This window comes from Triticum urartu, chromosome 7A (genome assembly GCF_056163025.1).
Source record: "Triticum urartu cultivar PI428250 chromosome 7A, HENAU_Tu73, whole genome shotgun sequence".
NCBI lineage: Eukaryota > Viridiplantae > Streptophyta > Magnoliopsida > Poales > Poaceae > Triticum > Triticum urartu.
In genome coordinates, this window is record NC_141879.1 from 137,916,985 (window position 1) to 137,989,073 (window position 72,089).

The window sequence follows — 72,089 nt, forward strand, 5'->3', positions numbered from 1 at the left end:
CCCCGTCCCCGCTGCGGGTGGTTCTTCCTTAACTCCGGCGAGCCCACCAACCCTTGAAAATCGACTGACCCAAAAGTCGATTCAGTCGACTGAAGTGTGGCTTAATCGGAGCAGAGCAGCAGCACGAGCGAGGGGGAGAGCAGCAGCAGCAGCTGGGCGAGCGAGCGATCGAGCGAGAGCCGGAGCAGCAGCAGGAGCATGAGCGAGCGAGCGAGAGCCAGAGCAGCAGCAGCAGATCCAGCTGGTATGGACGCCGCCGCCGAAGGGGCCTCGCACTAGGGGAGAGCCGCCATGGAGATGTCTCCCGTGGTGCCGGCTTCAAGGTAGCTGCTCCATGGGGGTGCGGGATGGAGCACCGTCGGCGCCAGGAGGTCGAGTTAAGGAGAAGGTGCGACACGATGAGTGTTCAACCTCTTTGGTGGCGCCGAGTAGGCCTCGGCTTCGTCCGAGGAGTCGGTGAGGATGATGCGGTTCCGGTGGAGCAGGTTAAGGCGGCGTTGTGGGGATGGAGCAGCCGCGATAGACGACGCGATCGTCGGAGGAGCTCCTTGGAGGTGGAGGACGGGGCGGCTGAACTGGTGGGACAGCGAGATGGACGATGGATCCTCATCCGGGGAGGAGGACGAGGGACGTCGAGCTGTTGCGGTGGACGACGTCATCGGGGAAGAGGCTCCAGCTGGGCAGCGGTGACGTGGCGGACGGAGGAGGGTGGGGTTTCGCGGCTGGAGCGGAGAGGTTATGGCGGCCTGGGATTTCGAATGGCTAAAAGGGGGCGATGGGAGGGGGTGAAGCATGACATAGGGACGCGCTTGTCCAAAATGTAGGGTGTGTTACAAAAGTACCCCCACCGATTTGAACTAGCGGCCCTTTTGACTCAGGGTTAGAAGGGGGATTTCACGTGTCGGGATTTGGCAGCTAGAGGGAGTTTTCGCGCGCGTTGTAATTTCAAGATAGCAAGACGCGGGTTGTGAAGGCGCTAGTTTTGGGAGCACGATATCTGAACTTTCGAGATATAACAAGACGCGGGTTGAATTTTAGGGACAAGCCTAACGTGTATTAATATTGTACTTGTACGTACCAAATCAATTCGCACTTCCCTCAACCAAAAAGAAAACGAAAAAAAATAAAACTATTCACACCACACAAAGAGAGAGTCTTGCCCCGTTTTACTATACAAATGCTATTCAAAGCTACTCCCTCCTTCCATCTATATAGGGTCTAATGCGTTTTTCGATGCTAACTTTGACCAAATATTAGAGCAATGATATATGACATGCAACTTACACAAAGCAAACCGTTAAATTCGTCTGTGAAAGGTTCTTTCAATGATATAATTTTCACATTGTGCATGTCATGTACTATTAATCTTGTCAATAGTCAAAGGCGGTCTTAAAAATCTCATTACGCCCTATATAGATGGAAAGAGGGAGTATGCATGAATCCATGTTATGTCCTATTAAATTTTTTTCGCTTGCTGTATAATGCATGTAACCTACTCATACCAACATTTTAGTGCATTCCAAATGTCTATACTACCGGTGCAATTCAAACTAAATTTGAATTCATTTCTCTATTTTAATAAGAATCTACAATCATGATTGTTGCCAACTTCAACCAGCATAGTTTCCTTGCTATCCGCCAGATATAAATCGGACGGCCTATAATGCAGGATGGCAGGCACACCATCATCAACAACTTCGTTTTTTTATAAGAGTAGAGATAAAATATATTAAATGTAGTATAACATGTTCATAACCACACCATGTGTATCACCGTTATATATATTCACACATGCGTCGGTTTGAAACACTATGATAAATTCTTCAAATATCCGAATTCGCTTTTTATAATGAAGTATATATGATCTCAATTCGTCTTTTACACCCACACAACCCTCTTATCTTTGTAGCCAGCGCTAACTTTCTCTTGTGCATGCACACGCCCGCATCCCTCTCACCCTCCCTCAGCATTCTATAGCTCCATCGCGCAAATTCATCTTTTCACTTTAGGTCGTTCACCCACGGTGTGTGTAGCCCCCCCCCCAGCTCCTTCTTTACGGCACAGATCGATCGATATGCCTCTCTAGCCAGGTGTGCCTAGCACAAACACAAGCTTCCCCTCTTCTCTTGTCACCGTCCATGCCTCACTCCCACCACTCTTTTCATCGTTCTCGTACTCGCACACTCCTCCCCCTCGATATAGTATGCCTCTCGTACCACCTCCTACATGCATCCCTCTCTCTCTATCCTTCTCCGCGTGCCTCATTTGCTTCTAACACACACATGCATGTATACCGATCGATCTCCCAACATATACCTAGATCGACTTTAACTACCCCCCCCCATCGATCGACGTACCTCACAAGTTATGTCTCTCCTTTCTCTAACAAAGGGCGATTGATCTTCCTGTGTAGTTACGTCTGCTTACCACAGCCACATCGTCCCCCTCATCATTCGTGCATGCCTCCTGACCCGTCTCTCACACGCACATGCACAGACAACAAGCAGCCATCTCCTCTCTTATTTATATTGCGGGTGTGCCCTCCATTTGTCTAGAAAGCCTATCCCACCATTTGTTAGAAGAAACTCCACTACCACCCCCTCCAACACTCTAGCTATGTCTCTCTCCCAACCTTATTCCTCTCCTGCACATATGCATGGATGCCGATCGATCTCCCTCAATACATGAGGCAGATCGATCTCCTTAATACATGAGGTAGGCCTCTCTCCTCCTCCACACATATACCAGCCATTGTACCACTATAGTTAATTGGGCCTCCCTCTTCCCCCACCACACACCGATAGTCGAGCGCTACAGGTAGGTATCCATGCCACAGAGACAAACTACACATGTCCCATCTCACGTTCCAGTAGGCCAGCCACTCTATATCTTTGACATGGGCACACACAAATTCGATGGCACTCTTTATCGATCGCGCGCGCACAAACACACATCATCCCTCTCTTCGATTCTATGGACACCTCAAGATGCATTTGTGTGAGTAGTTTATCTTGTGAGAGAAAAGGTTGAACGAGGGAAGGCCTTATTTGCGAACGTGGAGAGACGTGTGGGTATATTTTTGCAAAATTGCCATAGTTTTTTTCCTATCCGTTAGATATAAATCCGACGGCCTATATTGCAGGATGGCACGCAAACCATCATCACAAACTCTGTTTTCTACTCCCTCCGTCCGAAAATACTTGTCATCAAAATGGATAAAAAGGGATGTATCTAAAACTAAAATACGTCTAAATACATTTCCTTTTATCCATTTTGATGACAAGTATTTCCGGACGGAGGGAGTATTTGTCTTTTTAGATATTTCAACAAGTGACTATGACCGGACCTTACCAACATACTCAAATAAGTAGTCCATAATTTTGATGTTACCCTCTTTTGTTGGTGGTGTAGTGCCATCTGGATACCTCATAAATAAATAAAGTACTACATGATACTAATATATGATACATGGCGCAGGAGTACTAAGTATTATTAATACAGTTTTGCTAGAACTCATCTAGATGAGATATAATTTGGTCTCATTCATCTTTTATAGCCATTGGATGTGATGCTATATAAGATGCGTGTGTGCTGATGTGGGTTGTATTTGTTCTTGTGCAATGAACTGACCACTGCATGTCATGGTTGATAGTCTCAAGTTATTAAAAGCATACAAGCCCCACATCTCTTCTTGGTTGATTCCTCTATTTATGTCAAAAAATAAGAAACAACGTGAGAGTTAATGCACCACGCCTATGTGTTTACTATTTGGTTTTCATAAGATGACTTAATACTCACCTAGACGGAGGGAGTATTCGATTTGACAGCGGGCGGCGCAGTTCCTGATACGGCTTTAATGCAGACGAGGGAGGGAGTAGCGGTTCCCGATATGTTGAACGGCCAATGCATCCTCCTTCAATTAATGCATGAGGGTAGTAATGGGAGGAGGTCCGGGAAAAGAGGCTACACGATGTGAATGCAATGCAGCTTGCCCTCATTGCCCTCATATAAAGGCACCCCTCCATTCCAATGCATCTACTACATCGTACGCACCTAAGCATTTGCCTAAGCACCTACACTAAGCGCAAAAGAGCTCACTCCAGACCCATGGCGGCGATGCTCGTGAGCGGCCAGCGGCTGCGCCAGATGGTCCACGACGCCGGCCTACGGCATGGCGCCGAGGATCGTCTCCACACGGTGTTGGAGACCGGCTGGTGGATGGACGCCTTCGACGCCAACTACGACTCTCAATTGGACCGGATGATCGTTGCCACAAGCAACAAGTTCACCGTCCTCAAGAAGCTCGCGGACGACATTGTCGTACTCCTCCAGCCCGCGCGCCCGGGCTCCTCATTGCCTGCCACCCTAATCGTCCTCCATGGCCAGAACCTCTTTCAAGCACTGGTGGCCCTGCGACTGCCTGCCGACGTCATGAAGAATGTCCACCTGGAGGTCGCGCTCGCCGCGAGGCGCCTCGCCCTGCAAGAATTCGTCGACCTACACATCCACATATACGAGGAAATCGTGTACATAGGTATCTACAAGGCCAGTGAGGACGCTACGACGTTGTCCTTCCTCAACCAGCTGGAAGCCTTGGATGCCTTTGCTGAGAAGCACCTCGACCTCGCCACAAAAGCCGCCGCTCCTTAGCCGCCAGTCGGTGGCCCGGTACACTAAGTTGAGGAGGAGGAGGTCGTACGTTTGTGGATCCATCTTTCTTCTTGCCTTCTGTAACCACCACTGCGATCGCATCATTGTGGCCTTAATTCTTATTGTGCTGTTGCATTCTCGTTCCAGTCAATACCGACATGTGCGATCCCTTTGCTTAATTATATGCATCACTGTAACTAGTACTCCATCCGTCAATTTATAAGTTGTGCTTACCTTTTCCATCAACTTCGTGCAACGCGCGGGCATCTTGCTAGAAACACTAGAATATGTCTATATAATCCGTATGTGATAGTCCATTTTAAATCTCAAAAAAGACAAATATTTAGGTACGGAGTGAGTAATATATTAGGAGTATATCAAAACAATAGTGATTTATTTCAAGTTTGTGAACAAATACTACTATTCTACTACTTTGGATCCGTCGCAACGCACGGGCACACTGCTAGTAAAAGGAAAAGGCCTGCCACGTTCGCGCCGCACCCCCACACGCCCGGGAATTGGGAGTACAACACGGCCCGTCCGGCACGACACATAGCTTAGGGAAGGCGTGTTGTCTAGCATTTGCACTTTCATGTGGGACCGCCGTTGAGCAAACCGACACCCCGCCCGCCGCCGGGTTGGAAAATAGAAACGAGGGGAAGATCTAGCTGTAGCACAGAAGCCAAGAAATTTGGTGTCAGACGGGGCTCATTGATAGAGTAGGAGCATTCCGTAGTAGTACTACTCCTACTAGTACCAAGTTTGTACTCCTAATACTATATTACTAGTACTACCACTATACAACTAGTAGGTACGTGCACGACACAACATCGTAGGAACAAAACACGGGAAGATCATGTTTTGGGTGATTTATCTTTTTTCAATCAACGTAGTTTGAATAATATGATGTGGGGGGCACCCATGAAGCTTATGTGGCTTGGTTGCATGGCTACGGAAGGTTAGAGAAAAATAAATAGATAATGTGTTTAGAGTGCACTCCACTAAATAGATATATATACTTTGGATCCATTGCAACGGACCGGCACATCTATATCTATACCCCCTATATAGTGTGAAAAACTTTGAAAGTTGGTCGTTGGATGAAGCCAATTCGACGGTACAAAGATGGCAAATCCGAGCACTACTGGCCGTTGGATATCATCCACCAGATTCTGCCACATTTATAATCTAGAAGACTCCATGGTTGAACTTAATTCAAGACTAACTTTGCCACAACTAAGCTTAGGCAAAGTTATTAGTTCTTCAAAATGAGAAAAACAAGTTGGCAAGCCTAAGGGAATCTTGCCACATTTTTTGTGTGTATGTCATGTGGGGACTTAGTGTGGCTTGCCTAAGGTGTGGCTTGAACCAAACACTCACCTAAGTTAATCAAACTTGCCTAACCTTACATTCCACCAGATTTTGCCACATGTTAGAATCTAGAAAGCTCCACATGTAGAAGCATAATACACAAACCACCAGAATCTCATGCGTGGAATGCACATGTACCTTACTAGTACTAGTTGGTAGTAGTAAGAAACAAATTCCAGTTTTGGCACAAGCTCGTACTGCGGGAGCACCACAAGGCCTGCCGCAGGAGTTACATTTCCCTCTCGGGGCCACGGGGCCAAACTTTAGTGGCTTAGTGCCCGGCCTATGAGTCAATGACATGCGGACCTTAAATGCGGCTGGCCCACATGTCATTCTCATGGTGGTGGCGTGGTTCGTGACTCACTCATTCGAGATGAACCGGCCAGTGGTGGCGTGGCCGTGGCAAGGGTGCCACAGCTGGGCGCCGGGGCGTTACAAGGTGTAGATGGGCACACCGGCGGGTACTACCTGTAGTACTCCCTCCGGTCCTTTGTACTCTGCATATTAGGTTTGTCCGAAGTCAATCTCATCCAACTTTGACCAGGTTTATATAAAAAATTATAGACATTCACATAACAACACCAATATCATTAGATTCATCTTGGAATATATTTTCATATTATATTTATTAGATATTATAGATGCTAATAATTTATAATATAAATTTGGTCAAACTTAGCAAAGTTTGACTTTCGGCAAATCCAATGTGCAGAGTAAAAAGGACCGGAGGGAGTACATAAGTACTCCAGCTGAGGATTGATTCCCGGGACGAGATGTGTCACAGCCGCTGGATGAAAATTCGATGGTGCGGGAGTACGGATCGGAGCACAGCAGCGGAGCAGGAAAACCGCGTCCAATCAGGTGTGTCTGTGGTAGAAAGTTGATGGTCGCCGTAGTTCAGCTGGCCCGCACGTCATTCACACAAAGGCAGACGAGCGGTGGGGCCGAGATGGATGAGGGGCACGTCGGGGGGATGAGGATCCCTTGACGCGAACAATCCTACCATTCTGTCCCTGACATGTGGGACCCATAAGCATGGGTCCCACTTGTTAGCGAAGGAAAGACAGGGCAAGGCAGTGATAGCCACGTCAGAGGATCCATGTCCACGTCGGGGGACATCGTGCCATGGGTTGGAGCGGCATCGTGGGAATCGCGTGTGGGTGTGGCAGTGGTAGAAATAAGAAACGTGATGGTCGCCGTGGTTCAACTTCCATGGACAAGCTGTCATGTCTGCTGACACATGTATATCAAAACTAGAGTGTTTATATTTCAAGCGCGTGAACAAGTATTATTCTACTACTTTGGATCCATTGCAACGCACGGGCCAGCACATTGGTAGTAGTAGTGTCCATCTCTATCTCTAGAGGCCTTCCCTCATTCATCCTTTTCTCTCACAAGATAAACTAATCATACAAATGCATCTTGATGTTCCGTGGAACGCACGAGGATGTTTCCTTGGGGGTCTCTCCAGCGCGGCGTGGCCGTAGTTGCAAGTTGACGCCCCTTGAGATGCCGACATTGAGGGGCACTCGGATTTCCTCCGATGAGCAGGTAAGATGAGTTTGATCACGTAGTAAATGCATTCTAAAGACTACTTCCGTGTCCATTTCCTAATTCTCCCCTACCCACTGTATCACAAGTTAGGCTCGGTGCGAGTGGAGATTGGCTTGCATATGTACGGGAGGGTACCAACATCAATTTGCACAACATTTACAACGGTGACACCATTCCCGTAGAACCTTTGTCGAACATTGGGATCAGCCATGCAACGGGCCACCACATGAATTGGTACGATGGAACCATGGTGATATTGAATAAGATAGCATGAACCTTGCACATGGCGGTCAAAGGCGGACCATGCTGTCTGCGGCCGATTTGTTGCCGTACGAGTAGGAAGACGCTGTGCTCCTTTCTAACCGCATCTTCGCGGTGACAAACCAGGGGACTTATTTTGTATGGGACACATCCTACGATATACTCCCTCTCTCCCAGTTTATTTGTTTTGAATCTTTTCGTTTTATAAGTTTCAAATTCAAATTTAGATCTCCCCATCACATGTTGAGATTACAATGTCCATTAAATCGTTGCGTGCATGTATAGTAAAGAAACAAATCTCGAGTTTGGCACGAGTTCGTGCTGCGGGAGCACCACAAGCCCTGGCGCAGGAGTTACATTTCCCTCTCAGGGCCGTCGGGACTGAGCTTCAGCGCCTTATTACACCTACCTTTGAGTCAATAACATGTGGACCCGATAGGTGACTGGTCCACATGTAATGCTCTCATAGGCAGAGGGGCAGTGGGGCCAAGAGGGGTGAGCCGCAGGTCGGGGGACGTGTGGTTTCATGGCTTCGAGCGGCGTCGTGGGAATCACGGGTGGCTGTGGTAGAAACTTGATGCTCGCCGCATTTTAGGTGGCCCACATGTCATGCACACAAGCTGTCATGTCTACGGACACATGCACTGCATACCGATCACTGGAAGGAGTAGTAGAGAAAGCTATATATGCGGATAAATAGTTCCTTATAGTCAAGCAGACCCACGCTACTACTCTGTTCCAAAGACATGCACACCATCGAAATAGTCCATCTATATGAATATAAACCGAGAGGGAATAATTTTTTTACAAGAGAGGAAATAGTTCATCCATCCATAATGCCCTCCTACTGGTGCAGCCTTTTCTTCTTCATCTTCTTCTTCTTCTTCTTCTTCTTGTTCTCATTCTCTGTGGGAGACGGCTTCGCAACAAGCTCTTTGGACCTTGCAGTTATCTCTAAACTCACACGGGCATCGAGGGCAGCATATTTTATCCGCTCGTACATTAAGGGATAATTCTCCCATCCAGACGACCTTAATGCCACCGTCTCGTCACCCTTCTGAAGATTTGTACCGAGCACAAAATTTGCTACGTTGAATAGGGATGGTGTCTATTTATCACAATCTTCTACAGGAATTTGATTCTGGTTTGTAGGTTAGCGATGCTTTTCAAATCAAGGTTGTACGACTCCAGCTTCTGTTTGTCCCCTTCGATGGCTGCCCCACAGAAGTATATGTCCTCCCGAGACAAGAAATCGTGAAGATCACGTGGTATGGAGGGCAAGTGTATGATGTGGTACACCAAAACATCATCTTCGTGGCACAGCTGAAGGATGGCGGCGCGCTGGATCTTCCCAGGGGCACGCTCCGTGTACTCTACGTCGAGACCAATGACCCTTGTCTCTACCTTTTCGAGGGAGTTGGATACATTTTTGATCCACTGCCGAACAACCCTTGGGTGGATGGTGACGGTGGCAACTATGCGCATCAAGCCTTCGACAAGGACATGTTGGACGCTAAAAACCTGCATCTTGATCTCTTCCGCCATTTGGAACCGCTGGAACAGAGGGCTATGGTTTGGAGAATTAGGATTAGATGACTAGTCTAACTGAAGAAGTAGATGATTATTTAAAGAGGTTAAAACAATGTGAACGCAGTGGGGTTTGGATGCAAATGAAGACGAAGGGGAGGTGAAGAAGCCGAGGAGAATCAGTTCCCGATGCAGAAGTAAATGGGAGAAGTGGCGTGCAGGCAGTTGATTAGACGGCTAAGTAGACTAAACGAAAAGGCTATGCGGGTAGACTGATGAGTCGTACCTGTTCGTGTAAGTGCCCATCCTCCTTGATAGGTGGGACCTATGCATGCAAACAGATAAAAAAATGTGTCGTAGTTTTTTTTGAGCGCGTGAGTGGGAGACACAACATTCTCTGGTTAAGGAATACTCCCTCCGTTTAGGTGAGTATAAGTCACCTTATGAAAATCAGGTTTTCCCAAAACCTTTAGGCATGGAGCATTAACCTCCTGCTCAATCCCCTCCCAGCCTCGTTAGCCAGCGTTCTCTTCCTCTACTGCCGCGTTCTACCTTTCCATTTTTCCTCTTATCAAGTGTGGAACGATCTGCATGCCGTCCTTGATGCACCAGAACGACCACTGCATCCATCGCGGCAGGGCGTTGATTGGGCATGCACGAGAATTTGGTTAGTCCTGCCTTCGGTCGCTGCATGCTGTCGCTCAACAGTGGCATGCACGGACGCATGGACGCCGGAGCTCCCCTGCTCAGATTCGCCGTGCTGCTTCCCTGCTCTCCCGCGCCGGAGCTCCCCTGCTTAGCTTCGTCGTGCTGCTCTCCCGCGTGTCCTCCTCCGTCGCTCCCTCCTGCCTCACGCAGCTCCCCTGCCCCCCTTGCCTGCCTCCCAAATCTTCCCCCTTCCACACCCAAAATCGTTTCTTCCTCCTCCCGCTGCGTCTCCTGCTTGCACGCGGCAACGACATGTCCTCCTCATTGCCCCCGACACTGGAGGAGGCATGGGGCAAGCAGCAGTGCCTCGCGTTGCGCCGGCGCGACCTCGGGTGCGCGTGGGTGTACGCGTCGATCGCCGGCTCGGTCCTGCGCCAGTCCGCGAAGGAAGAGGAAGGGGATTCCGTTCGCCACCAAGGCGCCCTGGGCATGCTCCTCGAGTCCCTGCTCCTCTGGCCCCTCATCACCTCCCTCCTCAAGAAGCAGAACAACATGATGGAGGTCCTCTCCTCCCTTGTGAGCCTTCATTTGGTTTGAGATTGTTTTGTCCAGCAACTTCGTGGTTTGCTTCCGTTGCACTCAGCACGATTCTGGTCTTATTAATGTTGGGGGCGAGCACATGCTGCAGCGCACGGTGAACCAATTCTTTCATTCAGTCAAGTTCTTTCATTCAGTCATGTTCTTTCATTCAGTCAAATTCAGTCAAGTTCTACTAATCCCGCCACAGGCTAAGACAGTGGGTGTCCCTTTGAAATTGTCACTTGAATTTTGTATAGTTCGGATAGATGTTCCAGTTCTTTCATTCAGTCAAGTTGTACTGAAACTTTCCGCAAAAACAATAAAAATCAAATTCTGCTGAAACTGAGAAAAGGCACAGAAACATGAATGTGCTGCCATGTGCCCGAATGTGCCTGAATGTGCTGATAATTCTTTCTCAAATTAGCGTGAATGTGCTGCGCTGACCATTGATGATAGTGTATTCTTCTAAATTATGCATGAATCTGTAGCACACCATGACACTACTATTATTGAATCATCTCCATTTTTATTTTCTCCTTTAGATCATCTCCATTTTTATTTTCACTTTTAAGTTTTACATCTAGATTTTGACCCCAAAAACACATGGTATTTTTAACACTTTTCAGTTTGCATTATCCTAGATATAGAACATGGATCTATGAATAATTTAAATATTCTGAATAATACAATAATTGACAGAGGCATAACAATTGAAATGTAGCTTCAAATGTCAAAAATTAGTGTCCTGGATACAGAACATGGATCAGTTTTCAGTCTGTGTAACACTTTTTAGTTTGCATTATCCTTCTCTGAATACTTCAAATGTCCTGGATACAGACCATGGATAACACTGTATATTTAGTGTAAAATATTTTTAGTACTTTGAATTTTGGCCACTACTTCTGCTGTTTAGTAACTTTTCTGAATTTTGGCCACTACTACAGTAAGTTCAAGTGAGTAACTATAGTAACTTCAAGTGAGTAAATCCATTTCTGATTTTTTTACATAAAACTAACCATGATATTTGTTCCTCTGTTCTGGTCATAATTAATTATACTGCCGTCAAAACTACTCCATACACACACTGTCGAAACTGACAAGATGGTGGTGGAGGTGGGAATAAATGTTCAGTATTGGTGCATTTTCTGTGCTTACAAAATTCAGATTGAATTTCACTACCAAAAGAAAAGAAGTCGAGATTAAATGTTGCTTTCCACTTACTTCACCTATGTGTAACTCTTTTGGTGCATTTTCTGCAGAACCTGTGTGTAGCTGCAGCATACAGGCCAGTTCATCAACTGCTCGAAGAAGAAAAGAAGGTGGCATTTCCTTGCCTTTAGCATACAGGCCACTTCACTTAATGTCCTCTGGTGCTATATTTCTGAGAACATCCAAGTTTTTACTTATCATTTTGCTAGCATTCACAAGTCTATTGAAGCGTGCATGTCTTTGTGAATCTTGCTGTCTACTCCAAGTAGATGGTGTGTAGCCTGGCAAAGGTATTAGTACTTGGTGCATTCTATGTTTAAAACCACTCTAGATTTACAAGTGTTTACTGAAGATGACAAGTGTTTATTCAGTTCTAAATTTGAAGTAACTAGTAGACGAACAATATTCATCTTTTTCTGTATATGAAGAAGAATAAACCTAGCTAATTCAAATAATTCCAATTTTAGGGACATGTTTTTATCAACTCTTAGTTAAGGGGTTGTGGCAGTATTCAGTTTTCAGTTTTGTGCTGCTTGAATTGATTCTACAGGAATATTTAGGGAAGAGTCATGGCTATGCTTAGCTCTCTGTAGAATGAATGACTGAAATTGGACAATTGGAAACTTTAAGTATGTTTGCAATTGGACAAATGGTGTATAAATCCAAATAAAGCAAATAAATTCAAATGATTCCAATAAATCCAAATAAACATGGTTGATCTTCATTTTGCATAAACCTGGTTGAGTATTACAGAGTAATTGACAACAAATTGACCTGGTTGGAATTCATACAGCAACAGTAACAGTTAACTGAACTTCTTTTGTGTGCATTTATCACTCCAGAAAACTTTCAGTAACAATTGAGCAGCCTCTGCATTTTCTCAGTGAACTTTTGAGTGCATTTATCACTTGTTGGAGTATGCTACAGCTTCTGCAAATCACAAACTCCTTTAGTTTACATCTCAGTTTTAGCAAACACTACAGTTTTAGTAAAGGAGTCATAACTGAATTACAGGCACTGTAGTTTCTCTACAGTATTGGAACAGTGAACATTTTCAGTTAACTGTAGCAAGAAAAACTTCCAAAAACTACCAGATCTCCAACAATGCCAAGAGTATTACTCAATGAATTTGATGGCATCAAACTAAATTTTCACTATAATCTGTTCATCATTTAGCAGCAGTGTACAGCCTTTGTCCTGGATTATTTCTCTAGCTTTGTATCCCCTGACTGAATTTTCTCCGCCTGTACTAAGAACAGCAAATTCAGACTCACAACAACAAATTGAACAGCAACAGTAGCAGAGGCGGGCGGGGCAAACTCACCAGCACAGGCGGGAGTGGCAGCAGAGGCGAGGCAGTGGGAAAGGAAAAAGCAGCATCAGAGGTCCACGGCGCCGGCGTCGTCCACCAGTAGCAGCATGAGAGGCGGGAGTGGCCGAAATTGTCCACGGTGCCGGCGGCCGAAGCAAACGAAATCGGAGGCACAGGTTGGCGGCGAAGGTGGGCGAACGTGGGTGGCGACCTTCAACGGGGCCGGCGGCGTAGCTCGAGGAGGGCGCCGGCGTAGGTCGCCTTCACGGCGGGCGGTGCAGGTGGTAAGCCGCGGCACAGGTGCAAGCAGGCGGCGGCGCTGTTGTTGGTCGCGGGCTGGGCCACGGTTCTGGTGTTGGTCGCGGCGTAGATCCAGGCGGGCGGTGGCGCAGGTGGGTAGCCGGTGATGGCTGCAAAGCGTGGGCGACGGGGGAGGAGGAAGGAAGGAGATGGACTTCTTTGTGACGTATTTAAAACTCTGTGGGATTTTTTGCAAAAAAACAAATACACTGCCCTGTGGACAGCTTTTCCTGGACGGAGGGAGTACTAGTTAAATCCGAGCATGGGTGTGAAGCACTTGTATGCCAGTACATTTGATTGTGACATGTTCTAATTTTGTACCTGAACTTTTTTTAGAAAGGGCTGTACGTCAACTTAATGTGCTAGCAGAACTTATTGTGTTGTTTGTCTGTTTTTTTGCACAACATTCAAGATATTTCCCCGTCATTGATAAAGACGATGAACCGTTATGTACGACTTCATTGGTTTCAACATAGCCCTTCCCGTAGCGATCCACTGCTTCCATCCTGATTGTGCCGCCTGCGTGAAATTTTTGTATGCAAGTTCAGTGTGCTATGATGTTCTATATGATTGTGTCAACTATATAAGTTTTTACTGAGCACCAGCAATGCATATGGCTGAAAGATGTATTTACGAGCATCGACCGATGGGTATCTCTCTCTCTCTCTCTCTCACACACACACACACACACGCACACACACACGCACACACACACACGCACACACACAAGTGGGACCCGTTGAATTATTTATTTGCTTGTGACAGCTTTTAATTAGGTTCCACTGTAATCTAACTTTTTTCTTAAGTTATTAATTGAGCTCAGTGACTTCAAAAAGTTGTACAGAAGCCTTGTTTGGGCCTTTCCGGCGTCGCTGAATGTGGGCTGAGTAACCATGTTAGGTTGTACTGTACTACACAGGCCTTTTTTCAACATCAGCAATGCAACTGGGCTGACGGTTGTACACAATATCCGGGTCAACTTGTTATTCTCCGTCCCGCTGGGCTGCAAACTTTCCTAGGAGGTATGCATTAGGCTTAACAAGAAAATGGACTTTAAGAAATAATAAATGGGATGTAATTATAATAACTGGACAGTTACTATGCACCAAACACGTAATTAGTTTGAAAAATATATTATTTTTGGAATTTGAAAATTTTAATTTCATTACTTGTTGCGCGCGCAATATTTCGTTGGATTTTAACGTAATACAACTTTATTTTGAAATTATATTTGACCTGACTAGAAATTTCAGATAAAAATATTACGGATCCCATCAAAATGTGGGAATTTTTTTTGAATTCTATTTTGAGCGGTTGTTTGAAATTATTAATCATTGTCCTAGCTAGAAGTTGGGCTGTACTTTTAACAAACTGTAAATGGGCTGTAGGAAATTCCGTTAGAATTAAAAAATGGGTTGTACATTCTTACAAATCGCAAATGGGCTATATGTTCTCTGCCAAATCCGAGCTGTGGGCCTACTAAGTTGACGCATAGCAAGGGCTTTGTCAACTTAGTCAAGATAAACGATTCTAGCTGCAGTGATTGTACGATGTCCATCCAACGGCCATAGTGCTTCTTCAACCTCTAGTCTTCTTGCTCCAGCCACCCAAAGCAGCGTCGGTCGTGTCGCGTGCTCCTGCCTCCTGTGGTCGGCTGTGATGTCGCGGAGGCCTCACCGCCCCGTACTACTCCCACCGCTGGCCAGGCCATCCCTCTACTCACCCACACTCCCTGTTATTCTGCGGCGATGGCAGCCTCACACCGCAACCGAACCAGTGAACCCTCGTACTCCTCTCCACGTGGGCTTCCACTGCTGCATCTTCCTTGGCTCTGCGTCGTCCCCTTCCTAGGCCTCGCCGTCATCCAGACCACCACCCTGGTGCTCTCGACGCTGCATGGTCAACGTGGTCAACGACCGACTTCCATCGAAAGAGTACTATACGTGGAGAGGCTGACAGCTGGGTCCAGGCGGCTGCAAGGAAGTGCCTCCTTATTACGCGCAAAATAATTATTCCTCCACCTGACAGCAGGGACCCACCGGACGGGCCACCTTATTTCGCGAAAAAATGTTTCCCCCTAACTGCTGGGATCCACCGGACGGGCCAGCGTATTTCACGAAAAAAAATGTTCCCCCCGCTGTCAGTTCGGACCCACCGGAAGTGTCTCCTTATTACGCACAAAAAAATGAATACTCCCCCTGCTAGCTGGGACCCACCATGGTGGGAGGCTGACTTGTGGGCCTACTAACTTGACTGGGACGGGGGCCTTTGTCAACTTTAGTCAATATGAACGATTCTAGCCCCAGTGACCGTACGATGTCCATCCAACGGCCGTAGTGCTTCTTCAACCTCTGGTCTTCTTGCTCCAGCCTCCCAAAGCAGCGCCGGTCGTGCCGCATGCTCCTACCTCCCGTGGCCGACTATGCTGCCGCGGAGGCCTCACCACCCCCTACTATTCCCACCATTGGCCAGGCCCTGCGGCGACGGCAGCCTCACACCGCAGCCAAACCAGTGAACCCTCGTACTCCTCTCCGCGCGAGCTTCCACTGCCGCATCTTCCCCGGCTCCCCATCGTCCCCTTCCTAGGCCTCGCCATCGTCCACGCCCCGGTGCTCTCGGCGCGACGTGGTCAACGTGGTCAAGGAATGACTTCCATCGGACATGGACTGTACATGGAGAGGCTGACAGCTGGGTCCACGGCCGCAGCAAGGAAGTGCCTCCTTATTACGCGGAAAATAATGATTCCTCCACCTGACAGTTGGGACCCACCGGACGGGCCACTGTATTTCGCGAAAAAACCATTCCCCCCTGACTGCTGGGACCCACCAGCTACATCTTCGCACGCAAGGAAGTGCGTCCAGGCAAAAAAAACCATTCGCCCCCCTGACTGCTGGGACCCACCAGCTACATCTTCGCAGGCAAGGAAGAGCCTGACAATCGGGACCCACCTGGTCGAAGCGTACGTAGCGTTGTCATTCTGGTCGCAAACGTGTACATACATATATATACTAGCAGATGTAGAGGCGCGCACGTGTCGTAGTAGAGGCGCGTACGTGTCGTAGTAGAGGCACGCACGTAGCATGTACACGTACGTACAGCGGCCAGGGTGCAAGAAAGAAAATACGGCCACGTATGTGTACATATGGGCGGGGTCTCGAACACCTACTCACGCATACGTACAGCCAGGGCTCGTGTACATGGCTGGGTCGGAACGGAGAAACAGTGTCGTCGTTGTGTTCATGGGGAGGCAACGGAATGCGTCGTGTTCATGGGGAGGCAACGGAATGCGTCGTGTTCATCGGGAGGCAACGGAACGCGTGTGAGCCAACCGGCTGGGTCGGAACTGAATGCATGGTCGTGTTCATCGGGAGGGCTTGGACGGAACAGGTGATGGAAACGAGGCTTGGCATACCGCACAACGGAGGAAACGGACCTCCTATGGTCGAAACGGGGGTCTGTTGATCGGGAGGGGTGTGGCGTACCGCAAAACGGAGGAAACGGACCTCCTACGGTCGAAACGGGGGTCCTGTTGATTGGGAGGGGTGTGGCGTACCGCAAAACGGGACTCCACGGGATACTGTTCATCTCCACCATCGACCTCCTCCAGGCTCCACGGGGTCCTGTTCATCCAGCCTCCACCGCGCGCTACTCCATCGGCTACTGTTCAACCACCCCTCCACGGGCATCCCTCCACCGTCTACTGTTCATCCAGCCCTCCACACCACGAGGTCCTGTTCAACCACCCCTCCACGGGCACCCCTCCACCGTCTACTATTCATCCAGCCCTCAACCACACCACGGGGTCCTGTTCATCCAGAGGCAACGCCACCGCTCATTGTTCATCCAACCCCCCCCCCCCGGCAACGCTCACTGTTCATCCAATCGATCGGCTTCATTTAGCAGCAGTAGCGAAGGAATCGCTCGATCGGGTTCAGTTAACAGCCATCGATCGATCGCTCGGGTTCAGTAACCCGTAGCCTACAGTGCAATCGCTCGGGTTCAGTTAGAGCCCAACGCCTCGCTCAGGTTCAGTTAGAGCCAACGCCTCGCACACATGCGCGTACGTGTACGAGAGAAACGCGCATCACTCGGCCCCCGACCTCCCACCGTAACCGGGAACTCCCTGAAATTTTTCGCCCCCTCGCTTCTACCACGGTTTTTTCTGTCATGGATAGCCCAAAGAATGTCATGCAGCTGCATCTCCGGCCCGCCCAGGACGAAAAGCCCATTTTCTGTCATGAGTTTTTGTCATAGAAGTAGGAGCCCACCACATCTATGATGATACCGGGTTTTGTCACAATTATCGTCATAGAAGTGTCATATGTATGACAGAAAAAAATTCGTTCGGCCCAAAATCAGGTTTTCCCAAAACCTTTAGGCATGGAGCATTAACTTCCTGCTCAATCCCCTCCTAGCCTCGTTAACCAGCGTTCTCTTCCTCTACTGCCGCGTTCTACCTTTCCATTTTTCCTCTTATCAAGTGTGGAACAATCTGCATGCCGTCCTTGATGCACCAGAACGGCCACTGCATGCATCGCGGCAGGGCGTTGATTGGGCATGCACGAGAATTTGGTTAGTCCTGCCTTCGGTCGCTGCATGTTGTCGCTCAACAGTGGCATGCACGGACGCATGGACGCCGGAGCTCCCCTGCTCAGATTCGCCGTGCTGCTTCCCTGGTCTCCCGCGCCGGAGCTCCCCTGCTCAGCTTCGTCGTGCTGCTCTCCCGCGTGTCCTCCTCCGTCGCTCCCTCCTGCCTCACGCAGCTCCCCTGCCCCCCTTGCCTGCCTCCCAAATCTTCCCCCTTTCACACCCAAAATCGTTTCTTCCTCCTCCCGCTGCGTCTCCTGCTTGCACGCGGCAACGACATGTCCTCCTCATTGCCCCCGACACTGGAGGAGGCATGGGGCAAGCAGCAGTGCCTCGCGTTGCGCCGGCGCGACCTCGGGTGCGCGTGGGTGTACACGTCGATCGCCGGCTCGGTCCTGCGCCAGTCCGCGAAGGAAGAGGAAGGGGATTCCGTTCGCCACCAAGGCGCCCTGGGCATGCTCCTCGAGTCCCTACTCCTCTGGCCCCTCATCACCTCCCTCCTCAAGAAGCAGAACAACATGATGGAGGTCCTCTCCTCCCTTGTGAGCCTTCATTTGGTTTGAGATTGTTTTGTCCAGCAACTTCGTGGTTTGCTTCCGTTGCACTCAGAACGATTCTGGTCTTATTAATGTTGGGGGCGAGCACATGCTGCAGCGCATGGTGAACCAATTCTTTCATTCAGTCAAGTTCTTTCATTCAGTCATGTTCTTTCATTCGGTCAAATTCAGTCAAGTTCTACTAATCTCGCCACAGGCTAAGACAGTGGGTTTCCCTTTGAAATTGTCACTTGAATTTTGCATAGTTCGGATAGATGTTCCAGTTCTTTCATTCAGTCAAGTTGTATTGAAACTTTCCGCAAAAACAATAAAAATAAAATTCTGCTGAAACTGAGAAAAGGCACAGAAACATGAATGTGCTGCCATGTGCCCGAATGTGCCTGAATGTGCTGATAATTCTTTCTCAAATTAGCATGAATGTGCTGCGCTGACCTTTGATGATAGTGTATTCTTCTAAATTATGCATGAATCTGTAGCACACCATGACACTACTATTATTGAATCATCTCCATTTTTATTTTCTCCTTTAGATCATCTCCATTTTTATTTTCACTTTTCAGTTTTACATGTAGATTTTGACCCCAAAAACACATGGTATTTTTAACACTTTTCAGTTTGCATTATCCTAGATATAGAACATGGATCTCTGAATAATTTAAATATTCTGAATAATACAATAATTGACAGAGGCATAACAATTGAAATGTAGCTTCAAATGTCAAAAATTAGTGTCCTGGATACAGAACATGGATCAGTTTTCAGTTTGTGTAACACTTTTTAGTTTGCATTATCCTTCTCTGAATACTTCAAATGTCCTGGATACAGAACATGGATAACACTGTATATTTAGTGTAAAATATTTTTAGTACTTTGAATTTTGGCCACTACTTCTGCTGTTTAGTAACTTTTCTGAATTTTGGCCACTACTACAGTAAGTTCAAGTGAGTAACTATAGTAACTTCAAGTGAGTAAATCCATTTCTGATTTTTTTACATAAAACTAACCATGATATTTGTTCCTCTGTTCTGGTCATAATTATAATCTGATTGCTCAACCCTTAATCATTCTCATAATGTTTACATGACGCACAACTATACTGCCGTCAAAACTACTCCATACACACACTGTCGAAACTGACAAGATGGTGGTGGAGGTGGGAATAAATGTTCAGTATTGGTGCATTTTCTGTGCTTACAAAATTCAGATTGAATTTCACTACCAAAAGAAAAGAAGTCGAGATTAAATGTTGCTTTCCACTTACTTCACCTATGTGTAACTCTTTTGGTGCATTTTCTGCAGAACCTGTGTGTAGCTGCAGCATACAGGCCAGTTCATCAACTGCTCGAAGAAGAAAAGAAGGTGGCATTTCCTTGCCTTTAGCATACAGGCCACTTCACTTAATGTCCTCTGGTGCTATATTTCTGAGAACATCCAAGTTTTTACTTATCATTTTGCTAGCATTCACAAGTCTATTGAAGCGTGCATGTCTTTGTGAATCTTGCTGTCTACTCCAAGTAGATGGTGTGTAGCCTGGCAAAGGTATTAGTACTTGGTGCATTCTAAGTTTAAAACCACTCTAGATTTACAAGTGTTTACTGAAGATGACAAGTGTTTGTTCAGTTCTAAATTTGAAGTAACTAGTAGACGAACAATATTCATCTTTTTCTGTATATGAAGAAGAATAAACCTAGCTAATTCAAATAATTCCAATTTTAGGGACATGTTTTTATCAACTCTTAGTTAAGGGGTTGTGGCAGTATTCAGTTTTCAGTTTTGTGCTGCTTGAATTGATTCTACAGGAATATTTAGGGAAGAGTCATGGCTATGCTTAGCTCTCTGTAGAATGAATGACAGAAATTGGACAATTGGAAACTGTAGGTATGTTTGCAATTGGACAAATGGTGTATAAATCCAAATAAACAAATAAATTCAAATGATTCCAATAAATCCAAATAAACATGGTTGATCTTCATTTTGCATAAACCTGGTTGAGTATTACAGGGTAATTGACAACAAATTGACCTGGTTGGAATTCATACAGCAACAGTAACAGTTAACTGAACTTCTTTTGTGTGCATTTATCACTCCAGAAAACTTTCAGTAACAACTGAGCAGCCTCTGCATTTTCTCAGTGAACTTTTGAGTGCATTTATCACTTGTTGGAGTATGCTACAGCTTCTGCAAATCACAAACTCCTTTAGTTTACATCTCAGTTTTAGCAAACACTACAGTTTTAGTAAAGGAGTCATAACTGAATTACAGGCACTGTAGTTTCTCTACAGTATTGGAACAGTGAACATTTTCAGTTAACTGTAGCAAGAAAAACTTCCAAAAACTACCAGATCTCCAACAATGCCAAGAGTATTACTCAATGAATTTGATGGCATCAAACTAAATTTTCACTATAATCTGTTCATCATTTAGCAGCAGTGTACAGCCTTTGTCCTGGATTATTTCTCTAGCTTTGTATCCCCTGACTGAATTTTCTCCGCCTGTACTAAGAACAGCAAATTCAGACTCACAACAACAAATTGAAAAGCAACAGTAGCAGAGGCGGGCGGGGCAGACTCACCAGCACAGGCGGGAGTGGCAGCAGAGGCGAGGCAGTGGGAAAGGAAAAAGCAGCATCAGAGGTCCACGGCGCCGGCGTCGTCCACCAGTAGCAGCATGAGAGGCGGGAGTGGCCGAAATTGTCCATGGTGCCGGCAGTCGAAGCAAACGAAATCGGAGGCACAGGTTGGCGGCGAAGGTGGGCGAACGTGGGTGGCGACCTTCAACGGGGCCGGCGGCGTAGCTCGAGGAGGGCGCCGGCGCAGGTCGCCTTCACGGCGGGCGGTGCAGGTGGTAAGCCGCGGCACAGATGCAAGCGGGCGGCGGCGCTGTTGTTGGTCGCGGGCTGGGCCACGGTTCTGGTGTTGGTCGCGGCGTAGATCCAGGCGGGCGGCGGCGCAGGTGGGTAGCCGGTGATGGCTGCAAAGCGTGGGCGACGGGGGTGGAGGAAGGAAGGAGATGGACTTCTTTGTGACGTGTTTAAAACTCTGTGGGATTTTTTGCAAAAAAACAAATACACTGCCCTGTGGACAACTTTTCCTGGATGGAGGGAGTACTAGTTAAATCCGAGCTATGGGTGTGAAGCACTGATATGCCAGTACATTTGATTGTGACCTGTTCTAATTTTGTACCTGAACTTTTTTTAGAAAGGGTTGTACGTCAACTTAATGTGCTAGCAGAATTTATTGTGTTGTTTGTCTGTTTTTTTGCACAACATTCAAGATATTTCCCCGTCATTGATAAAGATGATGAACCGTTATGTACGACTTCGTTGGTTTCAACATAGCCCTTCCCGTAGCGATCCACTGCTTCCATCCTGATTGTGCCACCTGCGTGAAATTTTTGTATGCAAGTTCAGTGTGCTATGATGTTCTATATGATTGTGTCAACTATATAAGTTTTTACTGAGCATCAGCAATGCATATGGCTGAAAGATGTATTTACGAGCATCGACCGATGGGTCTCTCTCTCTCTCTCTCACACACACACACACGCACACACACACGCACACACACAAGTGGGACCCGTTGAATTATTTATTTGCTTGTGACAGCTTTTAATTAGGTTCCACTGTAATCTAACTTTTTTCTTAAGTTATTAATTGAGCTCAGTGACTTCAAAAAGTTGTACAGAAGCCTTGTTTGGGCCTTTCCGGCGTCGCTGAATGTGGGCTGAGTAACCATGTTAGGTTGTACTGTACTACAGAGGCCTTTTCTCAACATCAGCAATGCAACTGGGCTGACGGTTGTACACAATATCCGGGTCAACTTGTTATTCTCCGTCCCGCTGGGCTGCAAACTTTCCTAGGAGGTATGCATTAGGCTTAACAAGAAAATGGACTTTAAGAAATAATAAATGGGATGTAATTATAATAACTGGACAGTTACTATGCACCAAACACGTAATTAGTTTGAAAAATATATTATTTTTGGAATTTGAAAATTTTAATTTCATTACTTGTTGTGCGTGCAATATTTCGTTGGATTTTAACGTAATACAACTTTATTTTGAAATTATATTTGACCTGACTAGAAATTTCGGATAAAAATATTTCGGATCCCATCAAAATGTGGGAATTTTTTTTGAATTCTGTTTTGAGCGGTTGTTTGAAATTATTAATCGTTGTCCTAGCTAGAAGTTGGGCTGTACTTTTAACAAACTGTAAATGGGCTGTAGGAAATTCCGTTAGAATTAAAAAATGGGTTGTACATTCTTACAAATCGCAAATGGGCTATATGTTCTCTGCCAAATCCGAGCTGTGGGCCTACTAAGTTGACGCGTAGCAAGGGCTTTGTCAACTTAGTCAATATAAACGATTCTAGCTGCAGTGATTGTACGATGTCCATCCAACGGTCGTAGTGCTTCTTCAACCTCTAGTCTTCTTGCTCCAGCCGCCCAAAGCAGCGTCGGTCGTGTCGCGTGCTCCTGCCTCCTGTGGTCGGCTGTGATGTCGCCGAGGCCTCACCGCCCCGTACTACTCCCACCGCTGGCCAGGCCATCCCTCTACTCACCCACACTCCCTGTTATTCTGCGGCGATGGCAGCCTCACACCGCAACCGAACCAGTGAACCCTCGTACTCCTCTCCACGCGGGCTTCCACTGCTGCGTCTTCCTCGGCTCTGCGTCGTCCCCTTCCTAGGCCTCGCCGTCATCCAGACCACCACCCTGGTGCTCTCGACGCTGCATGGTCAACATGGTCAACGACCGACTTCCATCGGAAGAGTACTATACGTGGAGAGGCTGACAGCTGGGTCCAGGCGGCCGCAAGGAAGTGCCTCCTTATTACGCGCAAAATAATTATTCCTCCACCTGACAGCAGGGACCCACCGGACGGGCCACCTTATTTCGCAAAAAAAATGTTTCCCCCTAACTGCTGGGATCCACCAGACGGGCGAGCGTATTTCGCGAAAAAAAATGTTCCCCCCGCTGTCAGTTCGGACCCACCAGAAGTGTCTCCTTATTACGCACAAAAAAAATGAATACTCCCCCTGCTAGCTGGGACCCACCATGGTGGGAGGCTGACTTGTGGGCCTACTAACTTGACTGGGACGGGGGCCTTTGTCAACTTTAGTCAATATGAACGATTCTAGCCCCAGTGACCGTACGATGTCCATCCAACGGCCGTAGTGCTTCTTCAACCTCTGGTCTTCTTGCTCCAGCCGCCCAAAGCAGCGCCGGTCGTGCCGCATGCTCCTACCTCCCGTGGCCGACTCTGCTGCCGCGGAGGCCTCACCACCCCCTACTATTCCCACCGTTGGCCAGGCCCTGCGGCGACGGCAGCCTCACACCGCAGCCGAACCAGTGAACCCTCGTACTCCTCTCCGTGCGAGCTTCCACTGCCGCATCTTCCCCGGCTCCCCGTCGTCCCCTTCCTAGACCTCGCCGTCGTCCACGCCCCGATGCTCTCGGCGTGACGTGGTCAACGTGGTCAAGGAACGACTTCCATCGGACATGGACTGTACATGGAGAGGCTGACAGCTGGGTCCACGGCCGCAGCAAGGAAGTGCCTCCTTATTACACGGAAAATAATGATTCCTCCACCTGACAGTTGGGACCCACCGGACGGGCCACTGTATTTCGCGAAAAAACCATTTCCCCCCTGACTGCTGGGACCCACCAGCTACATCTTCGCACGTAAGGAAGTGCGTCCGGGCAAAAAAAAACCATTCGCCCCCCTGACTGCTGGGACCCACCAGCTACATCTTCGCAGGCAAGGAAGTGCCTGACAGTCGGGACCCACCTGGTCGAAGCGTACGTAGTGTTGTCATTCTGGTCGCAAACGTGTACATACATATATACTAGTGGATGTAGAGGCGCGCACGTGTCGTAGTAGAGGCGCGTACGGGTCATAGTAGAGGTTCGCACGTAGCATGTACACGTACGTACAGTGGCCAGGGTGCAAGAAAGAAAATACGGCCACGTATGTGTACATATGGGCGGGGTCTCGAACACCTACTCACGCATACGTACAGCCAGGGCTCGTGTACATGGCTGGGTCGGAACGGAGAAACAGTGTCGTCGTTGTGTTCATGGGGAGGCAACGGAATGCGTCGTGTTCATGGGGAGGCAACGAAATGCGTCGTGTTCATCGGGAGGCAACGGAACGCGTGTGAGCCAACCGGCTAGGTCGGAACTGAATGCGTGGTCGTGTTCATCGGGAGGGCTTGGACGGAACAGGTGATGGAAACGAGGCTTGGCATACCGCACAACGGAGGAAACGGACCTCCTACATTCGGAACGGGGTCTTGTTGATCGGGAGGGGTCTGGCATACCGCAAAACGGAGGAAACGGACCTCCTATGGTCGAAACGGGGGTCTGTTGATCGGGAGGGGTGTGGCGTACCGCAAAACGGAGGAAACGGACCTCCTACGGTCGAAACGGGGGTCCTGTTGATTGGGAGGGGTGTGGCGTACCGCAAAACGGGACTCCACGGGATACTGTTCATCTCCACCATCGACCTCCTCCAGCCTCCACGGGGTCCTGTTCATCCAGCCTCCACCGCGCGCTACTCCATCGGCTACTATTCAACCACCCCTCCACGGGCATCCCTCCATCGTCTACTGTTCATCCAGCCCTCCACACCACGAGGTCCTGTTCAACCACCCCTCCACGGGCACCCCTCCACCGTCTACTATTCATCTAGCCCTCAACCACACCACGGGGTCCTGTTCATCCAGAGGCAACGCCACCGCTCATTGTTCATCCAACCCCCCCCCCCCCCCCGGCAACGCTCACTGTTCATCCAATCGATCGGCTTCATTTAGCAGCACTAGCGAAGGAATCGCTCGATCGGGTTCAGTTAACAGCCATCGATCGATCGCTCGGGTTCAGTAACCCGTAGCCTGCAGTGCAATCGCTCGGGTTCAGTTAGAGCCCAATGCCTCGCTCAGGTTCAGTTAGAGCCAACGCCTCGCACACATGCGCGTACGTGTACGAGAGAAACGCGCATCACTCGGCCCCCGACCTCCCACCGTAACCGGGAACTCCCTGAAATTTTTCGCCCCCTCGCTTCTACCATGGTTTTTTCTATCATGGATGGCCCAAAGAATGTCATGCAGCTGCATCTCCGGCCCGCCCAGGACGAAAAGCCCATTTTCTGTCATGATTTTTTGTCATAGAAGTAGGAGCCCACCACATCTATGATGATACCGGGTTTTGTCACAATTATCGTCATAGAAGTGTCATATGTATGACAGAAAAAAATTCGTTCGGCCCAAAATGTCACGGATGGGTCTTTTTTTGTAGTGACATCAACACCATAGCCTCTCCGATGATGTGTGAGTAGTTTACCATAGACCTTCGTGTCCATAGTTATTAGCTAGATGGCTTCTTCTGTCTCTTTGGATCTCAGTACAAAGTTCCCCTTGATTTCTTGGAGATCTATTCGATGTAATTCTTTTTGCGGTATGTTTGTCGAGATCCGATGAATTGTGGGTTTATGATCAAGATTATCTATGAACAATATTTTATTCTTCTCTGAAATCTTTTATGCATGATTTAATATCTTTGCAAGTCTCTTCGAATTATTAGTTTGGTTTGGCCGACTAGATTGATCTTTCTTGCAATGGGAGAAGTGCTTAGCTTTGGGTTCAATCTTGCGGTGTCCTTTCCCAGTGACAGCAGGGGCAGCAAGGCACGTATTGTATTGTTGCCATCAAGGATAAAAAGATGGGGTTTATATCATATTGCTTGAGTTTATCCCTCTACATCATGTCATCTTGCCTAATGCGTTACTCTGTTCTTATGAACTTAATACTCTAGATGCATGTTGGATAGCGGTCGATGTGTGGAGTAATAGTAGTAGATGCAGAATATTTTCGGTCAACTTGTCATGGACGTGATGCCTATATACATGATCATGCCTAGATATTCTCATAACTATGCGCTTTTCTATCAATTGCTCGATAGTAATTTGTTCACCCACCGTAGAATTTCCTATCTTGATAGAAGCCACTAGTGAAACCTATGGCCCCTGGGTATATCTTCCATCATATTATTTTCCTATCAACTTGCTATTTCTATTTTGCAATCTTTATTTTCCAACCTATACAACAAAAATACCAAAAATATTTATCTTATTATCTCTATCAGATCTCACTTTCGTAAGTGACCGTGAACGGATTGACAACCCCTTTATCGCGTTGGTTGTGAGGTTCTTGTTTGTTTGTGCAGGTACTAGACGACTTGCGTGTTACCTCCTACTGGATTGATACCTTGGTTCTCAAAAACTAAGGGAAATACTTATGCTACTTTGCTCCATCGCCCTTTCCTCTTCAAGGGAAAACCGACGCATGCTCAAGAGGTAGCAACCACTATCGTTTTGGGGTTATGCTTTAGAGACGGCTGCATTCACGTTAAATAGGGAACCATCTAAATCCATTGAGATGACACCATATAAACTGTGGTTTGGCAAGAAACCTAAGCTGTCGTTTCTTAAAGTTTGGGGCTGTGATGCTTATGTGGAAAAGCTTCAACGTGATAAGCTCGAACCCAAATTGGAGAAGTGTGTCTTCATAGGATACCCAAAGGAGACTGTTGGGTAGACCTTCTATCACAGATCCGAAGGCAAGATATTCGTTGCTAAGAATATATCCTTTCTAGAGAAGGAGTTTCTCTTGAAAGAAGTGAGTGGGGGAAAGTAGAACTTGATGAGGTAATTGTACCTTCTCCCAAATTGGAAAGTAGTTCATCACAGAAATTAGTTCCAGTGATTCCTACACCAATCAGTGAGGAAACTAATGATGATGATCATGAAACTTTTGATCAAGTTACTACCGAACCTCATAGGTCAACCAGAGTACGATCCGCACCAGAGTAGTATGGTAATCCTATTCTGGAGGTCATGTTACTTGACCATGACGAACCTACGAACTATGAGGAAGCGATGATGAGCCCAGATTCCGTGAAATGGCTTGAGGCCATGAAATCTGAGATGGGATCCATGTATGAGAACAAAGTGTCGACTTTGGTTGACTTTCCTGATGATCGACAAGCAATAGAGAATAAATGGATCTTCAAGAAGAAGACTGACGCTGACAGTAATGTTACTGTCTACAAAGCTCGACTTGTTGCAAAAGGTTTTCAACAAGTTCAAGGAGTTGACTATGATGAGACCTTCTCACCCGTAGCGATGCTTAAGTCTGTCCGAATCATGTTAGCAATTGCCACATTTTATGATTATGAAATTTGGCAAATGGATGTCAAAACTGCATTCCTTAATGGATATCTTAAAGAAGAGTTGTATATGATGCAATGCTACCTGTTGAGCACTGCATTGGTTTTCCCTTGAAGAAGAAAGGGTGATGCAGTAAAGTAGCATAAGTATTTCCCTCAGTTTTTGAGAACCAAGGTATCAATCCAGTAGGAGACCACGCGTGACTCACCTCGTACCTACACACACAAATAAGAACCTCGCAACCAACGCGATAAAGGGGTTGTCAATCTCTTCACGGCCACTTGCAAGAGTGAGATCTGATAGAGATGATAATAATAAGATAAATATATTTGGTATTTTTATGATATAGATTGAAAGTAAAGATTGCAAAATAAAATAGATTGGAAACTTGTATGATGGAAAATAGACCCGGGGGCCATGGGTTTCACTAGTGGCTTCTCTCAAGATAGCATAAGTATTACGGTGGGTGAACAAATTACTGTCGAGCAATTGATAGAAAAGCGAATAATTATGAGAATATCTTGGTATGATCATGTATATAGGCATCACGTCCGTGACAAGTAGACCGGAATGATTCTGCATCTACTACTATTACTCCACAACCGCTATCCAACATGCATCTAGAGTATTAAGTTCATAAGAACAGAGTAGCGCCTTAAGCAAGATGACATGATGTAGAGGGATAAACTCATGCAATATGATATAAACCCCATCTTTTTATCCACGATGGCAACAATACAATATGTGTCGTTTCCCTTTATGTCACCGGGATCGAGCACCGCAAGATTGAACCCAAAGCTAAGCACTTCTCCCATTGCAAGAAAGATCAATCTAGTAGGCCATACCAAACTGATAATTTGAAGAGACTTGCAAAGATAAACCAATCGTACATAAAAGAATTCAGAGAAGATTCAAATATTTTCCATAGATAAACTTGATCATAAACCCACAATTCATCGGATCTTGACAAACACACCGCAAAAGAAGATTACATCAAATAGATCTCCAAGAGAATCGAGGAGAACTTTGTATTGAGATCCAAAGAGAGAGAAGAAGTCATCTACCTACTAGCTATGGACCCGAAGGTCTGAGGTAAACTACTCACACATCATCGGAGGGGCCATGGAGTTGATGTAGAGGCCCTCCGTGATCAATGCCCCCTCCGGCGGAGCTCCGGAAAAGGCCCCAAGATGGGATCTCTTGGGTACATCAGGTTTCGGCGGTGGAAATAGGGTTTCGTGGTGCTCTTGGATGTTTGCGGGGTATATGAATATATAGGAGGAAGAAGTAGGTCAGTGGAGCAACGAGGGGCCCACGAGGGTGGAGGGCGTGCCCAGGAGGGTAGGCGCGCCACCGTGCCTCGTTGATTGCTTAACGTCCACTCCAAGTCCTCTGGATCACGTTTGTTCCAAAAATCACGTTCCCGAAGGTTTCATTCCGTTTGGACTCCATTTGATATTCCTTTTCTACGAAACACTGACATAGGAAAAAAACAACAATTTGGGATGGGCCTCCGGTTAATAGGTTAGTCCCAAAAATGATATAAATGTGTAAGATAAAGCCCGTTATCATCCAAAACAGATAATATAATAGCATGGAACAATCAAAAATTATAGATACGTTGGAGACGTATCAAGCATCCCCAAGTTTAATTCCTGCTCGTCCTCGAGTAGGTAAATGATAAAAACATAATTTTTGATGTGGAATGCTTCCTAACATATTTCTCAATGTAATTTTCTTTATTGTGGCATGAATGTTCAGATCCGAAAGATTCAAGATAAAAGTTTAATGTTGACATAAAAATAATAATACTTCAAGCATACTAACTAAGCAATCATGTCTTCTCAAAATAACATGGCCAAAGAAAGTTCATCCCTACAAAATCATATAGTTTGGTCATGCTCCATTTTCGTCACACAAGAATTCTCTCATCATGCACAACCCCGATGACAAGCCAAGCAATTGTTTCATACTTTAGTAATCTCAAACTTTTTTCAACTTTCACGCAATACATGAGCATGAGCCATGGATATAGAACTATGGGTGGAATAGAATATAATGAAGGGGGTTATGTGGAGAAGACAAAAAAGGAGAAAGTCTCACATCGACGCGGCTAATCAATGGGCTAGGGAGATGCCCATCAATTGATGTCAATGCAAGGAGTAGGGATTGCCATGCAACGGATGCACTAGAGCTATAAATGTATGAAACCTCAACAAAAGAAACTAAGTGGGTGTGCATCCAACTTGCTTGCTCACGAAGACCTAGGGCACTTGAGGAGGCCCATTGTTGGAATATACAAGCCAAGTTCTATAATGAAAAATTCCCACTAGTATATGAAAATGACAAAACAAGAGACTCTCTATCATAAAGATCATGGTGCTACTTTGAAGCACAAGTGTGGGAAAAAAGGATAGTAGCATTTCCCCTTTGTATTTTTTTATATTTTTTTGGGCCTACTTTTTTTTGGCCTTTCTTTTTTTTTCTTTTTTTATGGGACAATGCTCTATTATTGATGATCATCACACTTCTATTTATTTACAACTCAATGATTACAACTCGATACTAGAACAAGATATGACTCTATATGAATGCCTCCGACGGTGTACAGAGATGTGCAATGACTCATGAGTGACATGTATGAAAGAATTATGAATGCTGGCTTTGCCACAAATACGCTGTCAACTACATTATCATGCAAGGCAATATGACAATGATGATGCGTGTCGTAATAAACGGAATGGTGGAAAGTTGCATGGCAATATATCTCGGAATGGCTATGGAAATGCCATAATAGGTAGGTATGGTGGCTGTTTTGAGGAAGATATAAGGAGGTTTATGTGTGATAGAGCATATCGTTCATGGGGTTTGGATGCACCGGCGAAGTTTGCACCAACTCTCAAGGTGAGAAAGGGCAATGCACGGTACCGAAGAGGCTAGCAATGGTGGAAGGGTGAGAGTGCGTATAATCCATGGACTCAACATTAGTCATAAAGAACTCACATACTTATTGCAAAAATCTACAAGTCATCAAAAACCAAGTATTACGCGCGTGCTCCTAGGGGGATAGATTGGTAGGAAAAGACCATCGCTCGTCCCCGACCGCCACTCATAAGGAAGACAATCAAATAACACCTCATGTTTCAAATTTGTTACACAACGTTTACCATACGTGCATGCTATGGGACTTGCAAACTTCAACACAAGTATTCTTCAAATTCACAACTACTCAACAAGCACAACTTTGATATCACTATCTCCATATCTCAAAACAATCATCAAGTATCAAACTTCTCTTAGTATTCAATGCACTTATATGAAAGTTTTTACTATGCCTAAAAGAAAATTGCCATGTTGTTCTAAAGGACTCTCAAAATAATATAAGTGAAGCATGAGAGATGAATTATTTCTATAAAATAAAACCACCACCGTGCTCTAAAAGATATAAGTGAAGTACTAGAGCAAAAACTATATAGCTCAAAAGATAAGTGAAGCACATAGAGTATTCTAATAAATTCCAATTCATGTGTGTCTCTCTCAAAAGGTGTGTACAGCAAGGATAATTGTGGTAAACTAAAAATAAAAGACTCAAATCATACAAGACGCTCCAAGCAAAACAGATATCATGTGGCAAATAAAAATATAGCTCCAAGTAAAGTTACCGATAGACGAAGACAAATGAGGGGATGCCTTCCAAGGCATCCCCAAGCTTAGGCTTTTTGGTGTCCTTGGATTTTACCTTGGGGTGCCTTTGGCATCCCCAATATTAGGCTCTTGTCACTCCTTGTTCCATAATCAATCAAATCCTTACCCAAAACTTGAAAACTTCACAACACAAAACTTAAAAGAAAATCTCCGTGATCTCCGTTAGTAAAAGAAAATAAACCACCACTTCAAGGTACTATAATGAAGTCATTCTTTATTTATATTGGTGTTAAACCTACTGTATTCCAACTTTTCTATGGATCATAAACTCTATTACTAGCCATATATTCATCAAAATAAGCAAACAACACACGAAAAACAGAATCTGTCAAAAACAGAACAGTCTGTAGTAATCTGTAGGTTTCGAATACTTCTGGAACCCCAAAAATTCTAAAATAAATTTATGGACGTGTGGAATTTATCTATTAATCATATGCAAAAATAATTAACTAAATATCACTCTCCAGTAAAAAACGGCAGCAATTCTCGTGAGCGCTAAATATTCTGTTTTTTACAGCAAGATCAAAAAGACTTTCCCCAAGTCTTCCCAACGGTTCTACTTGGCACAACACTAATTAAACACAAAAAACACAACCAAAACAGAGTCTAGATAAATTATTTATTACTAAACAGGAGCAAAAATCAAGGAATAAAAATAAAATTGGGTTGCCTCCCAACAAGCGCTATCGTTTAACGCCCCTAGCTAGGCATAAAAGCAAGGATAGATCTAGGTATTTCCATCTTTGGTGTGCAATACATAAGTGGCTTGAAGGAAATATGCCCTAGAGGCAATAATAAAGTTATTATTTACTTCCTTATATCATGATAAATGTTTATTATTAATGCTAGAATTGTATTAACCGGAAACATAATACATGTGTGAATACATAGACAAACAGAGTGTCACTATTTAGTAATAAATAATTCCTTGATTTTTATTCCTTGATTTTTATTCCTTGATTTTTGCTCCTGTTTAGTAATAAATAATTTATCTAGACTCTGTTTTGGTTGTGTTTTTTGTGTTTAATTAGTGTTGTGCCAAGTAGAAAATAAACCACCACTTCAAGGTACTATAATGAAGTCATTCTTTATTTATATTGGTGTTAAACCTACTGTATTCCAACTTTTCTATGGATCATAAACTCTATTACTAGCCATATATTCATCAAAATAAGCAAACAACACACGAAAAACAGAATCTGTCAAAAACAGAACAGTCTGTAGTAATCTGTAGGTTTCGAATACTTCTGGAACCCCAAAAATTCTAAAATAAATTTATGGACGTGTGGAATTTATCTATTAATCATATGCAAAAATAATTAACTAAATATCACTCTCCAGTAAAAAACGGCAGCAATTCTCGTGAGCGCTAAATATTCTGTTTTTTACAGCAAGATCAAAAAGACTTTCCCCAAGTCTTCCCAACGGTTCTACTTGGCACAACACTAATTAAACACAAAAAACACAACCAAAACAGAGTCTAGATAAATTATTTATTACTAAACAGGAGCAAAAATCAAGGAATAAAAATAAAATTGGGTTGCCTCCCAACAAGCGCTATCGTTTAACGCCCCTAGCTAGGCATAAAAGCAAGGATAGATCTAGGTATTTCCATCTTTGGTGTGCAATACATAAGTGGCTTGAAGGAAATATGCCCTAGAGGCAATAATAAAGTTATTATTTACTTCCTTATATCATGATAAATGTTTATTATTAATGCTAGAATTGTATTAACCGGAAACATAATACATGTGTGAATACATAGACAAACAGAGTGTCACTAGTATGCCTCTACTTGACTAGCTCGTTGATCAAAGATGGTTATGTTTCCTAACCATAGACATGATTTGTCATTTGACTAACAGGGTCACATCATTAGGAGAATGATTTGATTGACTTGACCCATTCCGTTAGCATAGCACTCGATCGTTTAGTTTGTTGCTATTGCTTTCTTCATGACTTATACATGTTCCTATGACTATGAGATTATGCAACTCCCGTTTACCGAAGGAACACTTTGTGTGCCACCAAACATCACAACGTAACTGGGTGATTATAAAGGTGCTCTATAGGTGTCTCCGAAGGTACTTCTTGGGTTGGCGTATTTCGAGATTAGGATTTGTCACTCCGATTGTCGGAGAGGTATCTCTGGGCCCTCTCGGTAATGCACATCACCTAAAGCCTTGCAAGCATTGCAACTAATGAGTTAGTTGCGAGATGATGTATTACGAAACGAGTAAAGAGACTTGTCGGTAACGAGATTGAACTAGGTATTGAGATACGGACGATCGAATCTCGGGCAAGTAACATACCGATGACAAAGGGAACAACGTATGTTGTTATGCGGTCTGACCGATAAAGATCTTCAGAGAATATGTGGGAGCCAATATGAGCATCCAGGTTCCGCTATTGGTTATTGACCGGAGACGTGTCTCGGTCATGTCTACATTGTTCTCGAACCCGTAGGGTCCGCACGCTTAAGGTTTCGATGACAGTTATATTATGAGTTTATGAGTTTTGATGTACCGAAGGAGTTTGGAGTCCCGGATGAGATCGGGGACATGACGAGGAGTCTCGAAATGGTCGAGACGTAAAGATCGATATATTGGACGACTATATTTGGACATCGTAAAGGTTCCGAGTGATTCGGGTATTTTTCGGAGTATCGGAGAGTTACGGGAATTCGCCGGGGAGTATATGGACCTTCTTGGGCTTTAGGGGAAAGAGAGAGGAGAGGTTGGGCTCCCCCCCAAGGCCTAGTCCGAATTGGACTAGGGGGAGGGGCTGCGCCCCCTCCTTCCTTCTCTTCTCCCTTCCCTTGCCTTGACTCCTACTCCTACTACTTGGAAGGGCTCGTAGTTCTACTAGGAAAGGGGGAATCCTACTCCCGGTGGGAGTAGGACTCCCCTAGGGCGCGCCATAGGGGCCGGCCCTCTCCCCCCTCCTCCACTCCTTTATATATGTGGCCAAGGGACACCCCATAGACACACAAGTTGATCTTCGTGATCGTTCTCTTAGCCGTGTGCGGTGCCCCCCTCCACCATAATCCTCGATAATATTGTAGCGGTGCTTAGGCGAAGCCCTGCGACGGTAGAACATCAAGATCGTCACCACGCCATCGTGCTGACAGAACTCTTCCCCGACACTTTGCTGGATCGGAGTCCGGGGATCGTCATCGAGCTGAACATGTGCTAGAACTCGGAGGTGCCGTAGTTTCGGTGCTTGATCGGTCAGGCCATGAAGACGTACGACTACATCAACCGCATTGTGCTAACACTTCCGCTTCCGGTCTACGAGGGTACGTAGACAACACTCTCCCCTCTTGTTGCTATGCATCACCATGATCTTGCGTGTGCGTAGGAAATTTTTGAAATTACTACGTTCCCCAACAGTGGCATCCGAGCCTAGGTTTTATGCGTTGATGTTATGCACAAGTAGAACACAAGTGAGTTGTGGGCGATATAAGTCATACTGCTTACCAGCATGTCATACTTTGGTTCGGTGGTATTGTTGGATGAAGCGGCCCGGACCGACATTAAGCGTACGCTTACGCGAGACTGGTTTTACCACCGTCCTATGCACACAGGTGACTAGCAGGTGTCAGTTTCTCCAACTTTAGTTGAACCGAGTGTGGCTACGCCCGGTCCTTGCGAAGGTTAAAACAGCACCAACTTGACAAAGTATCATTGTGGTTTTGATGCGTGGGTAAGAATGGTTCTTGCTCAGCCCGTAGCAGCCACGTAAAACTTGCAACAACAAAGTAGAGGACGTCTAACTTGTTTTTGCAAGGCATGTTGTGATGTGATATGGTCAAGACGTGATGAGATATAAGTTTTTGTATGAGATGATCATGTTTTGTTGAAGTTATCGGCAACCGGCAAAAGCCTTATGGTTATCTCTCTATTGCATAAGATGCAAGCGCCAAATAATTGCTTTACTTTATCGCTATGCGATAGCAATAGTTGCAAGAGCAATTGTTGGTGAGACAACCATGTGACGACACATTGATATAGATCAAGATAATGGAGATCATGGTGTCATGCCGGTGACAATGGAGATCATGATGATGCTTTGGAGATGGATATCAAAGGCACAAGATGATGATGGCCATATCATGTCACATATTATGATTGCATGTGATGTTTATGTTTTATACCTCTTATTTTGCTTAGTTCAACGGTATCTTTATAAGATGATCTCTCACTAATTATCAAGGAACAAGTGGTCTCCCTGAGTATGCACCGTTGCGAAAGTTCTTCGTGCTGAGACACCACATGATGATCGAGTGTGATAGGCTCTACGTTCAAATACAACGGGTGCAAAATAGTTGCACACGCGGAATACTCAGGATAAACTTGACGAGCCTAGCATATAACAGATATGGCCTAGGAACACGGAGACCGAAAGATCGAGCGTGAATCATATAGTAGATATGATCAACATAGTGATGTTCACCATTGAAACTACTCCATCTCACGTGATGATCGGACATGGTTTAGTTGATTTGGATCACGTGATCACTTAGAGGATTAGAGGGGTGTCTATCTAAGTGGGAGTTCTTAAGTAATATGATTAATTGAACTTAAATTTATCATGAACTTAGTCCTGGTAGTATTAGCATATCTATGTAGTAGATCAATAGCTCGCGTTTAGCTCCCCTATTTTATTTTTGATATGTTCCCAGAGAAAACTAAGTTGAAAGATGTTAGTAGCAATAATGCGGATTGGATCCATGATCTGAGGTTTATCCTCATTGCTGCACAGAAGAATAATGTCCTTAATGCACCGCTAGGTGACAGACCTATTGCAGGAGCAGATGCAGACGTCATGAACGTTTGGCTAACTCAATATGATGACTACTTGATAGTTTAGTGCACCATGCTTAACAGCTTAGAATCGGGACTTCAAAGACGTTTTGAATGTCATGGATCATATGGCTGTTCCAGGAGTTGAAGTTCATATTTCAAGCAAATACCCGAGTTGAGATATATGAAGTCTCCAACAAGTTTTATAGCTAAAAGATGGAGGAGAATAGCTCAACCAGTGAGCATGTGTTCAGATTGTCTGGGTATTACAATCGCTTGAATCAAGTGGGAGTTAATCTTCCAGATAAAATAGTGATTGACAGAATTCTCTAGTCACCATCACCAAGTTAGTAGAACTTCATGATGAACTATAGTATGCAAGGGATGATGAAAACGATTCCTGAGCTTTTCATGATGATGAAATCGATGAAGGTAGAAATCAAGAAAGAGCATCAAGTGTTGATGATTAACAAGACCACTAGTTTCAAGAAAAGGGCAAAGGAAAAGAAAGGGAACTTCAAGAAGAACGGCAAGCAAGTTGCTACTCAAGTGAAGAAGCCCAAGTCTGGTCCTAAGCCTGAGACTAAGTGATTCTACTGCAAAGGGATTGGTCACTGGAAGCGCAATTGACCCAAGTATTTGGCGGATAAGAAGGATGGCAAAGTGAACAAAGGTATATTTGATATACAGATTATTGATGTGTATTTTACTAGCGTTCCTAGTAACCCCTCGGTATTTGATACTGGTTCAATTGCTAAGAATAGTAACTTGAAACGGGAGTTGCAGAATGAACAGAGACTAGTTAAGGGTGAAGTGACGATGTGTGTTGGAAGTGGTTCCAAGATTGATATGATCATCATCGCACACTCCCTATACTTTAGGGATTAGTGTTGAACCTAAATAAGTGTTATTTGGTGTTTGCGTTGAGCATGAATATGATTTGATCATGTTTATTGCAATACGGTTATTCATTTAAGTAAGAGAATAAATTGTTGTTCTGTTTACATGAATAAAACCTTCTATGGTCATACACCCAATGAAAATGGTTTGTTGGATCTCGATCGTGGTGATACACATTCTCATAATATTAAATCCAAAAGATGCAAAGTTAATAATGATAGTGCAACTTATTTGTGGCACTGCCGGTTAGGTCATATTGGTGTAAAGCGCATGAAGAAAATCCATGCTGATAGGCTTTTGGAATCACTTGATTATGAATCAGTTGATGCTTGTGAACCATGCCTCATGGGCAAGATGACTAAGACTCCGTTCTCCGAAACAATGGAGCGAGCAACAGATTTGTTGGAAATCATACATACTGATGTGTGTGGTCCGATGAATATTGAGGCTCGCGGCAGGTATCATTATTTTCTGATCTTCATAGATGATCTGAGCAGATATGAGTATATCTACTTGATGAAACATAAGTCTGAAAAATTTTAAAGGTTCAAAGAATTTCAGAGTGAAGTGGAGAATCATCGTAACAAAAATAAAAGTTTCTACGATATGATCGCAGAACTAAAATATTTGAGTTACGAGTTTGGCCTTCAGTTAAAACAATGTGAAATAGTTTCACTACTCACGCCACCTGGAACACCACAGTGTAATGGTGTGTCCGAACGTCATAACCGTACTTTATTAGATATAGTGCGATCTATGATGTCTCTTACCGATCTACCACTATCGTTTTGGGGTTATGCATTAGAGACAGCTACATTCACGTTAAATAGGGCACCATCTAAATCCATGGAGATGACACTGTATGCACTGTGGTTTGGCGAGAAACCTAAGCTGTCATTTCTTAAAGTTTGGGACTGCAATGCTTATGTGAAAAAGTTTCAACCTGATAAGCTCAAACCCAAATCGGAGAAGTGCGTCTTCAGAGAATACCCAAAAGAAAATGTTGGGTACACCTTCTATCACAGATCCGAAGGCAAGATATTCATTGCTGAGAATGGATCCTTTCTAGAGAAGGAGTTTCTCTCGAAAGAAGTGAGTGGGAGGAAAGTAGAACTTGATGAGGTAACTGTACCTGCTCCCTTATTGGAAAGTAGTTCATCACAGAAACCTGTTCCTGTGACTACTACACCAATTAGTGAGGAAGCTAATGATGATGATCATGTAACTTCAGATCAAGTTACTACCGAACCTCGTAGGTAAAACCAGAGTGATATCCGCACCAAAGTGGTACGGTAATCTTGTTCTGGAAGTCATGTTACTTGACCATGACGAGCCTACGAACTATGAGGAAGCGATGATGAGCCCAGATTCCTCGAAATGGCTTGAGGCCATGAAATCTGAGATGAGATCCATGTATGAGAACAAAGTATGGACTTTGATTGACTTGCCCAATGATCGGCGAGCCATTGAGATTAAATGGATCTTCAAGAGGAAGAAGGACGTTGATAGTAGTGTTACTATCTACAAATCTAGAATTGTCGCAAAAAGGTTTTCGACAAGTTCAAGGTGTTGACTACGATGAGAGTTTCTCACTCGTATCTATGCTTAAGTCTGTCCGAATCATGTTAGCAATTGCTGCATTTTATGAAATCTGGCAAATGGATAAACAAAATTGCATTCCTTAATGGATTTATTAAAAAAGAGTTGTATATGATGCAACCAGAAGGTTTTGTCAATCCTAAAGGTACTAACAAAATATGCAAGCTCCAACGATCCATCTATGGACTGGTGCAAGCATCTCGGAGTTGGAATATACGCTTTGATAAGTTGATCAAGGCATATAGTTTTATACAGACTTGCGGTGAAGCCTGTATTTACAAGCAAGTGAGTGGGAGCACTACAACATTTCTGATAAGTATATGTGAAAGACATATTGTTGATCGGAGATAATGTAGAATTATTCTACAAAGCATAAAGGAATGTTTGAAAGGAGTTTTTCAAAGAAAGACCTCGGTGAAGCTGCTTACATATTGAGCATCAATATCTATAGAGATAGATCAAGACGCTTGATAAGTTTTTCAATGATTACATACCTTGACAAGATTTTGAAGTAGTTCAAAATGGAACAGTCAAAGAAGGAGTTCTTGCCTGTGTTACAAAGGTGTGAAGTTGAGTAAGACTCAAAACCCGACCACCGCAGAAGATAGAGAGAGAATGAAAGTCATTCTCTATGCCTCAGCCATAGGTTCTATAAAGTATGCTATGCTGTGTACCAGACCTATTGTATACCCTGCCCTGAGTTTGGCAAGGGAGTACAATAGTGATCTAGGAGTAGATCACTGGACATTGGTCCAAATTATCCTTTGTGGAATAAGGATATGTTTCTCGATTATGGAGGTGACAAAAGGTTCGTCGTAAAGGGTTACGTCGATGCAAGTTTTGACACTGATCCAGATGACTCTAAGTCTCAATCTGGATACATATTGAAAGTGGGAGCAATTAGCTAGAGTAGCTCCATGCAGAGCATTGTTGACATAGAAAATTGCAAAATACTTACAGATCTGAATGTGGCAGACCCGTTGACTAAACTTCTCTCACAAGCAAAACATTATCACAGCTCAGTACTCTTTGGGTGTTAATCACATAGCGATGTGAACTAGATTATTGACTCTAGTAAACCCTTTGGGTGTTGGTCACATGTTGATGTGAACTATGGGTGTTAATCACATGGTGATGTGAACTATTGATGTTAAATCACATGGCGATGTGAACTAGATTATTGACTCTAGTGCAAGTGGGATACTGAAGGAAATATGCCCTAGAGGCAATAATAAAGTTATTATTTATTTCCTTATATCATGATAAATGTTTATTATTCATGCTAGAATTGTATTAACCGGAAACATAATACATGTGTGAATACATAGACAAACAGAGTGTCACTAGTATGCCTCTACTTGACTAGCTTGCTGATCAAAGATGGTTATGTTTCCTAACCATAGACATGAGTTGCCATTTGATTAATGGGATCACATCATTAGGTGAATGATGTGATTGACTTGACCCATTCCGTTAGCATAGCACTTGATCGTTTAGTTTGTTGCTATTGCTTTCTTCATGACTTATACATGTTCCTATGACTATGAGATTATACAACTCCCGTTTATCGGAGGAACACTTTGTGTGTCACCAAACGTCACAACGTAACTGGGTGATTATAAAGGTGCTCTACAGGTGTCTTCGAAGGTACTTGTTGGGTTGGCGTATTTCGAGATTAGGATTTGTCCCTCCGATTGTCGGAGAGGTATCTCTGGGCCCTCTCGATAATGCACATCACCTAAAGCCTTGCAAGCATTGCAACTAATGAGTTATTTGCGAGATGATGTATTACGGAACGAGTAAAGAGACTTGCCGGTAACGAGATTGAACTAGGTATTGAGATACCGACGATCGAATCTCGGGCAAGTAACATACCGATGACAAAGGGAACAACGTATGTTGTTATGCGGTCTGACCGATAAAGATCTTCAGAGAATATGTGGGAGCCAATATGAGCATCCAGGTTCCGCTATTGGTTATTGACCGGAGACGTGTCTCAGTCATGTCTACATTGTTCTCGAACCCGTATGGTCCGCACGCTTAAGGTTTCGATGACAGTTATATTATGAGTTTATGAGTTTTGATGTACCGAAGGAGTTCGGAGTCCCGGATGAGATCGGGGACATGACGAGGAGTCTCGAAATGGTCGAGACATAAAGATCGATATATTGGACGACTATATTTGGACATCGTAAAGGTTCCGAGTGATTCGGATATTTTTCGGAGTATCGGAGAGTTATGGGAATTCGCCGAGGAGTATATGGGCCTTATTGGGCTTTAGGGGAAAGAGAGAGGAGAGGTTGGGCGCCCCCCAAGGCCTAGTCCGAATTGGACTAGGGGGAGGGGCTGTGCCCCCTCCTTCCTTCTCTTCTCCCTTCCCTTGCCTTGACTCCTACTCCTACTACTTGGAAGGGCTCCTAGTTCTACTAGGAAAGGGGGAATCCTACTCCCGGTGGGAGTAGGACTCCCCTAGGGCGCGCCATAGGGGCCGGCCCTCTCCCCCCTCCTCCACTCCTTTATATACGTGGCCAAGGGGCACCCCATAGACACACAAGTTGATCTTCGTGATCGTTCTCTTAGCCGTGTGCGGTGCCCCCCTCCACCATAATCCTCGATAATATTGTAGCGGTGCTTAGGCGAAGCCCTGCGACGATAGAACATCAAGATCGTCACCACACCGTCGTGCTGACGGAACTCTTCCCCGACACTTTGCTGGATCGGAGTCCGGGGATCGTCATCGAGCTGAACGTGTGCTAGAACTCGGAGGTGCCGTAGTTTCGGTGCTTGATCGGTCGGGCCGTGAAGACGTACGACTACATCAACCGCGTTGTGCTAACACTTCCGCTTCCGGTCTACGAGGGTACGTAGACAACACTCTCCCCTCTCATTGCTATGCATCACCATGATCTTGCGTGTGCGTAGGAAATTTTTGAAATTACTACGTTCCCCAACAATGGCATCCGAGCCTAGGTTTTATGCGTTGATGTTATGCACGAGTAGAACACAAGTGAGTTGTGGGCGATATAAGTCATACTGCTTACCAGCATGTCATACTTTGGTTCGGCGGTACTGTTGGATGACGTGGCCCGGACCGACATTACGCGTACGCTTACGCGAGACTGGTTTTACTGCCGTGCTATGCACACAGGTGACTAACGGGTGTCAGTTTCTCCAACTTTAGTTGAACCGAGTGTGGCTACGCCCGGTCCTTGCGAAGCTTAAAATAGCACCAACTTGACAAACTATCGTTGTGGTTTTGATGCGTAGGTAAGAACGGTTCTTGCTCAGCCCGTAGCAGCCACGTAAAACTTGCAACAACAAAGTTGAGGACGTCTAACTTGTTTTTGCAAGGCATGATGTGATGTGATATGGTCAAGACGTGATGAGATATAAGTTTTTGTATGAGATGATCATGTTTTGTTGAAGTTATCGGCAACCGGCAAAAGCCTTATGGTTATCTCTCGATTGCATAAGATGCAAGCGCCAAATAATTGCTTTACTTTATCGCCATGTGATAGCAATAGTTGCAAGAGCAATTGTTGGTGAGACAACCATGTGATGACACATTGATATAGATCAAGATAATGGAGATCATGGTGTCATGCCGGTGACGATGGAGATCATGACGATGCTTTGGAGATGGAGATCAAAGGCACAAGATGATGATGGCCATATCATGTCACATATTATGATTGCATGTGATGTTTATCTTTTATACATCTTATTTTGCTTAGTTCGACGGTAGATTTATAAGATGATCTCTCACTAATTATAAAGGAACAAGTGTTCTCCCTGAGTATGCACCATTGCGAAAGTTCTTCGTGCTGAGACACCACGCGATGATCGGGTGTGATAGGCTCTACGTTCAAATACAACGGGTGCAAAACAGTTGCACACGCGGAATACTCAGGATAAACTTGACGAGCCTAGCATATAACAGATATGGCCTAGGAACACGGAGATCGAAAGATCGAGCGTGAATCATATAGTAGATATGATCAACATAGTGATGTTCACCATTGAAACTACTCCATCTCACGTGATGATCGGACATGGTTTAGTTGATTTGGATCGCGTGATCACTTAGAGGATTAGAGGGGTGTCTATCTAAGTGGGAGTTCTTAAGTAATATGATTAATTGAACTTAAATTTATCATGAACTTAGTCCTGGTAGTATTAGCATATCTATGTAGTAGATCAATAGCTCGCGTTTAGCTCCCCTATTTTATTTTTGATATGTTCCTAGAGAAAACTAAGTTGAAAGATGTTAGTAGCAATGATGCGGATTGGATCCATGATCTGAGGTTTATCCTCATTGCTGCACAGAAGAATTATGTCCTTAATGCACCGCTAGGTGACAGACCTATTGCAGGAGCAGATGCAGACGTCATGAACGTTTGGCTAACTCAATATGATGACTACTTGATAGTTTAGTGCACAATGCTTAACAGCTTAGAATCGGGACTTCAAAGACGTTTTGAATGTCATGGATCATATGGCTGTTCCAGGAGTTGAAGTTAATATTTCAAGCAAATACCCGAGTTGAGATATATGAAGTCTCCAACAAGTTCTATAGCTAAAAGATGGAGGAGAATAGCTCAACCAGTGAGCATGTGTTCAGATTGTCTGGGTATTACAATCGCTTGAATCAAGTGGGAGTTAATCTTCCAGATAAAATAGTGATTGACAGAATTCTCTAGTCACCATCACCAAGTTAGTAGAACTTCGTGATGAACTATAGTATGCAAGGGATGATGAAAACGATTCCTGAGCTTTTCATGATGATGAAATCGATGAAGGTAGAAATCAAGAAAGAGCATCAAGTGTTGATGATTAACAAGACCACTAGTTTCAAGAAAAGGGCAAAGGAAAAGAAAGGGAACTTCAAGAAGAACGGCAAGCAAGTTGCTGCTCAAGTGAAGAAGCCCAAGTCTGGTCCTAAGCCTGAGACTAAGTGATTCTACTGCAAAGGGACTGGTCACTGGAAGCGCAATTGACCCAAGTATTTGGCGGATAAGAAGGATGGCAAAGTGAACAAAGGTATATTTGATATACAGATTATTAATGTGTATTTTACTAGCGTTCCTAGTAACCCCTCGGTATTTGATATTGGTTCAATTGCTAAGAATAGTAACTTGAAACGGGAGTTGCAGAATGAACAGAGACTAGTTAAGGGTGAAGTGACGATGTGTGTTGGAAGTGGTTCCAAGATTGATATGATCATCATCGCACACTCCCTATACTTTAGGGATTAGTGTTGAACCTAAATAAGTGTTATTTGGTGTTTGCGTTGAGCATGAATATGATTTGATCATGTTTATTGCAATACGGTTATTCATTTAAGTAAGAGAATAAATTGTTGTTCTGTTTACATGAATAAAACCTTCTATCGTCATACACCCAATGAAAATGGTTTGTTGGATCTCGATCTTGGTGATACACATTCTCATAATATTGAATCCAAAAGATGCAAAGTTAATAATGATAGTGCAACTTATTTGTGGCACTGCCGGTTAGGTCATATTGGTGTAAAGCGCATGAAGAAAATCCATGCTGATGGGCTTTTGGAATCACTTGATTATGAATCAGTTGATGCTTGTGAACCATGCCTCATGGGCAAGATGACTAAGACTCCGTTCTCCGAAACAATGGAGCGAGCAACAGATTTGTTGGAAATCATACATACTGATGTGTGTGGTCCGATGAATATTGAGGCTCGCGGCAGGTATCATTATTTTCTGATCTTCACAGATGATCTGAGCAGATATGAGTATATCTACTTGATGAAACATAAGTCTGAAACATTTGAAAGGTTCAAAGAATTTCAGAGTGAAGTGGAGAATCATCGTAACAAAAATAAAAGTTTCTACGATATGATCGCAGAACTAAAATATTTGAGTTACGAGTTTGGCCTTCAGTTAAAACAATGTGAAATAGTTTCACTACTCACGCCACCTGGAACACCACAGTGTAATGGTGTGTCCGAACGTCATAACCGTACTTTATTAGATATAGTGCGATCTATGATGTCTCTTACCGATCTACCACTATCGTTTTGGGGTTATGCATTAGAGACAGCTACATTCACGTTAAATAGGGCACCATCTAAATCCATGGAGATGACACTGTATGCACTGTGGTTTGGCGAGAAACCTAAGCTGTCATTTCTTAAAGTTTGGGACTGCGATGCTTATGTGAAAAAGTTTCAACCTGATAAGCTCAAACCCAAATCAGAGAAGTGCGTCTTCAGAGAATACCCAAAAGAAAATGTTGGGTACACCTTCTATCACAGATCCGAAGGCAAGATATTCATTGCTGAGAATGGATCCTTTCTAGAGAAGGAGTTTCTCTCGAAAGAAGTGAGTGGGAGGAAAGTAGAACTTGATGAGGTAACTGTACCTGCTCCCTTATTGGAAAGTAGTTCATCACAGAAATCTGTTCCTGTGACTACTACACCAATTAGTGAGGAAGCTAATGATGATGATCATGTAACTTCAGATCAAGTTACTACCGAATCTCGTAGGTAAAACCAGAGTGATATCCGCACCAGAGCGGTACGGTAATCTTGTTCTGGAAGTCATGTTACTTGACCATGACGAGCCTACGAACTATGAGGAAGCGATGATGAGCCCAGATTCCGCGAAATGGCTTGAGGCCATGAAATCTGAGATGAGATCCATGTATGAGAACAAAGTATGGACTTTGATTGACTTGCCCAATGATCGGCGAGCCATTGAGATTAAATGGATCTTCAAGAGGAAGACGGACGTTGATAGTAGTGTTACTATCTACAAAGCTAGAATTGTCGCAAAAAGGTTTTCGACAAGTTCAAGGTGTTGACTACGATGAGAGTTTCTCACTCGTATCTATGCTTAAGTCTGTCTGAATCATGTTAGCAATTGCCGCATTTTATGAAATCTGGCAAATGGATAAACAAAATTGCATTCCTTAATGGATTTATTAAAAAAGAGTTGTATATGATGCAACCAGAAGGTTTTGTCAATCCTAAAGGTACTAACAAAATATGCAAGCTCCAACGATCCATCTATGGACTGGTGCAAGCATCTCGGAGTTGGAATATACGCTTTGATAAGTTGATCAAAGCATATAGTTTTATACAGACTTGCGGTGAAGCCTGTATTTACAAGAAAGTGAGTGGGAGCACTACAACATTTCTGATAAGTATATGTGAAAGACATAATGTTGATCGGAGATAATGTAGAATTATTCTACAAAGCATAAAGGAATGTTTGAAAGGAGTTTTTCAAAGAAAGACCTCGGTGAAGCTGCTTACATATTGAGCATCAATATCTATAGAGATAGATCAAGACGCTTGATAAGTTTTTCAATGATTACATACCTTGACAAGATTTTGAAGTAGTTCAAAATGGAACAGTCAAAGAAGGAGTTCTTGCCTGTGTTACAAAGGTGTGAAGTTGAGTAAGACTCAAAACCCAACCACGGCAGAAGATAGAGAGAGAATGAAAGTCATTCCCTATGCCTCAGCCATAGGTTCTATAAAGTATGCCATGCTGTGTACCAGACCTATTGTATACCCTGCCCTGAGTTTGGCAAAGGAGTACAATAGTGATCTAGGAGTAGATCACTGGACATTGGTCAAAATTATCCTTAGTGGAATAAGGATATGTTTCTCGATTATGGAGGTGACAAAAGGTTCGTCGTAAAGGGTTACGTCGATGCAAGTTTTGACACTGATCCAGATGACTCTAAGTCTCAATCTGGATACATATTGAAAGTGGGAGCAATTAGCTAGAGTAGCTCCATGCAGAGCATTGTTGACATAGAAAATTGCAAAATACTTATGGATCTGAATGTGGCAGACCGGTTGACTAAACTTCTCTCACAAGCAAAACATGATCACACCTCAGTACTCTTTGGGTGTTAATCACATAGCGATGTGAACTAGATTATTGACTCTAGTAAACCCTTTGGGTGTTGGTCACATGTCGATGTGAACTATGGGTGTTAATCACATGGTGATGTGAACTATTGATGTTAAATCACATGGCGATGTGAACTAGATTATTGACTCTAGTGCAAGTGGGAGACTGAAGGAAATATGCCCTAGAGGCAATAATAAAGTTATTATTTATTTCCTTATATCATGATAAATGTTTATTATTCATGCTAGAATTGTATTAACCGGAAACATAATACATGTGTGAATACATAGACAAACAGAGTGTCACTACTATGCCTCTACTTGACTAGCTCGTTGATCAAAGATGGTTATGTTTCCTAACCATAGACATGAGTTTTCATTTGATTAACGGGATCACATCATTAGGAGAATGATGTGATTGACTTGACCCATTCTGTTAGCATAGCACTTGATCGTTTAGTTTGTTGCTATTGCTTTCTTCATGACTTATACATGTTCCTATGACTATGAGATTAAACAACTCCCGTTTACCGGAGGAACACTTTGTGTGCCACCAAATGTCACAACGTAACTGGGTGATTATAAAGGTGCTCTACAGGTGTCTCCGAAGGTACTTGTTGGGTTGGCGTATTTCGAGATTAGGATTTGTCCCTCCGATTGTCGGAGAGGTATCTCTGGGCCCTCTCGGTAATGCACATCACCTAAAGCCTTGCAAGCATGGCAACTAATGAGTTAGTTGCGAGATGATGTATTACGGAACGAGTAAAGAGACTTGCCGGTAACGAGATTGAACTAGGTATTGAGATACCGACGATCGAATCTCGGGCCAGTAACATACCGATGACAAAGGGAACAACGTATGTTGTTATGCGGTCTGACCGATAAAGATCTTCGGAGAATATGTGGGAGCCAATATGAGCATCTAGGTTCCGCTATTGGTTATTTACTGGAGACGTGTCTCGTTCATGTCTACATTGTTCTCGAACCCGTAGGGTCCGCACGCTTAAGGTTTCGATGATAGTTATATTATGAGTTTATGAGTTTTGATGTACCGAAGGAGTTCGGAGTCCCGGATGAGATCGGGGACATGACGAGGAGTCTCGAAATGGTCGAGACGTAAAGATCAATATATTGGACGACTATATTTGGACATCGGAAAGGTTCCGAGTGATTCGGGTATTTTTCGGAGTACCGGAGAGTTACGGGAATTCGCCGGGGAGTATGTGGGCCTTATTGGGCTTTAGGGGAAAGAGAGAGGAGAGGTTGGGCGCCCCCCCAAGGCCTAGTCCGAATTGGACTAGGGGGAGGGGCTGCGCCCCCTCCTTCCTTCTCTTCTCCCTTCCCTTGCCTTGGCTCCTACTCCTACTACTTGGAAGGGCTCCTAGTTCTACTAGGGAAGGGGGAATCCTACTCCCGGTGGGAGTAGGACTCCCCTAGGGCGCGCCATAGGGGCCGGCCCTCTCCCCCCTCCTCCACTCCTTTATATACATGGCCAAGGGGCACCCCATAGACACACAAGTTGATCTTCGTGATCGCTCTCTTAGCCGTGTGCGGTGCCCCCCTCCACCATAATCCTCGATAATATTGTAGCGGTGCTTAGGCGAAGCCCTGCGACGGTACAACATCAAGATCGTCACCACGCCGTCGTGCTGACGGAACTCTTCCCTGACACTTTGCTGGATCGGAGTCCGGGGATCATCATCGAGCTGAACGTGTGCTAGAACTCGGAGGTGTCGTAGTTTCGGTGCTTGATCGGTCGGGCCATGAAGACGTACGACTACATCAACCGCGTTGTGCTAACGCTTCTGCTTCCGGTCTACGAGGGTACGTAGACAACACTCTCCCCTCTCATTGCTATGCATCACCATGATCTTGCGTGTGCGTAGGAAATTTTTGAAATTACTACGTTCCCCAACATGGCTATCATAATAGATTCATAAGGTAATTTAATTTTCTTTCTATGGAAGTGTGCCATGCCTTTCCTTAACGGAAATTGGAATCTAATATTTCCTTCCTTCATATCAATAATTGCACCAATCATTCTAAGGAAAGGTCTACCAAGAATAATAGGACATGAAGGATTGCAATCTATATCAAGAACAATGAAATCTATGGGCACATAGTTCCTATTTGCAACAATAAGAACATCATTAATTCTTCCCATAGGTTTCTTAATGGTGGAATCCGCAAGGTGCAAGTTTAGAGAGCAATCATCAAATTCACGGAAACCTAGCAAATCACATAAAGTTTTTGGAATCGTGGAAACACTTGCACCCAAATCACACAAAGCATAGCATTCATGATCTTTAATTTTAATTTTTATTGTAGGTTCCCACTCATCATAAAGTTTTCTAGGGATAGAAACTTCCAACTCAAGTTTTTCTTCATAAGATTGCATCAAAGCATCAACGATATGTTTAGTAAAAGCTTTATTTTGACTATAAGCATGAGGAGAATTTAGCACGGATTGCAACAAGGAAATACAATATATCAAAGAGCAATTATAATAATTAAATTCCTTGAAATCCAAGATAGTGGCTTCATTTCTATTTAAAGTTTTGACCTCTCCAATCCCACTTTTATCAACTTTTGCATCAAGATCTAAAAACTCAGAATTTTTGGGACGCCTTCTAACTAAAGTTGACTCATCTCCAGTCCATCATTATCAAGATTCATATTGCAAGACAAGGATTTAATAGGGGACACATTAATTACTTTTAGATATTCATCTTTATTGTCATGAAAACCAAAAGGACACGCTTTCACAAAGCAATCTTTCTTAGCACGCATCCTAGTGGTTCTTTCTTTGCACTCATCAATGGAAACTCTCATGGCTATGAGAGACTCATTGATATCATGCTTAGGTCGAATAGATCTAAGTTTCAAAGAATCAACATCAAGAGAAATTCTATCCATGTTCTTAGCCAACTCATCAATCTTAAGAAATTTTTCTTCAATCAAAGCATTGAAACTCTTTTGCGAAGTAATAAATTCTTTAATAATAGATTCATCAGATGGAATCTTATTATAATTTCCATATGAATTGTTGTAGGAATTACCATAATTATTAGAGGAATTACTAGGAAACGGCCTAGAATTAAAATTACCTCTATACGCGTTATTACCAAAATTGTTCCTACCAACAAAATTCACATCCATAGATAAATTATTATTGTCAATCAAATTAGACAAGGGCATATCATTAGGATCAGTAGGAGTACTCTTATTAGAAAAAAATCATAAGTTCATCCATCTTTCCACTCAAAACATTAATCTCTTCAATTGCATGCACCTTTTTACTAGTAGATCTTTCAGTGTGCCATTGAGAATAATTAACCATAATATTGTCTAGGAGTTTGGTAGCTTATCCTAGAGTGATTTTCATAAAAGTGCCTCCCGCGGCCGAATCTAAAAGATTTCTAGAAGAAAAATTCAATCCGGCATAAAAATATTGTATGATCATCCATAAATTCAAACCATGTGTAGGGCAATTATGTATCATTAATTTCATCCTCTCCCAAGATTGTGCAACATGTTCATGATCAAGTTTCTTAAAATTCATAATATTGTTTCTAAGAGAGATGATCTTAGCGGGAGGAAAATACTTAGAGATAAAAGCATCTTTGCACTTATTCCATGAATCAATACTATTTTTAGGCAAAGACGAAAACCAAGCTTTAGCACCATCTCTAAGCAAAAACGGAAATAGCTTAAGTTTAACAATATCGTTGTCCACATCTTTCTTCTTTTGCATATCACACAAATCAACAAAGTTGTTTAGATGGGTGGCGTCATCTTCACTAGGAAGGCCAGAAAACGGATCTTTCATGACAAGATTCAGCAAAGCAGTATTAATTTCATAAGATTCAGCATCGGTAAGAGGAGCAATCAAAGTGCTAATGAAATCATTATTGTTGGTATTGGCAAAGTCACACAATTTAGTATTATCTTGAACCATCGTAACAAGCAAGTAATCCAACACACAAGCAAACAAGAAGCAAGTGAAAAGAGGCGAACGGAAAGAGAGGGCGAATAAACGGCAAGGGTGAAGTGGGGGAGACACTACTAGGAAAAGGCCTACTAATGGCGCACCAGTTTTTCCTACTAATGGCGCATCACTGGTGCGCCATTACTAGCACGCCACTAGTAATTTTTACTCATGGCGCACCAGTGATGCGCCATTAGTATCTGGTATACTAATGGCGCACCACGGGTGCGCCATTAGCATAGGCCACGGTGCGCCATTAGTATAGGCCACGGTGCGCCATTAGTATTTTTGAATTTTGAAGGCGGGAAAATAGTAGTGGCGCACCGTCTAACCCCCACCGTGCGGCATTGCTATTTTTGAATTTTGAATTTGGATCTGGATCGTGATTTTTTTGCCCATTTTTTGCTAGTTTTTTTTGCTCTTTTTTGGCACGATATTATTTCAAATTTTGTTCCTGTTTTTGGATCTTGTACGTTCTTTTGCCGTGTTCTTTTGCCGGAGAGGAGTTCGTCGGAGAGGAGGAGGAGGAGGTCACCGGAGAGGCGCTCGCCTACATCGCCGGAGAGGAGGAGGAGGTCGCCGGAGAGGAGTTCACCGAAGCATCGGAGAGGAGGAAGGAGAAACCATGAGGGAATGGGAGGAGAGGAGGGAGGAGGAGCTCACCGGAGAGGAGGGAGGAGAAACCGTGAGGGAGGGGAGGGGAGGAGAGGAGGGAGGAGGAGGTTCCCGGAGAGGAGGAGGTCGCCGGAGAGGAGGAGGAGGAGGTCGCCGGAGAGGAGGAGGAGGTCGCCGGAGAGGAGAAGGAGGTCGCCGGAGAGGAGGAGGAGGAGGTCGCGGAGAGGAGGAGGGTAGTATGGTGGAGGAGAGAAGGGAAGATGGAGTGGAGGAGATGGAGTGGAGGAGAGGAGAGGAGAGGAGGAGATGGAGTGGAGGAGGTGCGCCCAGCCATATATACGACATAGTAATGGCGCACCATGGGCAGGTGCGCCATTACTAAATTTTTTTATTTTTTTGATTTATTTTGAATTTTGAAGGCGGGAAGATACTAATGGCGCACCATGGGCAGGTGCGCCATTAGTAACTTTTTTTATTTTTTTTTGACTTATTTTGAATTTTGAAGGTGGGAAGATACTAATGGTGCACCATGGGCAGGTGCGCCATTAGTAAAAGAATTTATTTTGTTGACTTATTTTGAATTTTGAAGACGGGAAGATACTAATGGCACACCATGGGCAGGTGCACCATTAGTAAGTTTGAATTTTTTTGAATTTTTTTGCCTCTCCAGATCTTAAAAGCCCCGTATCTTTTTTCCGTTAGGTTTTTGAGGATTTTGAAAATGTTTAACGAGGTTCCCCCTACTAAATTTGGATGTAACTTTTTGAGTAGATGATTTTTCATATAAAAAACTTTTTCATCCGAGTTCGTACGCAAAAGTTATGTCCATTTTTACAAATTCTCGAGAGATTTTGCAAAAAAGTCGAAAATTCATGTTTGTAATTTTGCTAACAGCTAGACCACATATCACATGGGAATCTTATTTTCTTTTATTATTTTGACATTTCCATCATTTTCTTTTATTTTTTTTGAAACTGAAAAGGCGGTCCACGGGGGGGGGGGGGGGGGGGGGTGCATTCGGGCGAATGTTTGGGCCAAGTTACTAATGGCGCACCGTGGCATGGTGCGCCATTACTAGTTCTAGTAATGGCGCACCACTCCCACGGTGCGCCATTAGTAGTTTTGAAAAAAATTAAAAAAAAATTACTAATGGCGCACCGTGGATGTGGTGCACCATTACTAGTTCAACTAGTAATGGCGCACCACTCCCACGGTCCGCCATTAGTAGTTTTGAAAAAATTAAATTTTTTTTACTAATGGCGCACCAACACATGGTGCGCCATTAGTATATAGTAATGGCGCACCACATGTCTGGTGCGCCACTAGTGTCAATTCCATCTAGCCCTTTTCCTAGTAGTGAGAGGAAAACGAGAGGCAAATGGCAAATAATGTAATGTGAAGGATAAGAGTTGTGATGGGTACTTGGTATGTCTTGACTTGGCATAGATCTCCCCAGCAACGGCGCCAGAAATCCTTCTTGCTACCTCTTGAGCACTGCGTTGGTTTTCCCTTGAAGAGGAAAGAGTGATGCAGTAAAGCAGCGTAAGTATTTCCCTCAGTTTTTGAGAACCAATGTATCAATCCAGTAGGAGACCACGCGTGAGTCACCTCATACCTACACACACAAATAAGAACCTCGCAACCAACGCGATAAAGGGGTTGTCAATCCCTTCACAGCCACTTGCAAGAGTGAGATCTGATAGAGATGATAATAATAAGATAAATATTTTTGGTATTTTTATGATATAGATTGAAAGTAAAGATTGCAAAATAAAATAGATTAGAAACTTGTATGATGGAAAATAGACCCGGGGGCCATAGGTTTCACTAGTGGCTTCTCTCAAGATAGCATAAGTATTACGGTGGGTGAACAACTTACTGTCAAGCAATTGATAGAAAAGCGAATAATTATGAGAATATCTAGGTATGATCATGTATATAGGCATCACGTCCGTGACAAGTAAACCAAAACGATTCTGCATCTACTACTATTAATCCACACACCGACCGCTATCCAGCATGCATCTAGAGTATTAAGTTCATAAGAACAGAGTAACGCCTTAAGCAAGATGACATGATGTAGAGGGATAAACTCATGCAATATGATATAAACCCCATCTTTTTATCCTCGATGGCAACAATACAATACGTGTCGTTTCCCTTTCTGTCACTGGTATCGAGCACCGCAAGATTGAACCCAAAACTAAGCACTTCTCCCATTGCAAGAAAGATCAATCTAGTAGGCCAAACCAAACTAATAAGTTGAAGAGACTTGCAAAGATAAACCAATCATACATAAAAGAATTCAGAGAAGATTCAAATATTGGTCATAGATAAACTTGATCATAAACCCACAATTCATCGGATCTCGACAAACACACCGCAAAAGAAGATTACATCAAATAGATCTCCAAGAGAATCGAGGAGAACTTTGTATTGAGATACAAAGGGAGAGAAGAAGCCATCTACCTACTAGCTATGGACCCGAAGGTCTGAGGTAAACTACTCACACATCATTAGAGGGGCCATGGAGTTGATGTAGAGGCCCTCCGTGATCAATTCCCCCTCCGGCGGAGCTCCAAAAAAGGCCCCAAGATGGGATCTCTTGGGTACAGAAGGTTGCGGCGGTGGAAATAGGGTTTCGTGGTGCTCCTGGATGTTTGCGGGGTATATGAATATATATATAGGAGGAAGAAGTAGGTCGGTGGAGCAACGAGGGGCCCACGAGGGTGGAGGGCGCTCCCAGGGGGGTAGGCGCGCCCCCTACCTTGTGGTCGCCTCATTGATTGCTTGACGTCCACTCCAAGTCCTCTGGATCACGTTTGTTCCGAAAATCATGTTCTCGAAGGTTTCATTCCGTTTGTACTCCGTTTGATATTCCTTTTCTACAAAACACTAAAATAGGCAAAAAACAGCAATTTGGGCTGGGCCTCCGGTTAATAGGTTAGTCCCAAAAATAATATAAAAGTGTCAAATAAAGCCCGTTATCATCCAAAACAGATAATATAATAGCATGGAACAATCAAAAATTATAGATACGTTGGAGACTTATCATGCAACCAGAAGGTTTTGTCGATCCTAAAGGTGCTAACAAAGTGTGCAAGCTCCAGCGATCCATTTATGGACTGGTGCAAGCCTCTCGGAGTTGGAATATACGCTTTGCTAGTTTGATCAAAGCATATGGTTTTATACAGACTTTTGGAGAAGCCTGTATTTACAAGGAAGTGAGTGCGAGCTCTGTAGCATTTCTAATATTATATGTGGATGACATATTGTTGATTGGAAATAATACAGAATTTCTGGATAGCATAAAAGGATACTTGAATAAGACCTTTTGTAATGAAAGACCTCGGTGAAGTTGCTTTTATATTGTTACAAGGTGTGAAGTTGAGTCAGACTCAATGCCCGACCACTGTAGAAGATAGAGAGAAAGTGAAAGTCATTTCCTATGCCTCGGCCATAGGCTCTATCATGTATGCAATGCTATGTACCAGACCTGATGTGTGCCTTGCTATAAGCTGAGCAGGGAGGTACCAAAGTAATCCAGGAGTGGATCCCTGGATAGAGGTCAAGAACATCCTAAAATACCTAAAAAGGACTAAGGATATGTTTCTCGTTTATGGAGGTGACAAAGAGCTCATCGTAAATGGTTACATTGATGCAAGCTTTGACACTGATCCGGATGACTCTATGTCACAAACCGGATACTTATTTATATTGAATGGTTGAGCTGTCAGTTGGTATAGTTCCAAGTAGAGCATCGCTGCGGGATCTAAGTGTGAAGCGGAGTACATAGCTGCCTCGGAAGCAGCAAATAAAGGAGTCTGGATGAAGGAGTTCATATCCGATCTAGGTGTAATACCTAGTGCATCGGGTCCAATGAAAATCTTTTGTGACAATACTGGAGCAATTGCCTTGGCGAAGGAATCCAGATATCACAAGAGAACCAAACACATCAAGAGAAGCTTCAATTCCATCTGAAACCAAGTCAAGGAGGAAGACATAGAGATTTGCAAGATACATATGGATCTGAATGTTGCAGACCTATTTACTAAGCCTCTCTCATGAGCAAAACATGATCAGCACCAAGACTCCATGGGTGTTAGAATCATTACTATGTAATCTAGATTATTGACTCTAGTGCAAGTGGGAGACTTAAGGAAATATGCCCTAGAAGCAATAATAAAGTTGTTATTTATATTTCCTTATATCAAGATAAATGTTTATTATTCATGCTAAAATTGTATTAACCGGAAATTTAGTACATGTGTGAATACATAGACAAACAGAGTGTTAATCAAAGATGGTTAAGTTTCCTGACCATAGACATGTGTTGTCATTTGATGAACGAGACCACATCATTAGAGAATGATGTGATGGACAAGACCCATCCGTTAGCTTAGCATAATGATCGTTTAGTTTTATTGCTATTGCTTTCTTCATGACTTATACATGTTCCTCAGACTATGAGATTATGCAACTCCCGAATACCGGAGGAACACCTTGTGTGCTATCAAATGTCACAATGTAACTGGGTGATTATAAAGATGCTCTACAGGTGTCTCCGATGGTGTTTGTTGAGTTGGCATAGATCGAGATTAGGATTTGTCACTCTGTGTATCAGAGAGGTATCTTTGGGCCCTCTCGGTAATGCACATCACTATAAGCCTTGCAAGCCATGTGACTAATGAGTTAGTTACGGGATGATGCATTACGGGACGAGTAAAGAGACTTGCTGGTAACAAAATTGAACTAGGTATGAGGATACCGACGATCGAATCTCGGGAAAGTAACATACCGATGACAAAGGGAATAACGTATGTTGTTATGCGGTTTGACCGATAAAGATCTTCATAGAATATGTAGGAACCAATATGAGCATCCAGGTTCCGCTATTGGTTATTGACCGGAGATGTGTCTTGGTCATGTCTACATAGTTCTTGAACCCCTAGGGTCCGCACGCTTAACGTTCGATGACGATTTATATTGTGAGTTATCTGATTTGATGACCGAAGTTTGTTCGGAGTCCTAGATGAGATCACGGACATGACGAGGAGTCTCTAAATGGTTGAGAGGTAAAGATTCATATATTGGATGGTTGCATTTGGACATTGGAATGGTTCCGAGACGTTTGGGCATTTTTCCGGATTACCGGGAGCTTACCGGCAGGAACCCCACGGGGAGGTTAATGGGCCTTAGTGGGCTTTAGTGGAGAGAGGGAAGAAGGGCCACGAGGTGGCGCACGCCTCCCCCCTGCTCAAACCGAATTGGACTAGGGGTGGGGCGCGTCCCCCTTCTTCCTTCTCCTTCTCCCCTCCTTCATTTCCCTCTGGCGCAAGAAAGGAAAGGGGGACGAATCCTACTTGGACTAGGAATCCAAGTAGGACTCCCCCTGGCGCGCCCAACCTGGCCGGCCTCCTCTCTCCCTCCCTCCTTTATATACGAGGCCAGGGGGCACGCCAATAGGACAACAGACAATCTCTTAGCCGTGTGCAGTGCCCCCCTCCATAGTTCAACACCTCGGTCATATCGTCGTAGTGCTTAGGTGAAGCCATGCGCCAGTAACTTCATCATCACCGTCGCCATGCCGTCATGCTGACGGAACTCTCCCTCGTCCTCAACTGGATCAAGAGCTCGAGGGACGTCATCGTGTTGAACATGTGTTGAACATGGAGGTGCCGTACGTTCGGTACTTGGATCGTGAAGACGTTCGACTACATCAACCGCGTTACTAAAAGCTTTCGCTTTCGGTCTACGAGGGTACGTGGACATGCTCTCTCGTCTCATTGCTATGCATCTCCTAGTTAGATCTTGCGTGATCGTAGGAATTTTTTTGAATTACTATGTTCCCCAATAGGGAATCCTAGTTGGATTCCCCCTATGGCGCGCGCCCCCCTTGGCCAGTGATGACCCAAAAGTATAGGGGATCTCTCGTAGTCCTTTCGATAAGTAAGAGTGTCGAACCCAACGAGGAGCAGAAGGAAATGATAAGCGGTTTTCAGCAAGGTATTCTCTGCAAGCACTGAAATTATAGATAATAGATAGTTTTGTGATAAGATAATTGGTAACGAGAAACAAGTAACAAAAGTAAATAAAGTGCAGAAAGGTGGCCCAATCCTTTTTGTAGCAAAGGACAAGCCTGGACAAATTCTTATATAGAGAAAAGCGCTCCCGAGGACACATGGGAATTATCGTCAAGCTAGTTTTTATCACGTTCATATGATTCGCGTTCGGTACTTTGATAATTTGGTATGTGGGTGGACCGGTGCTTGGGTACTGCCCTTACATGGACAAGCATCCCACTTATGATTAACCTCTATTGCAAGCATCCGCAACTACAACAAAAGTATTAAGGTAAACCTAACCATAGCATGAAACATATGGATCCAAATCAGCCCCTTACAAAGCAACGCATAAACTAGGGTTTAAGCTTCTGTCACTCTAGCAACCCATCATCTACTTATTACTTCCCAATGCCTTCCTCTAGGCCCAAATAATGGTGAAGTGTCATGTAGTCGACGTTCACATAACACCACTAGAGGAGAGACAACATACATCTCATCAAAATATCGAACGAATACCAAATTCACATGACTACTAATAGCAAGACTTCTCCCATGTCCTCAGGAACAAGCGTAACTACTCACAAAGCATATTCATGTTCATAATCAGAGGGGTATTAATATGCATATAGGATCTGAACATTTGATCTTTCACCAATTAAACCAATTAGCATCAACTACAAGGAGTAATCAACACTACTAGCAACCCACAGGTACCAATCCCAGACTTAGAGACAAGAATTGGATACAAGAGATGAACTAGGGTTTGAGAGGAGATGGTGCTGGTGAAGATGTTGATGGAGATTGACCCCCTCCCGATGAGAGGAGCGTTGGTGATGACGATGGCGATGATTTCCCCCTCCCGGAGGGAAGTTTCCCCGGCAGAAGCTCTGCCGGAGCCCTAGATTGGTTCCGCCAAGGTTCTGCCTCATGGCGGCGGAGTCTCGTCCCGAAAGATGGCTTATGATTTTTTTTTTATCATCGAAAGACTCCATATAGCAGAAGATGGGAATCGGAGGGCCACTAGGGGGCGCACGAGGCAGGGGGCGCGCCCCCCACCCTCGTGGGTGTGGCCCCCCTCTAGAACTTCTTACGCTCAGTCTTTTTATATATTCTGAAAATGACTTCCGTGAAGTTTCAGGACTTTTGGAGCTGTGCAGAATAGGTCTCTAATATTTGCTCCTTTTCCAGCCCAGAATCCCAGCTGCCGGCATTCTCCCTCTTTATGTAAACCTTGTAAAATAAGAGATAATAGGCATAAGTATTGTGACATAATGTGTAATAATAGCCCATAATGCAATAAATATCGATATAAAAGCATGATGCAAAATGGACGTATCAACTCCCCCAAGCTTAGACCTCGCTTGTCCTCAAGTGAAAGCCGAAATCGAAAAATATGTCCACATGTTTAGAGATAGAGGTGTCGATAAAAAAATATGGACATGAGGGCATCATGATCATTCTTAGAATAGCAACTTATATAATGCTTGTCATATGATCTCTTGTGCTAGAGTAACAATTCAATCACAATTTCAAGTATGAATCATAAACTTCATTGAAAACTAACAAACTATAATCTCAGTCATTGGAGCAATTGCAATTTATCATAACATAGTAAAGAGTCAATATAAGAGCTTTTCAGCAAGTCCACATACTGAACTATCATATAGTATTTCACAATTGCTAACACTCATGCAATACTTATGGGTATGGAGTTTTAATCGGACACAGAGAAAGAGAGGGGCTTATAATTTTGCCTCCAAACGTTTTACCTCAAGGGTAATGTCAACAATAATAGTTCATGAAAACTCACACCCAATTAGCCATATATACCAGGATCTTTCCAACATGTTGTGCTTGCCAAAAGATAAAATGTAAAAAGGAAAGGTGAAGATCACCATGACTCTTATGTAAGGTAGGAGATAAAAGTAAAAGAAAGGCCCTTCGCAGAGGGAAGCAAAGGTTGTCATGCGCTTTTATGGTTGGACGCACAAAATCTTAATGTGAAAGAACGTCACTTTATATTGCCACTTGTGATATGGACCTTTATTATGCAGTCTGTCGCTTTTATTTCTTCCATATCACACGATCGTATAAAGCTTATTTTCTCCCACACTAATAAGTCATACATATTTAGAGAGCAATTTTTATTGCTTGCACCGATGACAACTTGCTTGGAGGATCTTACTCAATCCATAGGTAGGTATGGTGGACTCTCATGGCAAAACTGGTTTAAGGGTGTTTGGAAGCACAAGTAGTATCTCTACTTGGTGCAAAGAATTTGGCTAGCATGAGGGGGAAAGGCAAGCTCAATCATGTTGGATGATCCATGAAAATATAATTTATCTCAGATGTAAGAAAACATAACCTATTACGTTGTCTTCCTTGTCCAATGTCAACTCTTTAGCATGCCATATTTTAACGAGTGCTCACAATCATAAAAGATGTCCAAGGTAGTATATTTATATGTGAAGAGCTCTCTTTCTTTATTACTTCCTATTAATTGCAACGATGACCAAAACTATGTTTGTCAACTCTCAACAACTTTTATTCATCATACTTTTTATATGTGAGCTCATTACTCTCCATAAGATCTATATGATCTCTTTTATTTCTTTTTATTCTTTCCTTTTCTTTTATTCACTCAATATCATGGCAAAATAATCAAGACCTTGACTCAACACTAATCTTTATTATATATAGCTCACAGACTCGATTACATAGAAGGATCATAAAGCAAAACTCACAACTAGATCATACTAAAACTTTATGCTACTAGATCAAGATATTACCAAAAGGCTCGAACTAAGAAAAACGGTAAAGATAGAAGTGATGGTGATACGATACCGGGGCACTCCCCCAAGCTTGGCAGTTGCCAAGGGGAGTGCCCATACCCATGTAATTATGTCTCCTTTGTTGGTGAAGAACATGGTGGTGATGATGGGTAGTCGCACATCGAGCGTAGGAGGTCTTCCAACTTGCGGATAATGCCCTTGAGTGCGATGATATGCTCCTTCAACAAAATATTTTCACGTGTGAGATACTTGTTTTGTATATGAGCTAGCTCAATCATCTTGAAAGCTTCGATCTCAGTTGGGGTAAGCAGATTGTGATCAAGTTGAAGGATGTCTTCTATTGCCGGAACTTGGTCCTCCGTGGCCTTCTTGATCCCTTCATCCTTGTTGATCTCCATGGGTTCTTCTCTCTTCAGCTTCATCTTCATTAGCCAAGCATCGTTGCCCTCATTGTTGGAGGAGGAGGGAGATGACATGATGCTTGGCTTGGACAACCCTGGAAGAAAACAGCTCGAAACAAGAACAGGAGATTTTTGCGTGATACGGTAGTCAAACCTTCGGGAGGTTATATAATGATTTTTTACCGACCAAAATACGTAACGTGCAAGAAAACGGAGTCCGGAGAGCACACGAGGTGCCCACGAGGTAGGGGCGCGCCCAGGGGGGCAGGGCGTGCCCTCCACCCTCGTGGAGCCCTCGTGTCCTTCCCGGACTGCTTCTTATTTTTCTATTTTTCTAAATATTCCAAAACGGAAGAAAATTGACATTAGAACTGTTTTGGAGTCGGTTTACTTACCGTACCACATACCTATTCCTTTTTGGAGTCTAAAACGTTCCGGAAAGTGTCCCTTATGTATTCCTCCGGGGTTACGGTTTCAATAACATTGGTTTCAACATTTATAGGATTACCTGAGATATAATGTTTGATTCTTTGACCGTTCACCACCTTCGGATTTGTGCCTTCGAAGTTGTTGATTTTTATGGCACCGGAACGATAGACCTCCTCGATAACGTAAGGACCTTCCCATTTAGAGAGAAGTTTTCCTGCAAAAAATCTTAAAAGAGAGTTATATAGCAATACATAATCACCTACATTAAACTCACGCTTTTGTATTCTTTTGTCATGCCATCTTTTAACTTTTTCTTTAAATAATTTGGCATTCTCATAGGCTTGGGTTCTCCATTCATCAAGGGAGCTAATGTGAAATAACCTCTTCTCACCGGCAAGTTTGAAATCATAATTGAGCTCTTTAATAGCCCAATAAGCCTTATGTTCTAGTTCGAGAGGTAAGTGACATGCTTTTCCATAAACCATTTTATACGGAGACATACCCATAGGATTTTTATATGCAGTTCTATAGGCCCATAATGCATCATCAAGTTTCTTGGACCAATTCTTTCTAGATCAATTAACAGTCATTTGCAAAATTAATTTGAGTTCTCTATTGCTCAATTCTACTTGACCACTAGACTGTGGTTGATAAGGAGATGCAATTCTATGATTAACATCATATTTAGCAAGCATTTTACGGAAAGCACCATGAATAAAATGTGAACCACCATCAGTCATTAAATATCTAGGGACTCCAAACCTTGGAAAAATAACTTCTTTAAGCATCTTAATAGAGGTGTTATGATCAGCACTACTAGTTGGAATAGCTTCTACCCACTTAGTAACATAATCAACAGCAACTAAAATATGTGTGTATCCGTTGGAGGCAGGAAAAGGTCCCATATAATCAAAGCCCCAAACATCAAATGGTTCAATAACAAGTGAATAATTCATAGGCATTTCTTGACGTCTACTAATATTACCAATTCTTTGACATTCATCACAAGATACAACAAACTTATGGGCATCCTTGAAGAGAGTAGGCCAATAAAAACCGGATTGCAATACCTTACGTGCAGTTCTATCTCCAGCATGGTGTCCTCCATAAGCTTCGGAGTGAAACTTGCGTAGGATCTGTTCCTGTTCATGCTCAGGTACACAACGTCTAATAACACCATCTACTCCTTCTTTATAAAGATGTGGATCATCCCAAAAGTAATGTCTTAAATCATAGAAAAACTTTTTCTTTTGCCGGTATGTGAAACTAGGTGGTATAAATTTAGCAACAATGTAATTAGCATAATCAGCATACCATGGAGCAGTGTGAGAAGCATTTATGACATTTAATTGTTCATCAGGAAAGCTATCATCAATAGGTAGTTGGTCATCAAGAACATTTTCCAACCTAGACAAGTTGTCTACAACGGGGTTCTCAGCTCCCTTTTTATCAATAATATGCTAATCAAATTCTTGTAGCAAGAGAACCCATCTAATAAGTCTAGGTTTAGCATCTTTCTTTTCCATAAGATATTTAATAGCAGCATGATCCATGTGAATAGTTACTTTAGAATCAACAATATAAGGTCTGAACTTATCATAAGCAAATACAACTGCTAAGAATTCTTTTTCAGTAGTAGCATAATTTCTCTGAGCATTGTCTAGAGTTTTACTAGCATATTGAATAACATTTAATTTCTTGTCAACTCTTTGCCCTAGAACATCACCTACAGCATAATCACTAGCATCACACATAATTTCAAAAGGTAAATTCCAATCAGGTGGCTGAACAATAGGTGCAGAGATTAATGCTTTCTTAAGTATTTCAAATGCTTCTACGCAATCATCATCAAAAACAAATGGTATATCTTTTTGTCATAAATTAGTCAAAGGCCGAGAAATTTTTGAGAAGTCCTTAATGAACCTCCTATAAAAACCGGCGTGACCAAGGAAACTTCTTATACCTTTGATGTCCTTGGGACATGGCATCTTTTCAATAGCATCAACCTTAGCTTTATCAACTTCAATACCTCTTTCAGAAACTTTATGCCCCAAGACAATACCTTCGTTAACCATAAAGTGGCACTTCTCCCAATTCAAGACAGGGTTAGTTTCTTCACATCTCTGCAAAACTCGATCAAGGTTGCTTAAGCAATCATCAAAAGAGGATCCATAGACGGAGAAATCGTCCATCAAAACCTCACAAATCTTTTCACAAAAGTCAGAGAATATAGCCATCATGCATCTTTGGAAGGTAGCAGGTGCATTACATAAACCAAAAGGCATACGTCTATAAGCAAAAGTACCGAACGGGCAAGTAAAAGTGGTCTTAGATTGATCATCAGCTGACACGGCTATTTGAGAGAAACCAGAATAACCATCTAGAAAGCAAAAATGTGTATGTTTGGATAATCTTTCTAGCATTTGATCAATAAAAGGTAAGGGGTAATGATCTTTTTAGTAGCCTTATTTAATTTGCGGAAATCAATTACCATCCTATAACCTGTAATAATTCTTTGCGGAATCAATTCATCTTTATCATTAGGAACGACAGTAATACCTCCCTTTTTAGGGACACAATGGACAGGACTTACCCACTGACTATCAGCAATGGGATAAATTATACCTGCCTCAAGTAGCTTTAGTATTTATTTTCTTACCACTCCTTTCATCTTAGGATTCAGCCGTCGTTGGTGATCACGAACTGGTTTGGCATCTTTCTCTAAATTTATTTTGTGTTGACATAGTGTGGGATTAATGCCCTTAAGATCATCGAGAGTGTATCCAATAGCAGCATGGTGCTTCTTCAGAGTTTTCAATAATCTCTCTTCTTCATGCTCTGAAAGGTTAGCACTAATAATAACAGGATATATCTTTTTCTCATCAAGATAAGCATATTTAAGAGTATCAGGTAACGGTTTGAGCTCAAACACGGGATCACCCTTGGGTGGAGGAGGATCCCCTAGGATTTCAACAGGCAAATTGTGTTGCAGGATGGGTTCCTGTTTCAAGAATACTTCATCTATTTCCCTTCTTTCATTCATAAACATATCATTTTCATGGTCTAGCAAATATTGTTCTAAAGGATAATTAGGAGGCACGGCAATAAAAGAAAGACCAATAATCTCATCTTTACTAGGAAATTCTTTATCATGGGGTTTTCTACAAAATTTAGCAAAATTAAAATCATGAGACATATCCCCTAAACCAATAGAAACAATATCCTTTTGCAGTCTATCTTAGCATTAACAGTATTCAAGAAGGGTCTACCAAATATAATGGGACAAACATCATCTTGTGGGGAACCAAGAACAAGAAAATCAGTAGGATATTTAACTTTCCCGCACAAGACTTCAACATCTCTAACAATCCTAACTGGTGAAATAGTATCTCTATTGGCAAGCTTAATAGTAACATCAATATCTTCTATCTCGGCAGGTGCAATATCATGCATAATTTCTTTATATAAGGAATGAGGCATTGCACTCGCACTAGAACCCATGTCACATAAGCCATGATAGCAATGATCTCCTATTTTAACAGAAACAACATGCATGCCTACCACAAGTCTATGTTTATTTTTAGTATCGGGTCTAGCAATTCTAGCAGCTTCATCACAGAAGTAAGTAACATGCCCATCAATATTATCGACCAAGAGATCCTTAACCATAGAAATACTAGGTTCAACTTTAATTTTCTCAGGGGGTGTAGGTGTTCTAGCATTACTCTTATGAACCACAGTTGAAGCTTTAGCATGATCCTTTATTCTAATAGGGAAAGGTGGTTTCTCAATATAAGTGGTAGGAACAATAGGATCAACACTATAAGTGATAGTCTTTTCTCCAACTTTAATAGGTTCAACTACTTTTACTTCTATGGGAGGATGATATTTAAACCACTTCTCCCTAGGGAGATCAACATGAGTAGCAAAAGATTCACAGAAAGAAGCTACTATTTCAGAGTCAAGTCCATATTTAGTGCTAAATTTACGGAAAACATCGGTATCCATAAAAGATTTAACACAATCAAACTTAGGTGGCATAGCTGACTTCTTACCTTCATCGAGGTCCCAATCTTCATAGTTGCGTTTAATTCTTTCCAATAAATCCCATTTGAATTCAATAGTCTTCATCATAAAAGAGCCAACACAAGAAGTATCAAGCATGGTGTGATTGTTATTAGAAAGCCGAGCATATAAATTTTGAATAATTATTTCTCTTGGAAGCTCATGATTGGGGCATGAATATAACATTGATTTAAGCCTCCCCCAAGCTTGAGCGATGCTTTCTCCTTCGCGAGGCCAAAAATTATATATATAATTGCGATCACGATGAACAAGATGCATAGGATAAAACTTCTGATGAAATTCCAATTTCAATCGTTTGTAGTTCCATGATCCCATATCATCACATAGCCTATACCATGTCAATGCATCTCCCTTCAAAGATAAAGGGAAGACCTTCTTCTTAATAACATCATTGGGCACACCTGCAAGCTTAAATAATCCACAAACTTCATCCACATATATTAGGTGCTCATCAGGATGCATTGTTCCGTCTCCTGCAAAAGGATTAGCTAGTAGTTTTTCTGTCATACCCGAAGGAATCTCAAAGTAGACATTTTCATTTTCAGTAGGTTCAGTAGGTTGAGGAGCAACTCTTTGCTCTACTGGTCGGGGTGAAGATACCCCGAACAAGCCCCTCAGAGGATTACTTTCCATAGTAACAAGTGACAGTAAATTTCAGCACACTATATAAAGTTTTCCTTACCAAAATCCACCTACCAAAGGTGCTTCACTCCCCGGCAACGGCGCCAAAAAATATTCTTGATGACCCACAAGTATAGGGGATCTATCGTAGTCCTTTCGATAAGTAAGAGTGTCGAACCCAACGAGGAGCGGAAGGAACTGATAAGCGGTTTTCAGCAATGTATTCTCTGCAAGCACTGAAATTATAGGTAACAGATAGTTTTGTGATAAGATAATTGGTAATGAGCAACAAGTAACAAAAGTAAATAAAGTGCAGCAAGGTGGCCCAATCCTTTTTGTAGCAAAGGACAAGCCTGGACAAATTCTTATATAGAGAAAAGCGCTCCCGAGGACACATGGGAATTATCGTCAAGCTAGTTTTCATCACGTTCATATGATTCGCGTTCGGTACTTTGATAATTTGGTATGTGGGTGGACCGGTGCTTGGGTACTGCCCTTACTTGGACAAGCAACCCACTTATGATTAACCTCTATTGCAAGCATCCGCAACTACAGCAAAAGTATTAAGGTAAACCTAACCATAGCATGAAACATATGGATCCAAATCAGCCCCTTACGAAGCAACACATAAACTAGGGTTTAAGCTTCTGTCACTCTAGCAACCCATCATCTACTTATTACTTCCCAATGTCTTCCTCTAGGCCCAAATAATGGTGAAGTGTCATGTAGTCGACGTTCACATAACACCACTAGAGGAGAGACAACATACATCTCATCAAAATATCGAACGAATACCAAATTCACATGACTACTAATAGCAAAGACTTCTCCCATGTCCTCAGGAACAAACGTAACTACCCAAAAAGCATATTCATGTTCATAATCAGAGGGGTATTAATATGCATATAGGATCTAAACATATGATCTTTCACCAATTAAACCAATTAGCATCAACTACAAGGAGTAATCAACACTACTAGCAACCCACAGGTACCAATCCCAGACTTAGAGACAAGAATTGGATACAAGCACTACAAAAAAATACACTTCCGTGATAATACGTGTTTGTCACAGTAGGTCGCTTTTTTTGTCATGCATGTACATCCATGACAAATTTATGACAGAATCAAGATAGTCATACCTGTGATGTCGTAGAAGTGTTCCATGACATTACCAAAATTATCATCACGGAAGTGTCCACTTCCATGACGATAAATCGCGCGTCACAGAAGTGCTTTCATCAAGGGTGACCGACACGTGGCATCCACCGTAACGGAACATCGTTAAGCTATCGGGTCGGGTTTTGGATCCGATAACCCATTAACAGCCCCGACCAATGGGGATTTTCCACGTGTAAAATCATCATTGGCTGGAGGAAACACGTGTCGGCTCATCGTTGGGACAGATGTCAACCACTCATTGGATGGAAGGCGCCTATGATACATCGACAAGTGGCACGGCCCAACAGAGGCCCATTCCTCTGAAAAGGTCGGCCCGTTTGACTTGGTCAAAAGGTGGCGGGCCGGCCCATGGAAAACCTGTTAACGGCCTGTTCGCATATAGCCCATTTACAGCCCGCTAACCCAAGGCCCGTTACGCCCTATCCAGATTAGGCCCAGTAGCGTCATCTGGGCCATCTAATATGATTCCAGCCCGTTTTCACTTCTGGCCCATGTATGGCCCATGACGTCTTTCGGCCCATATGAGGCCCTATGTAACTCTTGGCCTATTAACGGCCCGTGGTGAAACTGGCCCGTAATGAATAGTGTATCACTTTACACCCATTAACGGCCCGTGGTGAAACTGGCCCGTAACGAACAGTGTATCACTTTATACCCATTAACGGCCCGTTATTCCGTTGGGCCGTTTCTAGCCCATGTTATCTTTCGGCCTTCTCAGAGCCCATTTATTCTTGGGCTCATTTCCAGCATTCGTTTACTTACGGCCCGTTACTGTCATTTTCTACTTGTTGGCCAAATTTAGCCTTTGGTTACAGTCGGCCCGTTTGTGGTCCGTTAATACGTTGGGCCGTTTTCATAGCGTCATCAAATACGGCCTATTAACGATGGCCTGTTATGGTCGGCCCATGAACGGACGATTCCAACTCTAGCCCATTTACGGCCATAATGTGGCCTGTTATTGGCCCATGTTTGGCCAATCGATCATACGGCCCGTATAAGGCCCATTGATGATACGGTCCGTAGAAGGCCCATTGTTTCTACGGCCCGTCGAAGGACTACTGTTTCTACGGCCCGTAGAAGGCCCACTGTTTCTACGGCCCGTAGGAGGCCCAGTGTCACTACAGTAAATATTAGCCCGTGGTTATTGTGGCCTAGTTTTAAAAAATAGGTTATTGCAGCCACTAGTTAACCGCGGAAAAAGAACTGCAATGACTACAAGCAAACAAATAAACAAGACAACAAGGAAATAAATAAGCAAGCAACTAATGCTAGGCTATCACGGCTATTACACATATTACATCCACTGGGCATCAAAGTTCGCCACCAGTGCAAATATAGGAAACAAAGCAGCATATCATATACACTGACTGTCAAAATTGGCCACCAGTGCAAATAAACGCGGCAGCAAAACAAGAGCATAACTGAAACAACTTCAGAAGAGCTCAAGAAACGTTATCCTGGGTATCCACCATGCTGGCAATAAGCTTAGCAAGCTGATTAGCTTTGTCCTGTTTGGCGCTAAAATCCTCCAACGCTTGCTGTTGCACCAGAAAGTATGCATCTGAATGCTCCAGGGACTTCCGCAGTCCTTCCGCTTCTTGTCGCAGCACAGCTGATCGATGTCTTTCAGCTTGTAGTTGAGACTCAAGAAATCGAACTGATTCAGACAGTGAGTTTGAATAGCTTGTGCAAGCAGTAGTGGCCAGTAACTCCAACACTAAACCAAGACAGGATGTGTCACTATCCTGAACCTTATCTGCATTACTTCCTTTACCGTTGCTTAATAAGGCACTCTTCCCCAATATTCTGTCAGCATTCTAAAAGAAGAAACAAGCATACACATAACAAGTTTAGCATGTACTAGTATATGAAACTCATTTCGGTGAACCAGTTCATTAGTAAGGTGGACAGGATTAAACTACCAAGTCTTCTATTGCCAAGTACTAGTACATAATAAAAGCATCAAACAAACATATATCTATGTCCTATGGTAGCAATGGAATCTTAAATTAGAACAGTTGTTCTTCAGGTTTAGGCACTTGTTCTACATGAACAGAGTACAGTAAGACGCAAGAATATAATACTTAAAATAGAAAATGAGCTCATAGACCTTACCACATTCTTGGTTCGGGACCAGTACAGAACAAGGTGTTCCAAGTCATCATCCAGTAAATGTGTCTTAGGAGAACGTAAGGGAATTTGATGAGTTTCTTTGCCGGTGAAGTACGTTTTCTTCAGGTAATTCCGATACTACCACCAAGCATTCTTGAAGATAGCAGAGGTATTAGCACAGGTTACCTCATCCTGAGTTTCCAAATCGGTCCTTCTCTATAGAGAAAAATGGGAAAAATTGTTGTATTATAACCATCATGGAGGTAGGATGTATGGGACGAAGCAAAGTAATTGCCATGAATAACATTACTTACACATAACTCCTGGACAAACACCTGCAACTGGCATTTTCCATCATCTTCGGTATAATATTTCCAAGATGGGAAGATACGCACATATGATTTAACAACATCAAATGCGGTAGATGCTAAACTATGACTAGCTGGTTGTGCTTCCTCCACAGGAATAGGCGTACTAACTGGTGGAGTTGGGGTTCGCCGTGATAGTACTGGCCCTATGGGCACTGGAGCTGCCTTACTAACTGCTCTTGTTTGGGAGCTCTGTGGTGGAGATGGTGTTGTGTCAACATGAACTGGGTTACTATCGGCTGGGGTTGGGGTTAGATTGGGTGAAGCTGGTTCTCTGTCCATCGTAGTAGGGGTACAATCTGCGAGAGTTTGGGTTATGTGTGGTAGGGCTGGTTCTTGTGCATGTACAACTGGGGTGCTATCTCCACCAAGAGGTAGCACTGTTTTATTTGAAGACTGTGTTTTTAGTCCGCTAGATACTGGCATCACCCGCTCCAATTCAAATGGCTGATAAACAGGAAACATAGTTGAATGTACAGACATTGTATGAGAGACAGATGCAATAGATAGTGTGGAAAAAGGAGGGCATGAAATAGTTGACAGCTATATTGTTTAAATAAAATGGATAGCATGACATAATTTCACATATATGATGTCTATCTAAACTGGATAGCATAGCATAACATAATTCAAAGATATGATGAATAACTAAACAGGATCGCATGACATAATTCACCTACATGTTATCTAAGTAATCAGGATCGCATCATTTAATTCACATATGTGATTTATATGCTAAACAGAGGGCATTCGATATGATGTCTGAACTAAGAACATGGTGTTGAATATTGTGTATATGATGTCTAAACTATGCAATGCAAGACACCGTATGCATGATATGAGCAGTATAACCGTGCCAAGTTAGAGCATACACCTCAGTGGGAGAATAGGACTGGTCATCTGTCTCTGAATCCATATCTGAGGAGCTATCGGGACCCAACAAGAGATCTGCTTCGACAGGTAGCACTGTCTGCTCTGAAGGCCTTGTTTTCACTCCAGATTTTTCCATCTCCCACCCAAATGGCTGATTCACAGGAAGAGTAGTTTAATGTACAAACATTGTCGACAAATGGAAATGTATAGAAGAAAAGGATGGGAAAGATATCATTCAAATATATGATGCCTGGTTAAACAGGATGGCATTGCACATTTCACATATATTATGGCTGGCTAAAAGACATGAGACTGCATAATTCCCATATATGATATAGAAACTAAACAGGTGGCATTACAGAACATGTCTAAACTAAGCAGATGACATATATGATGTTAAAAGTAGGCACTGCAAGGCAACATATGCATGATATGACTAACATCATCATGCCAAGGTAGAGCAAACACCTTGGGGGGTAAATAGGAGTGGTCAGCGGTGTCTGAATCCGCCTCAGAACAGATATCTTCCTCTGGATTACAATCTGGAGAGGGGTGGGGAGGGTTTGCCATTGAACCCACCATGGAGCGATGTCTGCATGACATTGTATTGCCGCGCAAAACTCTTCTCTTTTTCTCTACATGTTCACTGTGTACAATATCTGACATGCATACGAAAAAAATATCATGAGATTATGTAAGGAGAGCATGCAGAAATTTAGAGTGATGGTAACAACCAGTGGATCGATGTTTTTCCGTTGAACCAAAATAGCCCAAATGGATCGACGTGAATGTATAGTAATAAGTGATGCAACAAGTGTACAACCTATTTGCCGTAGCCGTGTCGACCACAGCATCATTGGGTTGGTCGCTGAAGCAGTTGAGGCAGAGGTGGCTGTCGGAGGTGTGGAGGAAGATCTGAGGAGTCTGTAGGCGGCGTCCAGGGCACTGCTCTATTGTGACGGATCATTCTGTCGTTGGAGCAGCTCCGGTGAGCCGTAAGACGTCAAGGCTGAAGCAGCACAAGACAGACATCGTCAATCTCAAGTGGAATTCTAATAGCATCTCCAATAGATGATGTAAAATGGATGTAAAATTAACATCACCAAAAACCACCTGACTACAATAGATGAGGTAAAAACTGTTGACTCTGAACTTAACTGTCGAAACTGAAATTTACTGTGCAATCTGAATGCTACTGTCGAAACTGAACGCAATGGTAGCAGAGAGGCACTTGACATGTAGTTTAGGGAGGGCATGTAGTTCATCTTCAACCTGCACCCTCCTGAGCCGCCAGCCACCACCGGCCGAACCGCCGGCCCCAGCGCCGCCTCGCCGCCCCGAAACAACTCGCCACCACCGCCCCGGCCAGCCCTCTAGCCCCCCCCCCCCACCCTGAACCCTAAGATAGATAGTGGGGTACCTCTCCGGCGAGCCCCCGTCCCCGCTGTGGGTGGTTCTTCCTTAACTCCGTCGAGCCCCCCCCCAACCCCTGAAAATCGACTGACCCAAAAGTCGATTCAGTCGACTGAAGTGTGGCTTAATCGGAGCAGAGCAGCAGCACGAGCAAGGGGGAGAGCAGCAGCAGCTGGGCGAGCGAGCGAGCGAGCGAGAGCCAGAGCAGCAGCAGCAGATCCGGCTGGTGTGGACGCCGCCGCCGAAGGGGCCTCGCACTGGGGGAGAGCCGCCGTGGAGATGTCGCCCGCGGCGCCGGCTTCAAGGTAGCCGCTCCATGGGGGTGCGGGATGGAGCACCGTCGGCGCCGGGAGGTCGAGTTAAGGAGAAGGTGCGATGCGATGAGTGTACAACCTCTTTGGGGGCGCCGAGTAGGCCTCGGCTTCGTCCGAGGAGTCAGTGAGGATGCTGCG

The 72,089-nt window shown here is 43.6% G+C and overlaps 2 protein-coding genes across 2 annotated transcripts; both read left to right on the forward strand.

Moving 5' to 3' along the window:
• Positions 1-10,015: 10,015 nt before the first annotated feature.
• On the forward strand, positions 10,016-10,608 carry LOC147958573 (uncharacterized). Its single transcript, XM_087532197.1, has 2 exons — positions 10,016-10,030; positions 10,072-10,608. The coding sequence occupies exons 1-2, from the start codon at positions 10,016-10,018 to the stop codon at positions 10,606-10,608; spliced, it is 552 nt and encodes a 183-aa protein (XP_087388323.1).
• An 822-nt stretch (positions 10,609-11,430) lies between these two features.
• On the forward strand, positions 11,431-18,561 carry LOC147958574 (uncharacterized). The gene is made up of 3 exons (XM_087532199.1): positions 11,431-11,442; positions 11,850-11,909; positions 18,025-18,561. Exons 1-3 carry the CDS (start codon positions 11,431-11,433, stop codon positions 18,559-18,561), a joined length of 609 nt encoding a protein of 202 aa, XP_087388325.1.
• Positions 18,562-72,089: the final 53,528 nt, after the last annotated feature.

Excerpts from the sequence above, each read along its gene's own strand:
- LOC147958574 (XM_087532199.1), top strand. Across the intron at positions 11,910-18,024 it reads TGCTCGAAGAAGAAAAGAAG|TGGCATGCACGGACGCATGG; the intron begins GTGGCATTTCCT and ends GTCGCTCAACAG.